The following is a 72089-nucleotide window of genomic DNA, read 5'->3' as shown; positions in this document are numbered from 1 at the left end:
TAGAAAACAAAGAATTGAAAATGACAAACTAGCTGTGGGTGGCTGCTGTCTATTCCATTATTTTTAACAATGTGTGCTGTCAAAATATTAATCTAACTGCTTAACATGTAGCTGGCTGCGGTGTATCGAAACAGTGTGTGTGTGCACATTGAAATTCTTCTTTATTTGGCTTTATAAATTTTTTTGTTAATGACGCCTAAATGGGAAGATGAAATATTTAGATGTTTCAGAACTAATATGATGCATCAAAATACAGTAGGGGTATATGATTCATCCCATACGATGTCTAACACTAACCTTTTCTTTGACTGTTAGCAGTTTGTTTTCCTCTTATTTTGATGTGTCTGTGGAACATCAGCATAATGTGTATTAGGTGGGGCTTAGGAAGGCAGTAGAGTCAGTTTATGCTTAGAAGTTTGAACAATTCTAATGTCATTTAAAAGATTCATTGAAGAGATTCATCTAGTGAGTGTATACTTTTATTTTTTTTCCTCACTTTCTGATACAAGCAACTTAGTTTTTTTTACTATTTTCCAGCACTAATTGGGTTAGGGCTTCCTCATTATCAACTAATTTTAATTTATTGTGTTCATTATCAACTTGGTTCAATTATATTTTATTAATTAACATATTTAATAATTTGATTAATTAAATTATTTTGTAGGTATTTGAAATCAATTCGTACCCTACCAACGAAATTGAAGAGATTCGAGAATATTGGGCAAAATACTTCTTGGAAGAGTGCTTGTAACTTGTTTTTTGATTAAGTATTATCTTTTGTTTATAACTTATTATTGTGTTGAAAGTATTTGCGCGGATTATTTTGTGAGATTATTATATTGCATTGCATGTGTTAAAAGTAGTGTATGTGATATTATGTTGATGGTTAGTATTGTGTTTAAAATATTGAGTTGATGATTAGCATTGGGTTGATGGTTAATTTATGAGTATAATTTTGTTCAGGATTTTTTAAATAATTTGAAAATTTAAAAAATAATAATTTAATTTTAAAAATAAAATAAATAATCCACTACCCTGCGGAATAAAAGAAAACAACAAAAAATGAATCCGCTAGAAGGGTAGCGGATAGGCTATCATTCGCTACCCTTGTACAAGGGTAGCGGAAAGCCGGAGGCAATCAGCGACCCTGGCATTCGCTACCCTTGTAGAAGGGTAGCAGAAAGCCCCTTTACATGGGTAGCGAATGCCCAAATCTGTACTAGTGGAATCAAAAAAAGCTATTGGAATGCCTGAGAAAAAGTATATGCTCATCGTACTTGAGGATAAAACAGTAAGTAAATAGTAAAAAATTTCTCCCTTTACTATTATTATTATTATTATCATTATTAGTATTATTATTATTATGAATATGCTCTCATTCACCAACATCATTGTAAATGCTATATCTAAATGTAAGGAACTCGGGTTCAATCAATAGTGTTTGATAATGACATTGGAATGTATGATATCACTTTACAAACCAACAAATGGTACATCATCTCAAATATCATTGTCAAACCTGTCCGAATAAATTATAAAGTACTTGATCACAAATACAATTACACATGGATTTTAAATGGTCGGACCGGTGTCCAAACAAGTGACAATGATGACACGCCATTTGCTCCTATGTAAATGGTTTATTTGTTTCTACTTTAGATGCAATTTAGCTATTTACAATTTCGTTATGTTTTATTAAAATATATAAGCATCGAGACTATTTATTTGATTTTTATTAATTTAACATTTTTTCTCTCTCATTATTATATGACTATTTTAACCAATTAAGAAACACTAATTTAAAAATACGCATTTGGCTTGGTTTAATCGCGCAACGCGCGTGTGATAACTAGTATATATATATATATATAGGTTTTTGAAATTGGCTCAAGCCTGGCCTTTTTACTAAACGAGCTAGGCCTAACTAGGCTTTAATTTGGCAGGGCCATAGGCCCCTACAAGGGGCTTGGCCTATTCCACCCCTAAATACGCCAAAGTGAATACGCTGCAAAGAATACATGCCTTATACACATAATTTGATCGAGAAATAGAGATTCTGTGTTAAAAAGCACCAACAAAAATGATAATCTGATTTTTTTTTTGGAAACAATGTAAATAATCTGATTATTACTTTCCCTTATGATGAACTGGACTAAAACATGATGCAGAGAATAGACAGTAGTGGATTGAGAGAGAAAGGGTGAAATGAGTATTGTGTTTGTTACATTGACTTAGAGCAGCAGCTCTTTATTATATAGCCTAACACAAAACGGTTACAACTAATTAACAAGGAAAAAGACATAAAAGCCCTTTTGGAATTGACTTCTTGAGACTCTTCTTGAGACTAGAAATGGTAGTCACTTCATCACCCCCCCGTAAGCTGGAGCGTGAAGGTCTTGAAGGCCCAGCTTATCATGAAACCTGCCAAACAGTAGCTTAGGTAAGGCTTTGGTAAAGCCATCTGCTATTTGATTGTGTGATGGGATGCTTAGAAGCTTGATCACCCCTTCATGAACCTTTTGTCTCACTACATGGCAGTCTATTTCTATGTGTTTAGTACGCTCATGAAACACATAGTTTTCCCCTATTGCAACAGTAGAGTTGTTATCCCAAAATAGAGCAATGGGGCTGCTGCTGCTTGCTTTCAAATCTGTCAGCAAGTATAAGAGCCATTGTATTTCACAAACTGTGGAAGCCAAAGCCCTGTATTATGCTTCAGAAGGAAGACCTTGAGACAGTGGCTTGTTTCTTAGTCTTCCAAGATATGAGAGAATCTCCAAGATAAATGCAATAGCCTGTTATAGACTTTCTGGTTTCAATGCAAGTAGCCCAATCTGAATCAGAGAAACCTTGTAACTTGATTGGAGAATCTGAAGCATAGAATAACCCTTTTCCAGGGGCACCCTTGAGATATCTTAGTATTCTATGAGCTGCAATCAAATGTGTGTCTCTAGGGTTATCCACAAACTGACTAAGCTGTTGGACTGCATATGAAATATCAGGCCTAGTATTGGTCAAGTACAACAGCTTACCCACTAGCCTTCTAAACATTTCAGGATTATCAAGCAATGTTCCTTCAGTATTAGTGAGTCTTTGTCCTGTTGTACATGGGGTTTTTGCAGGTTTGGCATCCAAGAAGCCATTCTCTTGTAGAATCTCCAATGTGTATTTTCTTTGACATAGGTTGAGTCCCTTAGGATTTCTTAGAGCCTCAATTCCTAGGAAATAATTCAGCTGGCCAAGATCCTTTATCTTGAAAGAGGTATCCAACATTTGTTTCAATCTCCAGATCTGATTGGAATCTGTTCCTGCCACAAGGATATCATCTACATACACAAGTAGAGCAATGAATGAATTATTTGATGTTTTAGTAAACAGTGAGGGATCAGCAGTTGATTGTTGAAAACCATCATCCTGTAAAGCCTTTGTTAGCTTAGCATTCCATTGTCTGCTGGCTTGCTTTAAGCCATAAAGAGATCTAAGCAATTTGCAGACCTGTTTGGGCTTGTCACTCTTGAAACCTGGAGGTAAGACCATGTAGACTTCTTCATCTAGATCTCCATGCAAAAAAACATTATTAATATCAAGTTGTTGAATGTCCCATCCTTTAGCCACAACCACTACTAAGAATGTCTTGATAGTAGTCATCCTTGCCATAGGGGAGAATGTTTCAATATAATCCACTCCTAGTTGCTGAGTGTAACCTTTAGCAACTAGTCTAGCTTTGTGCCTTTCTATAGTACCATCTGCCTTATGCTCACCTTGTACACCCACCTACAACCAATGGGTGTTTTTCCTGTGGGTAGATCAGTTAGAGTCCAAGTGTTGTTTTGAATTAAGGCCACTATTTCAGCTTGCATGGCCTGTCTCCATGCTTCATGTTGCACTGCTTCATTATATGATTGTGGTTCATTTGCAGAGGTAATGGATGAAACACATAATTTTTGGCTGGGAGACAGGTTATCACAAGAAATAAACTTGTTTATAGAATGAGGGGAAGTTCTTGTACCTGAGTTGTTTCCCATCATGGAGTGACAATAATAGTCCTTTAGTCTGGAAGGGATATTCCTTACTCTTGCTGACCTTCTAGGCTGTGATTGATCCATATTCTGTGGTGAATGGTTGCCATTACTTGTATCATTGACTGTCTCATTGTCTAACCCATCATCATTAACATCTGAGTTATTAAATGTATTGCTGACCACCTCATCATTAACTGCTGTATCACTGGCAGTATTTCTCAAAATTCTAGGACCAGGAGGCTCCAAAGAAGAATAAATTTCAGTAGAGGTGGGAACCAAAGGTAGTGAAGGGTTGAGCCTTTCTGTTGGGAGTACTTCTGTATTTTCTGAACTCAATTCTCTAAGAGGAAATGCCTGCTCATAAAAGTTAACATCTCTAGATACAAAAACAACTCTGTCAACAAGATCATAGAGAATAAAACCCTTTACATTGGCTGGAAAACCCAAGAAAATGCACTTCCTTGCTCTTGGTTGCATTTGATTTCTTCCTTGTGAGATGGTTGCCCCAAAACACAAACATCCAAAAGACCTTAGCTGTCCATAATCAACCTCTGTCCCAGTTAACAACTCAAAAGGAGTTTTTCCATCAAGCACATCAATTGGCAGTCTATTAATAAGATAAGATGCATGTAATACACAATGACCCCAAAACTTTGTAGGCAACTCGGACTGAAATCTCAAAGCTCTAGCTACATTCAAAATGTGTTGATGTTTTCTTTCTGCCACCCCATTCTGTTGGGGTGTATACACACAAGATTTTTGATGCACAATCCCCTTCTCATTAAAAAAATTATTCATGAAGAATTCACTCCCATTGTCTGTCCTTACTATCTTAATCTTGGTTGAAAACTGAGTACAAACATAGTTATAGAAGCTTTGGAATGTGGATTTAACCTCTGACTTACTTTTCATTAAGTGTAACCATGTAAACCTACTGCAACCATCAATAATGGTCAAGAAATAGTGTTCTCCCTTTTGTGAAGCCACAACAAAAGGACCCCAGACATCCATGTGGACTAATTCAAAACAATTTGCAGCTCTAGAAGTACTAACTGGAAAAGTAGATCTTCTATGTTTAGCAAAATGACAGGCTTCACACATAAACTCATAATTTTTGTCAAGAGAAACATGTTTTATTCCATTCAAAGAAGGTATCTTAAGGATAGGGTAATGTCCTAATCTATTATGCCACAACTCTATTGTCAAACTATTACAATGGATTTCATCAATTCTATCAGCATGCTTATCCTTCTTCATGATAGGGGGTTTACTGATCAGATATAGTCCATCCCGTTCCTTAGCAAAACCAACCATTGTCCCAAGAGGTCCCTGGACAGTACAATAATTAGCTTCTATGACAATTTTATAACATGACTGTTTAGTCAATCTGCTGACAGAGATAATGTTGAAAGCAAAGGATGGAATATACAACACATTTTGAAGTACCACATTCTTATTAAGTCTGATTTGCCCTATAGGAGTAACACACACTGTCTCTCTATTTGGCAACTTAACAGATATCCCCTGAGTTCTGTGACATATCTCAAAATATTCTAGGGAGCAAGTAATATGGTCTGTGACATATCTCAAAATATTCTAGGGAGCAAGTAATATGGTCTGTAGCCCTTGAATCTAGTATCCATACAGACTGTGAATATAAGACAGCATTAACATGAATAGTAGGGATGAATCTACCTTCATTGTGGACCTCAACTGAGTCTTTGAAAGCTGGTTTCATTCCAGAATTGGCAACAGTCACCACAACATTGCTAGAAGTCTGATTTCCCTTGTTCTGGTTCTGCAAAAGAGACAAGAGTTTGTGAATTTGGTCAGCAGATATCCCTATGTCACTTATTTGGCTCACAGAAGCACTTGATCCCTGTTGGATGTCCTGAAATTGTTTGTTCTTGGATTTGTAGACTGCAACCCACCCGGGGGGTACCCATGTTTCTTGTAACACTTCTCAATGGTGTGACCAAGCATACCACAGAAAGTACACTTAGGCACATTCTTTCCATTATTGATGAATTTCTTCTTGTAATTGGAAGCTGATGAGACTGCCACAACAGACTGTTCCTCTCTAGCTTGATTAATTTGACTATTTTGGACATCATTAGCTTGAACAATTTTTCCACATTTTTGATTAATTGATCCTCTTATCTTTTTCTCAACTTTCAAGGATCATATTGAGAACCTTTTCCATGTCTGGAATATGATCCATAACAAGGACTCCAGACTTAATAGTCGCATACTTTTCATTCAAACCTTCTAGGAATCGGATTATCTGATCCTCTTCCCTTTCCTTCTGCATTCTACTCATCAGAGTACAGGAGCATCTAGGAACACACTCACATAATAACAATGGCCTCAAGGCATTCATCTGTTGCCATAGAGCATTACTTTTGGTAAAGTACTCATTAACTGTCATATTACCTTGAATGTTTTTGGAAATTTCATTCTGGATTTCAGAAATTCTATGGGGATCGGACTGCGAATACCTCTTTTTGTAACACCCCATTTCTCAACACCAAATTAAGACCAAATTTTGCTTAATTTTTTTTTTCTTTCTTAATAATTCACTAATAATATTGCGGAAGCTTTACAAAACTAAATTGAATAGGGATGCTACCGCCACACCTAATCCTTACTTGATTAGATGCAAGGCTAACCTTAATCAATACATAAATAAAATCCTTAGTTTACAAGTCTTTCTAAAAGTAAAAAAAAAAAATAATCAACCATTACATCAAATTTCATTTAAATCTCATAATCCTCGAAGTCTTGGTCTACTGTACTGCACTCTCACAGCAAACCCCATCACATACCTCCTGCTTCTCACATAAAATTTCAACATTCCAAAAGAAAAGAAAAGAAAAGAAAACAGGGGTTAGCAACACTTGCTAAGTAAGGGTTTACTCCACCCTGTAAAATAAGTTTTCGTAGATATATGTATAGCTTTCAAAATACTTAGCCAAAAAGGCTCTTTTGTACATATCCCAAACCTTAGTATCCAATCATATTATTTCTCTCAACCATTCCAAAAATCATATATAATTTTTTTATAATAAAATGTAATCCACTTGAAGAGTAATACTTTAATAAAACACACTTATGGAAGAACAATATCCCATAACGGGAACACACCATATCCCATAACGGGAGCAAATCATATCTCATAACGGGAGCAAATCATTTCTCTTAAAAGAGAACATACCATATCCCATAAAGGGAACATACCATATCCCTTAATGGGAACATACCATATCCCTTAGCGGGAGCATACCATATCCCTTAGCGGGAGCATCATATCTTCCATAAGGTTTTCTTCATAAAATTTTCTTTTGATATGTTTTTAACCACCAAAACATTTTTGCCCTTACGCTCAAAACTCATTCAATCAAGAATAGAGTACACACTTCACAACTTGTATACACCAATCAATCTATTTTTGCATCAACACATCATATCAGTTTGCATGATCAACATCCATCTATATCTATATATATATATATATATATATATATATATATATATATATATATATATATATATATTATATATTCCATAAAGCAACATTTGCTCAGACGTACATATATGCATTAAACCAAGCAATAAAATTCTCAAATTGATCAAATGTATACTATACCATCGAATTCACGTATAAACATTTTTCCATATATTAATAGAATACACCAACTATATTTCACCATTAAACTTTCTAATACTTATATCATTACTATACATAAACTATATACATAATAATTAAAATATTATTATTATTATTATTAACCATTTTGATTTTTATATATCCACAAAATCCACGTACAGTACACATATATGTATACTTATAATTTTATATATATATATATATATATATATATATATATATACATTTTATAACATATGTACGTACAGTACATAATAATTAAAGAAATTTTTTCTTTTACTTAGTAATATATAATTATGTTGTACATATGAAATATGTAGATACAAAACATGCTATTATTGTTATTATTAGTTTTAAACATATATGTATAACCGTATAATATATACTATTACAACTCAAAAATACATATATATTTTTATATTTTTCTCAAAAATACTATCCTTTGTATATGTATATCTTCACATATATTGCACTATTTACACAGAATAATTTTCCCTCAAACACACAAAGTTTCTAGAATCATAAGAAATAAACTAAATATTTTCACATAATCATCAATCCAATTCTTTTTTTCTCATCTAAGCAATTAGTTTATGCCATAGAATTTATATTTCAATGTATTTAGGAAAATCATACAATTTTACAGAGTAGAATAAAGAAGTGGACATAAAATAAAGCTTATCCCTTCCAATTTCTTTAAGCCTCAATGACCAAATCCTCCTCTTCTATCATCATCATCATCCAATCAAGAATACAAACTACCACTAGACTTGAAAGGCTTGAAGGGATGGTTCCAACTCTTGAAGATATAAGAAAATGATAGTAATTTTTTTTTTTTTTTTGTGAAGTTCACGGCAATGGGAGAAGAAGAAAGAAGATGAATTTTTTTTTCTTTTTTTTTTTGTTTTTTTTTTTTTTGTTGTGGGATTCGGCCAAGGGGAAGAGAAGAAAAAGGAGACAAAGTTATCTCATCTCATCATTAATCAAAAATTAATATAATTTATGATTAAATAAATTAATCATTTGTAACTTGTATAACTCCCAATCCTTATCCTATCAAAATAAATTTGATTAATTAAAATATCTCCCATCACATATAAAATAAAATATTTTATTATAATAAGTAAATATATATGTACACACACACACACACACACACATATATATATATATATATATGTATATGTATATGTATATAACTTTATGGTTCATAGTAAAACATATACATATATACAATATACGTACAATACATATATATATTTAATCAAAAGATTTTTTTTTCTTTTACCATAAAATAGTTTTACCACATAAAAATAATTTCAAAATATTTATACTATAAAATAGTTTTATCACTATTCTAATTTACAATTGATCATGGATAAAAACATGAAAATTGAGATGGGTTAATGGTAAGGATCTTTGAGATTTAAAAGGAATGGTTTAGGGTTCAAATCATTACAAGAACAAAAGATTTTTTTTTTACTCAAAAGATCAAATACTATTCTCAATTAAATAATTAATTTCCTTAGCAAAAATCAGGGTATTACACTTTTGGAGTGTGTTCCAGATGTCCGAGGCTTTGTCGAAATACATCACGCTGTCCGCGATGCTAGGGCTAAGAGATTTCAGTATCCATGTACAGACAATACGATTGCATCTTCTCCACGATGCGAACTTCGGATCAGCATCTTCTAGACACGGAGTAGCTCCACTGACCAATCCGAATTTGTTCTTAACCTCCAATGCAATTCTCATTGATCTACTCCAAGAAGCGTAGTTGAGCTCAGTGAGTGGAGGTGAAACAAGACTCACATTTGGATTCTCCGTAATGTGGAGATACAGAGGATCGCCGAAGAAATCTTCGTTTCGCTGATTTTGATTTGCTACAGTCTGAATCAGAGGAACTTCTGTGTGATCATTTCGACTTTTGTTGCCGTCACCGTCTCCTCCCATCATCACCGCCGCGGCGTAACTCCGGCCACGCTCTGATACCATGATGAACTAGACTAAAACATGATGTAGAGAATAGACAGTAGTGGATTGAGAGAGAAAGGGTGAAATGAGTATTGTGTTTATTACATTGACTTAGAGCAGCAACTCTTTATTATATAGCCTAACACAAAAGGTTGCAACTAATTAACAAGGAAAAAGACATAAAAGCCCTTTTGGAATTGACTTCTTGAGACTCTTCTTGAGGCTAGAAATGGTAGTCACTTCATCACCTTATTCCATTTCTCGATAATTTTGTCCATGTAATTTATAAATACTAAATTTACATAATTTAACCAAAGGATGAGTTAGCTTAGATGGTAAGACATATGGTTTATCCCTCGTCAACAATATTGATGGCTCGACCCTAAGTAATTTTTTTTTATTTTTAAATATTCGATTAGTTTTTAATCTTCCGTCTTCCACTGACAAATTAAAGATTTCTAGATCGTCCCTATGTGATATGATGATGAGTTGGAAGCCATGCATTTGAGGTCATATTGCAGACTTAGCTTGCAGTGTGCATGGATGCAGGCCTGGCAGGGCAAGGGCGGGCTGGGCCCTTGCCCAGGGCCCATGCTGCATAGGGGCCCACCACTCCTGCCATCATCTTATATATATACTGTATAGTTTAAGTATATGTATATAATATATGTTAAAGTTAATAAAATTTGTCTTACTGTAGTTGGTGGGATAAATGGTTAATATGCTTGAAGTCATTGTGTCAAAACCCCACATGCACATCTTTACCAACTTTTCCCTCTCTATCTTTAGAAGATGAATTGCCAAATGTAGGTCTTCATTAAAATTTTCCTCTATACCTTTAGAATATGAATTGAGGGATTTATCATTTATGGATGTTATATAGTATTAAAATGGTAAGTTATGAACTTTATTTCTATTTTTAATTTTTAATTGTATTTTTCCTCCTTATCTCACTAGTACAAAATTGACCATATAAGCATCACTTTACACTACGCCGGTTTAAACAGGTGTAGTGTATTCGATGGATCCCAAACTTTACGCAGCACCCAAAGAGATCAGGTGCCACGTAAAGTAAAATATTATTTTATTATTTAACTTTACGCGGCACCTGTGGTTTGTCGGTGCCGCGTAAAGTGAAATAATAAAATAATATTTCACTTTACGCGGCACCGCTAGGTACCGGTGCCGCGTAAAATCGGCCCACAAAACGACAAAAGAGTCGCTCCCAGTAGATCTGGAACGACGCTAGCTCTCCACAGTACACTCCACCGCTCCAAAAAAAATGCGTAGCTAGATCTGGAAAAAAAACGCCGCAGCTCCATAGTTAAAAAAACGCCGCAGCTCCACCGCCGCAGCTCCCAGATCTGGAACCGTCGTCACCACACCGCACCAGCAGCGCCGTCGCCACCGTCCTCCTCCATAGTCGCCGTCGCCACCAGTTCCGCGCACTGCCATTGCCTCCGAAACCGCAACTCCATAGTCGTCGTCGCCTACACCGCTCCGTCGTTGGGTTGTCTTCCATCGGTGTTGTCCTCCATCACCGCCGGTCTTCCTCCGCCGACGCTCCTTGCCGGACGCTGACCCTGGTCGCCGCCGACGCTCCTCTTCTCCGGTCCGGCTCCGATCGGTAAGTTTATTTCTTTTTTTTTTTACAATATTTCTTTATTTATTTATTATATGTTTCATTTATCTATTTATTTATTTATTATATGTTATTTGTTTCTTTATTTCAAATTTTAACTATTTGTTTATTTATTTGATTTGTTTTCTTGTATTTGTGATTTATTTCAAATATATTTGAATTTTGTGATTTATTTATTTTATGTTTCATTTATTTGTTATTTATTTATTTTGAATATTCGGATTTTATTATTATTTTGAATATATATTGTGAATTTTTGAATTTTATTATTATTGTGAAAGACAAAATTAATTAATAGTTAATAATTTTAAATTATGTTGACAAAAATAATTAATATTTAATAATCTTAAACTATGTTGACAAATTTATTTTGAATTTGTTGTTATTATTGTGCTATATTTATTTTAAATTTTAAAAAAATTTGTGAAAATAAATTGTTTGTTGTCAAACAATTTAAAATAATGTTATTTCTAAGTATATTACGTAAATTAGTATTAATTAACAAAATAACTATTAATATTATTATTTTTGAGAGAGATAGAGCTACTTGAATGTAAAATTTAATTTACATTTATATATGATTGTACAATATATTTTGTGAAATTAGTAGTTATGTATGTACTTGATTAAATAGGTATTTAGAGATATTAATAATTTGATGAATTAGCTAGATTGAATTTGATGAGTTAAGTATTTTGATTAATTAGATTGATTTGAATTAGTTAGTTAAGTATTTTGATGAATTAGATTGATTTGAATTAGTTAGTTAAGTATTTTGATGAATTAGATTGATTTGAATTAGTTAGTTATAAACTAGGTATATATCGTTTCTAAATGCATCCATAATCAAGTATCCATATCTGATCTTCATAGTATTGTCAATTGACAGATATGGATCGGAGTTGGATGCATGAGAAACGCAATACAGTCAAATATATACAAGGGGTTCAAGAGTTCATACAATATGCTGAAAAAAATAAAAGCAAAAAGGCGGAGGATTTTATATCGTGCCCGTGCTGTGATTGTAAAAATTTGAGAAGTTATCGTAATTCTGACGTAGTGAATGACCATTTGATATGTCGGTGCTTTAAGGAAGGGTACAATCAATGGATATGGCATGGTGAAAGCTTACCTCCTAGTACAAGTGTTAGTAAGAGTGAAACTCATGTAGATAGTGAAACTCATGTAGAGAGTGAGAATCAAGCAAATAGTCAAACTCAGGCAGATAACGAGGAGAATAATGAAACTCATGTTAGCAATGATGAGGATGATGAAATTAATGACCGAATAGATGAAATGATGTGTGATGTGCAGGGAGATTTTAGTGAAATGCCTCTTGAATTTAGATGTTTGTTTGATAATGCTGAAAAACCTTTGTTCTCTGGGTGTACCAAATATACTAAGTTATCTGTTGTGCTTAAGTTATATAATTTAAAAGCAAAGAATGGATGGAGTGATAAGAGTTTCACGGGATTATTAGAACTACTAAAAGACATGTTTCCTAGTGATAATGAACTTCCACATTCAACCTACGAAGCAAAGAAGTTGTTGTGTCCGTTGGGTATGGACATTGAGAGGATACATGCATGCCCAAATGATTGTATACTGTATTGGAAAGAATACAATGACTTGCATGTGTGTCCAAAGTGTGGGACATCACGTTATAAAAGGAAAAATGTTGATGATGTATGTGAGGGTAAGAAAGGTCCACCAACGAAAGTATTATGGTATTTACCCATAATACCAAGATTTAAACGCATGTTTTCTAATCCAAAAGAAGCAAAAAATTTGCAATGGCATGCTATTGGGAGAAAAGATGATGGAAAACTAAGACATCCAGCCGATTCACCACAATGGAGGAATATTGATAGGAGGTGGCCTGAATTCGGTACTGAAAATAGGAATCTTAGACTTGGATTGTGTACTGATGGAATGAACCCCCATGGTAACATGAGCAGTCGACACAGTACTTAGCCTGTCCTATTAGTAGTATATAATCTTCCACCTTGGTTGTGTATGAAGCGAAAATACATCATGCTGTCTTTGTTAATATCAGGGCCTAAACAACTAGGAAATGACATAGATGTATATCTAGCCCCACTTATTGAAGATTTAAAGATGTTGTGGAATGAAGGTGTGTCGGTGTATGATGCTTATAGTTGAAGCAGTTTTACCTTACGTGCAATGATCTTTTGCACCATAAATGATTTTCTAGCTTATGGTAACCTATTAGGTTATACTTATAAAGGAGCTAAGGCATGTCCTATTTGTGAAGATGAAACTCCCGATCTATGGTTGAGTAATTGTAAAAAGATTGTGTTCATGAGTCATAGGGCATTTCTCCCAGATGGTCATCCTTATCGAAAGAAGAAAAAAGCTTTTAATGGAAAGTCAAAGACTCGAGTAGCTCGTTTGCCTTTATCTGGACATGCAATTTATGAGCGTGTTAAAAATGTTGATGTTGCTTTTGGTAAAACTTGTAAGACTACTCAAAAAACTCTCTGGAAAAAGAGGTCTATATTTTGGGATCTACCATATTGGAAGTATTTACAAGTTAGACACTGTATTGATGTGATGCATGTTGAGAAGAATGTTTGTGACAGTATTATTGGCACATTGTTGAACATTTAGGGAAAAACAGAGGATGGTATTAAAGCTAGAAAGGATATGGTTGAAATGGGAATACGAGAGAAGTTAGCACCACAAGAATCGGGAAAACGAACATACTTACCTCCAGCTTGTCATACTTTGTCCAAAAAAGAGAAAACAAGCTTTTGTGCATGTTTAAATGGTGTCAAGGTTCCTTCTGGTTATTCATCAAATATTAAAAAGCTTGTGTCAATGAAGGACCTTAAATTGCTTGGTTTGAAGTCTCATGATTGTCATGTGTTAATGCAGCACATGTTACCTATTGCTATTCGGGATATTTTACCGAAACAAGTTAGACAAGCTATAACAAAACTTTGTTTCTTTTTCAATGCTATTTGCATGAAAGTTGTTGATGTAGATATGTTAGATGCTTTGCAGGGTGATGTGGTAGTTACTTTGTGTCAACTTGAAATGTATTTCCCCCCATCCCTTTTTGATATTATGGTGCACTTGATTGTTCATTTAGTGAGGGAAATTAAGATCGCTGACCCTGTTTTTATGAGATATATGTATCCGTTTGAAAGATACATGGGAATCTTGAAAGGATATGTGAGAAACATATATCGACCTGAAGGAAGTATAATTGAAGGTTATAGTTCTGAAGAGATCATTGAGTTTTGTTCTGATTATTTAGCTGGTGTTGAGTCTATTGGTGTTCCCAAACCTCGTCATGAAGGAAGACTCATTGGGAAAGGTACTATTGGATTAAATTATGTTCTTCCACCTTTGCATTTGCGAGATAAGGCACATCATCTCGTATTAGAACACAATCGCACATTCATAGGATGGTTCAAAGATACTGTAATGAAAGAGCTATCTCAAGTGCCAAATAATGTCAGTGAAACCATCAAATGGGTAGCATATGGACCTGCTCTGCTTGTGAGTTGTTATGAAGGTTATGACATAAATGGATATACATTTTACACCAAGCGACAAGATGATAAGAGTGTAGTGCAAAATAGTGGGGTTACATTAGTAGCAACATCAACAGATTATTCAAGTGCTAAAGATACTAAACTGATTGATGCTGCTATGCCTTACTACAGTGTGATTGAAGAAATTTGGGAACTTGATTACAACATATTTAAAATTCCTTTATTCCGATGCAGTTGGGTTGATAATAGAAGAGGAGTTCGGACAGATGACTTGGGTTTTACTTTGGTTGATTTTGATCGGTTAGGTTATCATGATGAACCATTCATACTTGCATCTCAAGCAAAACAAGTGTTTTATGTTTCNTTACAAGGCAAAAGAAAAATTGTTGGTGTTGGAGATGTTGTTGATGAAGAAAAGTATGATCATTTTGATGAAACTCCTCCATTTTCTATTGGTATTCAGTCTTTAGCTTTAGAGGAAGATAGCCTTGAAATTAGCTACATTCGTAGTGATCATGAAGAAGGATTGTAAGATTAATAACTTGTTTATTGATATATATACCTTGAAATGCTATATATATAACTTGAAATGCTATATAACTTGTTTATTGATAATATTTTTTGCATGTGCAGGTACATATAGATAATCATGAGTGGTGAAGAAAATCCTCCCCCACCTAAAAGAAGAGGTCCAACAACATGTAAAAGTTGAAAAAGAAAAAGGGCGAATGCGTATTGACAATCCATTTTGATGAGTATGGTAGACCGGTTGGAGAATACGACAAGCAGTTTGTATCTTACATTGGGACTTTGGTTCGTGCTAAAGTAAACATCAACATCGACGGTTGGCACAATGTAGATCAAGAACTTAAAGATTATATTTGGAACGATGTTAACGTATCCAATAACTTTATATTAATTATTAATTATTGATATACATATATTTGTCATAAATTGCCATTGCTTATGTTTATGTTGTTATTCAGGGACAATTTTCCATTGAAGATGAATCAAGGAAGAAGATAGTAATGAGAATTGCATCAACGCGATGGAGAGATTTCAAAAGTAGGTTGAAGCGTGAGCATCTTGACAGAAAGCACCACCTCTATGAATCTCCCGTTCAACTCTATGATTACTTGAGTGAAGCCCAATGGGCACAATTTGTTGCACATCGCGAGAGTGAGGAGTTCCAGGTATGTTTATTTCATTTTATTATAAGTAGTTCATTAATTTTAGTTCCAGCGTTTTATTAATATTAACATATTATTTAAATTATAGGAGCGGAGTAAAAAAGCAATGGAAAGGCAGGAATGCAATGTGCATCCACACTTCCTGGGTTCTGCTGGATATGTGGGCAAACGATCGGAGTGGATGATAGAAGACCCTCTATCTTCACAATCCTCTTGTGCTTCTGTTAGCTCGTCATTACTGTCCAGTGATCGTAGTTTTGATTGGGTATGCGCAAGACTTAAGAAGTCAGAAGAATGAAGTTATTACATTCCGAATGAGAAAACAGAGGAGGTGTTTCATAAAATTGTAAGTATTATTTAAAAATAATTTGTTATAAGAATATATAAGATTCATAAAAATACTAATACTTGGTTTTATCTTATTGGTTGAAATAGGTAGAAAAATGCGAGGAAGTTAGTCAAGGCACATTTCAACCGAACAGATATGATGACATATTGACATCGACTCTTGGTACATCAAAGGAAAAACGTGGTCATGGTACTGTGAGAGGAATTGGTTCATACTCGAGCATCAGACAAGTTTTTGGTAAACCAGAGCAGAAACAGCACACATCGGGTGGAGTTACGCGTACTCCTGAGGTAAAGAAGTTGTTGGAACAGTGTAGGCAAGCTACATTGTTAGAGGTGCAACCCAAGATTGACATGCTCACTCAGCAACTCAATATATTGATGAAGAACATGTCAACCTCAAGTCAATGTCAACAAGGAGTTTCAGCTGACACTCCTCAAAGTGTTGATGCGCCTTGTGATATACCTCCGACCCGAAGCAGCTGTCATTCGGTTGATGCATATCCAGTAAGCACAATTAAGGTATAATTAAAAATTATTTCAATTTCAAACTATTATTTTCTTTTAAATTTAAACCTAACATATATATTTTTTATATTTTTAACAATAGAGCAAAAAAAAGTGTTGCCTTGCACAATGAATTGGTTAGATGTCTCGGTTAAAAATATAGTTGTGTTAGCAAGATGTATGTGGTTGCACAGGGTACGGCTTACCCAACTACAGTTGAGACCACAATAGTGCTTAATCAGCCGGTGTTACCTAACCATGTCAAAGTCATGGTAGATGAAGTGGTTATTGGTGCAGAGGGTTGTCTTCTCCCCGTGCCAGTGTTGCAGTATAAGACTTTGAATGATGTTGTTGGTACGCACACACAATGGCCTATTCATTTAGTTCTATTGGACGAGGTATGCATTCTTATATTAGTTATTAATTCAGTTAAATATTAATACAATTACAATTTTATGCATTCAATTGATATGTTTTAAATATTAGTATAATTACAATTTTATATTGGTAGGAAAATGTCAAAATAAGGTCATCAAGACAAAATAAGCCAATAAAAGACCAAAGTGTTGATCTATCTGCTGTTGCTACTCCTAGACTTGGCCCAATTGTAGGTGAAAATGTGTTTATGCTTTTGGGGAAAAACTGTAAGCGGCTAGTCAAGACCTTGACATCATTTCCTGGTGACAAGGAATACCTTGATGTGGATTTGGACCCGACAGTCTTCCATCATGGAAATGTCAATGGTGTTTTTGTGATGTTAGAGGATATCAAGGATTTGCTAACAATGAATTGGTTAGATGTCTCGGTTATACAAGTGCTTATGATGTAAGTTTTAAATTATTCATTTGTTTTATATACATTTGTTATTTATGCTTATTGAAATTGGTTGTTTTGTTATTTTTCAGGGTTTTGAATAGTCTGTGTAAGCAGTATGGAGTAGCATCGATTGGGTTTGCATGTCCAACACAAATTTCAGCGGATATGGTCAACAACAATCCTGAAACCGTTACATCATATTTGATCCATGTTATGGACACACATAAGGATCAACAATTCATATTTGCACCGTATCATCAAGAGTAAGTCGTTTATTATACTATTTTCTATAACTCAATACCTTTATTTGAAGTGTTTTATGATATATTTGTAAATGTAGGAATCATTGGTTGTTGATCGTGATTTGCATCAACTTAAAAACGGTGTATGTATTTGATCCTTTGAAATGTGGGCGCACTCTTGAAGTCAAACCTAGTATGAATATGTAAGTAAAAACTTTATTATTAATATATGTATATCAAATGTTATTATGTTCTTTATAAATTGATATAAGTGTTTATTATATTATTAATATAGGGCATTTCGATCCGTTCCAACAAATGGACGGGGTCTTAGAAGTATAACTTGGAAGGAATTCAAGGTATAAAGTTAAAATTAAAGTTTTAGTATATATATATATGATACTAACCTTAGTGTTTTCTTATGGTTTTAATATATATGCTATATATTAACATGAACTAATATATATCTATATTTTGTAGTGTCCACAACAACCCGGAGGTTTTGAATGTGGATACTACACAATGCGATTCATGTATGATATCGTTACCAAGTGTTCAATGCTTGATCATTTAGATACGGTAAGAAATTTAAATAGATCTATATATATATATGTACAGTTAAACTATAATTTATAAATTAATATGTTGACTAATAAACCTAATTAATTTGTTTTGTAGACATTGGAAGATACCACATACTCAATGAATGAAATAGAAGAAGTTCGAGAGTTGTGGGCAAAATATTTTCTAGAAGAGTGCGTTTAGACTTTATTTCGTTTTATAAACATGATTATCTCTATTGTTATATATATTGTTATGCATGTTGTTTTTTTATTATTAATTGTGAAAGATATTGTGAATTGTGGTGATGTTTGCATGTAAGTGTTGGTGGATGGTGATGTTTGTGTTGGTTTTAAATATTATGTGTGTTTGTTTAAAATTAAATATTTGTGTTTCTTTGAAAGTTGTTATTTGTGTTGGTTATTAATCTGAAATTAGTCATGTATGTGTTAGTTTGAAAATATAATTGTGAATAGCTTGATAATAGATATAGGTTTATAAATTTTGATGTTGAGTGGAATGATTTGGAAAATTATGAGCAGGTTTTAAATACAAAAAATTGGAATATTTGTAATTTAAATTAAAAATTAAAAAAAAATGTTTACGCGGGCAACTGCTAGTGCAGGTGCCGCGTAAAGTATTTAAAAAAAACAAAAAATTACTTTCCGCGGCACCGGTAGCGGAGAAGGTGCCGCGGAAAGTATTTATTTATTTATTTATTATTTTATTACTTTCCGCGGCACTTGCTAGGCTACAGGTGCCGCGGAAAGTATTTATTTAAAAAAAAAAAGAAAATTAAATGCTTTCCGCGGCACCCATTACCAGTGTCGCGGAAAGTGTTACCTTTTAGCGTCAGTATCATAGGCTACACCTGTACAGGTGTAGCGAAAACACTTTTACAAGTGTAGCCTATGACCTTTTTTGTACTAGTGTCTTTAGAAGATGAATTTAGGAATTTTGGGATAATATATAGTATTAAAATTGTAAGTTATGAAATTTATTTCTATTTTTAATTGTATTTTTTGAGTTATAATTTTGTGATTTTTTTTTACCTTTTTATAATTATACTATTATAGTGATATTTATAATATAGATTGATTTGTGATTCACATCAAATTTTGAATATATTTCAATTCAAGTAATTTACTATTTATATTTAGAATGTGTTATTTTGTGAATTTTATAATGAGTTCTGTATATGTAATATATTTTGTGCGTAGTCGTATTCAAATTAATCTAAAAAAAACTTGAAATTAATCTAACTAAAAAAAAAGTATTTATAAATATGATATCAATAGAGAAATGTTATTTATAATGTGTTTTCTATTTGAACTATTTTATCCAATTAATTATATTTCATATTTAGTTATGAATATAATCACGTTTTAATGTGTTTTATTTATTCCCCCAATAATTAAGATGCTATGATTTGTTCTTATTTGTAAGTTTTATTTTGTATATTTTTATTAATAATTACTTTATTATTTACTATAATAACAATGTGATTTTCTATAAGGTTGTTTGGTTTTAAATTGTTTATTCATTTTTATAAACTATAATTATATTATTTATTTATGAAGGCATTGATGCAGCTATTAATTATTTTGCATTTAGTAAAGAATCTAGAGTTATTTTTATTATAATTATTGTGTACGCAAAAATGTTAAAAACTTGTAAATCTTATTTCAAGTTATTTGATATTAGTATTTCTTAATTTAATTTAAATTTTTGTTATAAAAATATATATTAATTTCTCATATAACGGGCCCATTTTTGTTGTTACGCCCCGGGCCTATAAAATGATAGGATCGGGCCTGCATGGATGGATGAATGGGCAGTGAAAGTCACATAATACAGAAGTATATATATATGTTACTAAACACAGTTGCAGATCGAAGGAATATATATTGTAGAATCTTTCGATTATGGTGTAAACAATAATGCATCAAGCTATGCTAGAGAGAGAGACCCACACAGAGAGAGATGAAAAACTAGAGGTGGGCAAGCTAGTAGGAAAATACATACAAGATGCATGTAGATAGGTGTATGTGTGAATAATACCAGCAGATCGGATGAAGATACACGTGATGTGTTTCACAGATGATGTCCATTTCCCATGCATGAAGCTGTTTTTTTTTTGGTGTTTTTCCCTCCTTTCCTTCACATGTTGCTATCTGAGACAGACTCTTGTTTTATTTCTCGTTCTACTACAAACCTCAACATTTTATTATTATTCTTCCCGGTTAAATTTTCAACCCCATAAGTCTCTCACACCCCGACCCATAAATGTCCCATAGAACATTTAGGAGAATGTAAATTAAAGTAACTTATTGACTTTAAAGAGAGGCCTAAATGGCAGTGCGCAAGAGATCTGCCCACTCTGAGCCTAGACACCACATTATTGTTGCCGAATTTTGAACATTGATTTCTTCCTCCAAATACTGCTTACTAATCAGTGAGTTAAGCCTATGCGGGCTACATTTTACATTGTTAGTATGTATGCGTTGTTGTCACATTTTACTATTATTTTCTTTTCCCAACACATTTTACTATCATTGTTAGTATGCGTTGTTGTCTTTTTTCGAGTAAAAATATAATGATGGTATTGACTTAGCGACAGTAAACTAAAACAGATAAAAGAGATGCTGATATATAGCCAATTACATTCAAACTCTTTACACACGCACTGTACTGCTCAACTTAGTTGTTGAGGTTGTCGTTTGTACTGGATGTGTGTGATATGCAATGGTTTGTGTATCTTTACCGCAATTATTTAGGGACTTGAAGAAAAGTAAAGAAATGCAATGATGAGTCGATTGGACCAAAACCTAGTAATAATTGTATCGAACCACCTTAAGGTTCGTTGTGAGAGTAAAACATAAGAAAGTATGTAACATAACAATAAGTTGGGCATTTGGTTATTTCTTCTTCTTCTAACTGCAGTTTTTTCTACTCCATTTTTGACTTGATTGCTTACCCGCCAAATATTTGCACAAAATTTCTTAATAAAAAAGAAAGATAATATTATACTAAGAGCACTTTCAAGTCAAGTTTTTTATGATTTTTTTTGACTTAGGTGTTGAAAGAAAAGGAGGGTGGTGTCGCTGAAGAGGAAGGTTAGGGAGAGATTCATATGTTTGAACCCTTACTTTTCACGAGAAAAAAAAAACACCCAATGAGTGCAAGCAAGCTTCCCAATCAGCGCGCGCTTTTTATACCTTTAGGCAATTGGAGCGTCGTCACCTTGTGGACCACCCCAATTCTTTACAATATAACTTGATTAGAATTGTTTGTAGTGAAATTTGAACTCGTGAGTCGTGACTGAATTAACGCATAAAACGTCATTTTCTTGTGTCAATTGTGAAATTCATTATAGTTAGAAAATCAGAAATGGGATAATTTAAACCGCAACCCTATTCAAGAATGATTTGTTCATGATAAAATTAGTCAGTATTTTATAATGTTCTGCTTGCTTCTTTTGTAGCACACTCATGACCCACTGATACTAAAAGCTATGGCTAAGAGTAACAAACATCCAAACTTCTATCCAACTCGCATGCCCCACTTTGAAAAATATTGTTTTATATATAGTACTCTCACCTATTAAATACTTAAAAACTAAACAATTTTTAATGAACCGAGTTAATTTTAGACATTGAACATAGGATTCTTGCACTCCATATCCGAATCCATCCTTGTTTAACAAAGAGTGATTTCCATTTTTGGTCCTACTGTTATTGAGGCATTGCCAATTTTAGTCCACTTCATTAATTTTTGCCACATTACGACCAGTCTTATTTAGTTCTTGCCACTTTTAGTCCACTATTAAAATTTTCGTCAAATAACCGTCCAAAATAGGGATATTTTGATCTTTTCATGCTTTTATCATCCCCTTTACCCTTTGCAGTGGTCTTCCTTACACATTTTCATCAAATGAAGAGGTCCGGCGAAAGCCATGGCTTTGTAATGTGGCTCACATGGCTTTCGCCGGACCTCTTCATTAGATGAAAATGTGTAAGGAAAACCACTGCAAAGGGTCAAGGAGATTACCAAAGCATGAAAAGACAAAAAATACCCCTGTTTTGGACGATCATTTAACGAAAATTTTAACGGTGGACTAAAAGTGGCAAAGACTAAATAACACTGACCGTAATGTGGCAAAATTTAGTGAAGTGGACTAAAATTGGCAATGCCCCAATAACAGTAGGACCAAAAATGAAAATGACTCTTTAACAAATTGTCTTTTGTAAACCACTGAATGGAAGTGTTAAATTATGATTATATAATTTTCAGAATTTCAATGGTGTTAAATAGTTTTTGTGTCTTTTGTACCAAATTATTAATTACAACCATGTTTTTTTTTCTTTTTTAAAATATGAGTTGTTTTTTTTTTTTTCACTCATCTCATTTCTCTTTACTAATCACACTTACAAAAACACATCAAAAATAACAAAAAGAACTTTACTATTAAAGATGCTCTAATAGTATTATGTGCAAATCAGACGTAATATACGTAATTATATTTGATACAAAGAATACTAATGCTGATCCACACAGCGTATAACAAAAAATCATATCATTATTTCTCATGACGGAGAAACATAATGCATTGTAGTTGTAGGCTTGTAGTGTTGTGAATATGTTGGTCTCAAGGGTGAGCACCAAATGGCAAATGGCAAATAGCAATGCAATACCCTCCCTCTCATTAAAGCCATATATCCAACTCAACTTACTATCAACTTCTCTCCATTATTTCTCCTTTTTCTTTAAGCCAAATTGGAAAAGAGAACTTAATTCCCACTTCTCTCACTCTCAAAGCAATGTTCCACTCCTCTGTTTTCTTTCTCTCCTTCACTTTCCTTTTACTTGGCAGCATACCGGTTTTGATTGCCAATCCGGATTTGCCCGATCCAGAACCCATTTCAGTCCAGAGCCAGAGCCAAGCATTGTCCACCCCATCAACGATTCCGGCGTTCCCTGAGCAGTCCAACATTGCCGCCTGCCCGCTGGACCTCACGGAGGAGCTCTTCCGCGGGATCAAATCAGCTTGCGGGTCGAATCCTCTCCACCGGACCCGGTGCTGCCCGGTACTCGCAGCCTGGCTCTACTCCGCCTATTCAACAACTGCCCTCCAAAGGGCAACCTCCAAGATCCCTCAGACGACGACGTTTGACATGCCGGTGCTCCCGGATGACTCCGAGACCTGCGTCGACTCTCTGGAGAAGGCTCTTGGGAATAAAGGCATTGAATTGGTGAAGCCCAACCAGACCTGTGACTTAGTTTACTGTTACTGTGGCATTAGGCTTCACCCTTTGAGCTGCCCGGAAGCTTTCTCCATGAATTCCCATGGCCAATTGGTGGGCCATGAGACTGTGAACAGATTGGAAACTGATTGCTTCAGTAGTTCTGCAAATGGCTATTCTAGCCTTGCCGGCTGCTCCAAGTGCTTGAATAGCTTGTATCTGGTACGCTTCCTCACACCTTCTGAATTTTGTTTCATTTCTTGCCACAAATGCTAAACTTCTCTTTTTTCTATGAAACTGATGCAATTTGGAAACTCTACTTTGTTTGCAATTCCTATTATGGTGTCTTTGGAGAAGAAAGTAGAGAAATGGTTTTTTTAGTGATGGCGTTTGTGGTTCCATTCCACTATATATGTTGTGGATTAGTCAATTCCCCTTGCCAGTCTTACCTGATACCACTGTGTTGGACTTGGCCTTTCACTAGTCTTAGCCCAACAATCCCCTAGCCACCAATTGATGGACTTTGCCCTTTTCCTTTACTGGCCTTCGCCCAACAATTAGTGTGAAAGAAGATCGCACTAAGCAGTTTCATGCTAGGATTGACATCACATTCTTAAAATCCCTACACTAGTGGAGAGGATGTTCTTGCCCTTTGAGTAGAATAAGGATTTGAGCTGGTGACTTCCAAGGCTGTTTTAATTTTCAATAACTCTATCTCCACTTTACAGCTAATCTAATATTGTTCTTGCATTTATTTGTGCTATGAGTCTCGGGTTAAATATATCCTTTTTTGAGGATGTTTGTTGTATAAGCAAGAGTGTGGAAAAATAGTTGCACATATAAGAAGGCTCATGCATGGTTGCCAAGATTGTTGCTTGAAGATCATCTGCTAAACCTAGACCATCTTGCATCATCAGAAACTCCACGGTTATTTCTTTACTTGTACCTTACCTAATCAATTGTTCCTACTTGTACTCTGTTTACTACATGAATTGAAGTAGAACAGATGTTACTATTTCCTAAAGTGAATGCCGCTATGAGTGTAATCTAGAAAATGAACTAGCTGAGATTTGCTGAGAGAACCCTACCTCATTCAATACGTAGCGAGTAATTCAAGGATTATATTGCATTCAAAACTATCTTAGCTCGTCCGTAATCCTGTTCAGTACGATACACTTCAACATTTCAACTCGCCCCTTGCCAACTAAGAAGTAACGTTTTTCTTTGTCAATTTACAATTGGACTTTACTCCATGGAAAAACCCAAAGTTTGATTAAAACACTTGATCTCATCACCTACTGACTTCGAATATCTCACTAGATTGTCAAGTCATTTAATTTATTTAGATGAGGTGAGGTGTGCAAAGGATACTACAATGTAAATTCTTTTAAGGTTCTTGTCCTGCATGTAACTTATTTATTTTGGTACATTTGTCATCCATGTTTATATAAAACAATCTTGCTTTGAAGGAAATGTCTTGTCTTAGTAGTTTGATGGCTATGAGTTAACAAGTTTTCACATACCCTATGCAGCTTAGCAAGTCTGAAGCGAGCAGCAGAAGCAAATCAGACGAAAGAGGAAGCAAAATGCGCACCAGAGATTGCCAGCTGATGGGTCTAACATGGCTTCTCAACAAAAACCGAGCTGGTTATATTCACACAGTCTCTGCAGTTCTGAGGGCGCTGATGATGAGCACCAACGGCTCTGATCCCTTGTCGTGCACCCTCAACAGCGATGGTATGCCTCTCGCCGTTGACTCCTCAGAATTTTACGATCAATCTTCATCATTCACTCTGCAAATATCACATTACACCTATATTGTACCTCTGCTTCTGCTATACTGTTCTGTCACAATTCAGTTCTCCATATATTAGCAAATCACCATGAGTAGCTAGCACTACCTCTACAGCAACGTACTACGGTGATCGAATTTGTTTCTATTACATTATATTGTTTATTCTTGTTAGTGAGATTGTAATCAGGCAACAATTGTAGATCTGCCATTGGACCAAAGTTGCACTTTTACAATGCTTTTTCTTTTAGGTATTGGCCCAAAGTCGTGAGCATATATCACCAACATATCATTTGTCCTCTTATATAGTCGTGAAAGTGAAAAAGTGGTTTGATTTGTTTAGTGCCTAATACCACTTCACCCTCTATATAGCCTAACACTATGTTATTAATTTGGAATCTAAGGGTGTTTTTAATTGAAAAAATACTTCTATTTTTTAAAAGAAATACGGAGTAAAAAATTTGGGAAAAAAAAAAACAGAAAGAAAGAGAAAAAATAATAGGGTTAAACAAAAGTTGAGAATTGAAGTAAACACAAAGTTGGATAATATTCAATATTTTTGAAAAACCAAAAGCAACAACTGCATTAATGGAATAAAGGAGCAACAAAGTCAGGAGGGAAAAGATCCCAAAACATCGGAGTAGCCTGAGAATAGGCCTCACAAGCTAAAACATGAGCTAGTAAATTGGAGGATCTAAGAACAAAACCAATAGAACAAAGAGGAAAAGAACACAAAATACGCCTACAATCAGACACCGCAATACCCACATAAGAACGGGGTTCAGGCACAAATTTTGTCAACAGGCGAAGGAGAGATGAACAATCTGTGTACAAACGAACAGGGGTCGACACACGATTCTTTAACCACGATAGAACCTCCTTGCATGCGAGTGTTTCCGCCATGAGGGGATTCACGCATGCCGCCAACCTGCCATTCATAGCAGCCACGAAGTTATTATTAGCAGTCAATAACATGGCGCCAAAAGTTGCCTCACGCGATGTAGCTTTAAAGCCTCCATCCACGTAACAATGCAAATGCGACTGTTGTTCATTCGGCGGCAAAGGAGAGCTAGGCGTGAGATCTAGCGCAGCAGGCCGTATCACCCGTGCCAGCGGGGCAGTGAACTTGGTCCAATCATAAGCAGCAGCAGCCGCCCTTGACCACACATCAACCGGCTTAGGCAGTAGGACATCCCACACAGCAGTATTTCGGGCCTTCCACAGAGCATACAGTACTGATATTATAACCTCCACCACATGAGGTTCAAGAATCACCATAGCATTTTATAGCCAATCCGGAAAGCTGTTGCCAGACACAGAAGAAATTGGTAGTTTAGAAACATGCCAAACTCGTTGAGAAAAGTCGCAAGAAAATAAACAATGCATCACACTCTCAATATGAGTAGCACACATAGGGCATGTAGGGCTAATTTGCACTCTTTTTATCAATAAATTAGGAGTTGTAGGGAGGATGTCTCTGATAGCCCTCCAGAGGAAGGTCCTCCACTTAGGGGAACCTTTAATTTCCAAAGTTGTTTCCATTTATCAAAACCACCTGGAGTGGTTATAAATTCCCCTACAAGCTTCCTATAACCACTTTTGACAGTATAGCAGCCATTCGGTTCACCAACCCAGTACCAAGAATCATCATATGTAGGGCTAACAGGAATCTTAACGATTCGATCCACATCCACTGGTAGAAAAATGTCCCTCAATATCGATAAATCCCATGTATTTGTGATCGGGTCTATCAAACCAGAGACTGTAGAACCCTGCAGATTAGGCGGCATAACAGTATGAATCATCGGATCTGGACCATCTAATAACCAGGGATCACCCCATATAAAAGTTGATTGACCATTACCTATTCGGCGGCCCACTCCCCCACATACCATATCATGTGCTGCCATGATACTTCTCTAACAAAAACTGGGACAATTACCTACAGTAGCATCCATAAACGAAGTAGTAGGGTAATACCTGGCTTTGTATAAGCGTGCAACCATGCAATGAGGCCTAGTAAGAAAACGCCAAGCCTGTTTGCCCAGCATACCCAAATTAAAACTCCGTAAATCCCTGAAACCAAGACCTCCAAACTTCTTGGGTGGACACAAACAATCCCATGCTAGCCAGTGAATACCCTTACTAGTTCCAGAGCCCCACCAAAAACGATTCATAGCCCTTTCAATAGCCATACAAAGGGAATCTGGAAATCGGAAGACACTCATTGAGAACGTTGGCATAGCTTGGGCCACACTCTTCAAGAGTACCTCCTTACCCCTGCGAGATAGTAATTTCTTATCCCAGGAGCTAATACGGTGTCTGATCTTATCCTCGATATAACTGAACACTGCCCATTTATTTCTTCCCACAAATGATGGTAAACCTAGATATTTTCCAAAATTTGCTGCTTGGGAGACTCCTAAAACTGCCGCAACATCGTCACGATCCCCCGCTGCGGTATTCTTACTGAAACAAATACTAGACTTGTGGAAGTTTACCACTTGCCCCGAAAGCATCTCATAAATCGTCTGCAAACATTCTTTAACAACAATTGCCTCCTGAATATTGGCTTTAAAAACAACAGACTATCGTCAGCAAAAAATAAATGAGAGATAGCCGGGGCACCCCTAGCTACCCTACAACCATGGATACTCCCCTGCGATTGAGCCTGTTGTAACAAATGGGAAAGACCCTCAGCGCATATAATAAAAAGGTAGGGAGACAAAGGATCACCTTGGCGTAGCCCGAGGGTTGGGGTTACTTGCCCGCCCGTCGCACCATTAATCTGAATATTATAAGAACCGGACGTAACACACAACATGATTAAATCAACCCATCTTTCATCAAAACACAAGACCTCCATCATTCGCCTCAGAAAGCTCCATTCCATGCGGTCATAGGCCTTAGCCATATCCAGTTTCAAAACACCCCATCCCACCTTGCCCAACTGATTCCTATTAAGAAAATGGCCCACCTCTACAGCTACTAGAATATTGTCAGTGATTAACCTCCCAGGGACAAAAACACTTTGTGATTCAGAAATTATTTCATCAAACAAAAACTTTATCTTGTTAGCCAACATTTTCGCCATAAGTTTATAAACCACATTACACAACGCAATGGGTCTCAAGTCAGTAACAAACTTAGGATTACCCTTTTTAGGGATAAGAACCACATTAGCATCACATAGACCATCAGGGAACTGACCCGTATGTAAACAATTCAGGGCAAAAAGAGAGACATCTTGACCCACAACATCCCAAAACTGTTGATAGAAACATGGGTTCATCCCATCAGGACCGGGGGCCTTATTAGGAAACATGGAAAATAGGGCATCCTTAACCTCACACTCCTCAAAAGGCCGCGTTAATGCGGCATTGTGTACATTTGTGACTAGCGGGGTTATAGTATTGAAAAAAGCATGATCACTAACAACAGAACTAGCATCAGATAAGAAAATATGTCGAAATTAACACATAATCTCAACATGCATTTCCAAATCCTCCACCCAGACACCATTATTATTTTTTAATCTCAAAATAGCATTATGCTTTTTGCGTGCAGAGGCATACCTGTGGTAAAATTTTGTGTTTGAGTCAACTCCTCGCAACCAGTGCTGCTTAGCACGCTGTTTCCAAAAAGCATCCTCCTAGGACTCTAATAGGCCAGAGCTGTTCATCAACCCGATAGTATTCAGTTAAAGAGGCAGCATCAGTACGCCCCCTCAAACGAGCTAGCGTATTATTTAGTGCCTTAATCTAGTTCCCAAAATTATTGAACCTGTCTCCACCCCATTTCATCAGACGTTCACCACACAGACGAACTGATTATACTTTTAAAAACTTCATTATTATACGAAAACTCAAAAAGGTCATGATTGTTTATGCACTTATATATTCAGAATTTTGTTAACTTTCCCTCTTCGCATAACTAACATGTAATGTGATAGCGTTCCTGTTACTATTCCAAATGGGTAGTCATAGCTTCGAACTCTGGTGGTGAGGGTTGAAAATGTTTGAGAAAGTATTGAACATATATTACCTTGTAATTTCAAATGACGATACAACAACAACAACTTTACAAAAATATTGGGCCCCAAAAAGCAATGCAATGCTCGACATGGTTATATTTTACCATTGGGGTTTCTTACAAAATCTTTCTTTCTTCCTAGGGGTTGTGTCTCTTCTCTCGGCGTTCTTGGTCGTTTCTTGCTATCTTCTTGCTTTGTACGTGGTCTTGGTTCTGTACGGTTTGATGGAGTCTAAAGGCCTCACTGATCACTGCGCTAATCTTACGTCAGATTTCTTAACATACAAAGTGTTCAAATTCAATATCATACAGTAGGTGTTGGAAGCTGATATGACCCAAGTAGAGCTTGGAACCAATAAGATTATCCAGGTACGGAGTAAATTACATATAGTTGCACGAAATCTCCCTTTAGTTCCAATTCATGAGCAATATTCAATGTAGCGTCACTTACGTGTCTAGCTAGTCCCGTAAAAAGATTACGAGTTCAAACTCCAAATAATAATTCTAAAGAGTTAAAAAATGTAAGAAGTTAATCAAAGATTAACACATACACTTTGGGTGTAAAAGTAAGGCTTGAAAATAATTCAAATGAATTTCATTAAATCAAGACTGAAGAATAAAGATATGTGAAATTTTGATATCCAATATCTAGACAAACTTGTATCCGATATAACATAAATAAAAATATTTGAAACAATAATCAATTGAGTTCAATCAAAATATAAAACGTGGTATAGATTTTTTAATTTTGATAATGTGAATGATGTATAATTTTAAGGAGTTAATACCTCCATTGGTCCTCCGAGTATTAGCGATATACCAGTGGTGGTCCCTCGTCTTTAAAACGACCAGAAGTCATCCTCTATCTTTTTCAAAATAACCACCCGTGGTCCTCTCGTAGAAACGGTGTCAAACTGACGTTAAAAATGAGGGCAAACTTGTCATTTCATGTATTTCATGTATAAGGCTGTCGTTTTTGGCCCAATTCTTAGCCCTAAGCTCAAGTTTTCCAGTTATTTTCGCCATTTCCGAATTCGGACGGACTTCTCAAAGCTCAACACCAAAGCCTCTGCTCCTCATCTTCATATACTCTAAACTCTCTCCTCTCTCCCTCTCTGCCTCTTACCTTCATTTTTCCCGCATTATCTCCTCCTCCCTGAAAATGCAATCTTTAATTTCTCTCTCCAACTCTTCTTCGGCCACGACGGTGGCCAGATGGGACTCCCCCACTGCCGTCCATTCTTCCGGCGCCCTGGCTCCTATCGTTGCGGTTCTGTGGGCTCAGGACAGAGGCACTCGGAGCCAGATCGTTGAATTCTTCAGTGTGTTCGACTCGATTTACTTTGCAGAAGCTTTCGCAGTAAAAAAGGATCACTTAAGCCTTGGCGGGAAATGGAGCTCCGTCTCAAGGCGGTTTTGATTACGATCTGTTGAGAAGGTTTAGCTTTCTTCTAATTTCTGAACATTCAATAAGAAAAAAGTAAAAATGAACTTGTTACTCGAGTTTAATGTTTTTATTCTGTTTTTATTCTTTTTGATAACAATTTTTATTCTGTTTATATGCTTGCTAGTCTTCCCCGGGTAATGAGCTATATAATATGCTTTGATTTTTAGTAATTTTAATGAAATGATCAAATGCAGTGTTTATCATGTACATTTACAACGCTTAAAAATTGCTATTGTTGAAGGTGATATAGTTGGAGAAACTTGTGTGAATAGGGGTTGTGTTCCTTCTAAAGCTCTTATAGCCGTAAGTGGGCGTTTGCGGGAGCTTCAAAATGAGCACCGTATGAAGTCTTTGGGTTTACAGGTATTTCTTTTTCACGCTTTCTTGATTCTTCAAGTTTGGTTTCTTATGCTCAAAAAAAAAGTTTGGTTTCTTTTATATTTCTCCATGAACATTGATACACAATTCCCTCTCTGTAAATGTTAAGTTGTTTATATTGGTGATAGGTTGCTGCTGCTTAATATATACTCCTTATCTACATTACTTGTCGCCATGGGAACAAGGAATTTGGGAGAAATTCATCCACGTAGTATAGCTTAAGGATGAAATAATTGTAATGACGATTTTGCCCTCAATAATTAACGTTCAATTGACACCCAACCTAACGGAGGACTACGGGTGGTTATTTTGAAAAAGATAAAGGACTACTCCTGGTCGTTTTAAAGACGAAGGGCCACCGCTGGTATATCGCTAATACTCGGAGGACCATTGGAGGTATTAACTCTAATTTTAAGCATAAAAGCAAATAAGTTATGTTTAAATAAGTAATGCAAGTAGAAAAGATAGAAGATGATGATAAGTGAAAGAATATGATAATGAATGTAATCATAGTAATAAATAAATATGTAAGTAGATAATGGTGAGAATGTGGTTATAATGACATATAGTCTAATAGATGATAGATTATTCTGTTTTCCATTTAGAAAACAGTTTTTAATAGTGTTTCAGTTTCCTAGAAAATTGAAAAATTGTTTCCTGTTTTCAAAATGGAAAACTGTGCTAGTAAACATGTTCTTTGTTTTCTGTTCTCCAATTTTCTAAATTTCCAGAAAACTGGAGAAAATTTCCAGTTAGTAAACGGGCCCTTAGGATTCCTGTTTGAAACAATGCTTTTGGGAATACCATGCAATTTCACAATTTCAGAAAAGAAAATATTAGCAATATGAGTAGCATCATCCATTTTAAAGCAAGGGATAAATCTAGCCATCTTACTAAAACGAACACTAACTACAAAAATTGAATCTTTCTTTTTCCTACTTAAAGGCAAACTAAGAATAAAATCCATAGAGATGTCAAGCCAAGGACCACTAGAAACAAGAAGTGGCATGTAAATTCCTTGTGAAAGAGTATATATTAGACTTAGCTTGATTACATATCGCACAATGACTCATAAAACTCTCCCATCTTTTTTCATCATAGGCCAGTAAAAATGAGCATGCAGAGCGTCATAGGTCGTAGTAACACCAAAATGACCCATAAGCCCACCGCCATGTTACTCAGAGATAAAACTTAAGGGCAAAGAACAATGAGGAACACAAACTCTATTCTCTCTGAAAGTATATAGTCTTAGGTGAGGTGTAATGTAGGTGAAAGTGGTAATGATAAAACGAGAAAAAGTCCCCGAGTGTCGGTCTCGAAGGAGGAAAATCGGAAGATTGATATGCTTTTGTTTAAAGGAATGCGTGATGGAAAGTGCGAGGTTGTTGGTGAATGGTGAATGGCATTTAGAGTGTGTGTGTGATCAATTAAAGTAAACAAAGTGAAATAACAAGTAATAGAAAGTAAGGGAATGCATTGTGCTATCTATGTTGCCTCACTATGTGTCTTAACTCTTAAGTAGTGGATTAATGATTCAATGGTGTTTGCTATTCAAGAGTGTGCTCTCTTAGTCCTCTTCCACCTTTGTGTACTAAGGCTTCTTAGGCTTAGGAGTACCATTTGGCTCCCTCAAGCGGCTTCTGCCTCCTCATCAAGTGGCGTCTGCCTCCTCATCAAGTGGCGTCCGCCTCCTCAAGTGGCATCGCCTCCTCATCCAAGGCGTCCACTTCCTTAAGTGACGCCGCATCCTCAAGTGGTGTCTGCCTCCTCAAGTGGCATCCGCCTCCTCAAATGGCGTCCGCTTCCTCAAGCGGTGTCCGCCTCCTCAAGCGGCGTCCGCATCCTCATCAAGTGGCGTCGCCTCCTCATCCAAGGCATCCACTTCCTCAAGCGGCGTCCGCCTCCTCAAGCGGTGTCCGCCTCCTTGATGAGTATAATTGTGAGTGTAAAAAGAGGGTGTAAATGTCGTTCCGCTGAGGATTGGGGCTATGGCACGTATTGTTTGAATTATTAAATCCTAGGCACTAAAGTATTGGAATTCACTAGAATTCAAGGAAAATATGATTTAGGAATTAAAATAAAATAAAAGATGCAAATAAAATAAGGGAAAAACTATATGATAAAAGAATGGGTCAGATTAGAGAAATTGCAATCTCGATGCTCTAACAATCTCAAAATTAGGGGAAAACAATTAACCAAGTGATTTATTGGCAATGTACTCAGGAATTCAAGTTAGCTACTTTCGTAATCAATAACAAGAATTAGGCTAAGATTGCCCACTTTCGTGATGCATCAATCATAACCTTAAACACAAAAACATTATAAGCCCCCAAATTACCCATATTCTCATAGTAGGAAAAATTGGGTTGAAATTGGTTAGGCTGAGTCTTTCACCCAACTTTCGTTGTGATGAAATCCTCTCCAAAACAAATCAATAAAAGTTGCGCATCAATTATCAATAAGAGGAATTTATAATCCAATTCAAATATAAAACCATAGATCAATAAATTATCCCTTTATGCAATAATTATAAACCTAGCATCAACAATAGCAATATAACCCTAATCCAAACCCAAAAGCTAACTACTCATGCATCATAAAAGTAAACAAAGCAAAACTATAATAAATCATCATAAATATTGCAAGGAATATAAAGGGACGAGAAAATTTTACTGATAATGAAGAACAATTCCAACTTTAATCCGTGATTCCAAGCTTCAGATTAAATAATCTAATATAAAACTAATCTAAACTATACTAGGGAAATATAAAGAGAAGGGGAAAACAAACTAAAACTAACTAGGGTTGGGAACTCTGTATGGGAACCTCGTAAAATAGCAGAAAAGTGTAGTATATATAAGAGACCGATGGGCCTTGGGCGATTAGGCAACTTCCAATTCTTTTCCAATTCTTATTCTTGTTTCCTTTTGTGATTAGTAATTTCCTTTGCTTTCAAAACTTGTCCAAAATGTTCCAAAACTCTTCCTTTGCTGCTCCTTGTGGATAATTCAACCCTTGGGACAATATAACACACAAACAATTATCAATTTCACTAGGGTGTTTTATGGGTAAAGCTTACGACTTTGTTACGAAAACACCACACTCTATTCCCTTAGGGCCGGCACAAGATCCAATCTCGCTAGCTACCTGACGGGAGAGCTGACCTTTGACCGAACCTACGGGCGGTCGAAGTGAGCTCGCACGCAAAACGCAAAAAAAAAGGAATAAAAATTTAGAACTGGGTCGAGGCCCGACCTCGGCCACTTTTGGGCGAGGCGTGGCCTTGGCCACTTTCGGCTGAGGCCCAACCTCGGCCTCGGCCGCCACGTTGGCCTTTAAGAAAAAAAAAACTTTTATTCATCTCGCTTTGCTCTGTTACTACTGCCTAGTTGACTCGGCTACGCTCGCAAACTGTGGAGTAGGGGGGCTGGTGACAGAGTAATTGGGCAAGCAGTACCCGACCGGAACCACAAGCAATGACCCGAAGGCAGACAAACGGTCACCCGTTACACAAGGATGACACTTTGAAGAGGAGTTATACCTTGTTGTTATTACCAGCAGCACTTAGTACACATAGAATTAAATATACGTTACACAGAGAGTCCGTCGTTTGTAGTAGATATAAAAGAAGAGTTTGTTGTAGAGTGGTGGGGGGGGCACTTTTGTTTCTGACACACGAACACTTCTATACTGATTACCCATTGTATTCAACTATTGTTATTCAATCTCAATATTATCCGGTAACATATTTACCGTCATATTCCTTAAACCAACCAAACATTATAATATAATTTCCTAAAGTATAATTCTTCCACGAATCAAACAATAGAATATAATTCATATTCTATTCCTTGAATATTTTATTACTTATGAAATAACATTTCTATTATTTCGAAATTCATTTCGTGAATAAAAAAGAAAATAAGGCAAGCAATAAGACAGAGGAAGTACCGCTTTGTTATCACGCCATACATCTCATTGTTTAATCATCCACCTTGTCAAATTATCATCATAGGGTCAACTATCACGTCATGTACTGTTTTGGAACAGTTCGTACAAATAAAATTATTAAACTATTTATCATTTGTTGAGAAGGAAATTCTACGAGTGGGCATTATTCAACTCATTATTTTGATAGTATAACTTTAAATTATATTTAAAAATATCAGCGCATCCCATATTCAAATTCTGTCTCTCTCTCTCACACATACACACACACATATATATATATATATATATATATATATATATATATATATATTGGTTTAAATGAGAGCATTGTTTCCTATGCAAGCGGTGCAAATTTACTATTATGTATGCTAAAATGCACCACACAGTTCAAAAATACATTACAATGACATGCACTAATGCACCATACACCAAAAAATGCACCATATTGCAGCACACCCAATGATGCATTTTTGAACAGTTTGGGGTGTATTTACGCTCTAATGGTGATAGCAACCACACGATAGTACGAGAAGCAATGTCCGCACGAAATCTCTTTTGGTATATATATATATATAAAATGTTGGTATCTTTCATCAAACATTTGGTGGTCGACATAACTCGATGCTCTCAACCATGAACTTTATTGTGTTAAATATTCTATTGCTCAAACAATCTTACAATATATATGTAGAAAAAAAAAACAAGCTCTTTCCGACAGACAATAATCTTACAATTGGAAAATACAAAGTACGTATAGTGGGCACTGCACAATTGCACAAAGGAAAAAAGTGTAGAAAAGTCTTTGCTTTATTTATTCATTTATTTATTTATTTATTTCTGCGGCGTTAATTCACCAGCTTGAAGGGGCGAATCATTTCATTGTCTTCATGATCAAGAATCTGCGGCAACGTACAAATGACCAGAAAAAATGAAAACGTAATTGTTGCAATAATAATAATAATTAATGTAATGTGATTATTAAGAGGAGATTAAGGAGTGAAGAAACTTACGTGACAGTGGTAGAGAAACCCCGGAGAGCCCGTGGCATCGAAGGGATAAGGTGCGTCGTTTTCTACGAGGTTGAACTTGACGACAACTGTGGTTTGGTAGCCGGGTTGGATCTTCACCACATTCTTCCATGTCTTCTCGTACGCCGGCACGTCTATCAAGGCCCCGGTTGCATGGCTGGCCACGTTGCATGCGACGGCGTCGTTCTTGGCCTGCATGCACGACGTGAATCCAGGCAAATCCACTAGCTGCTGGATTTTCACGGCTTGGAACTCCGCTAAATGGATGTGCAGAGGGTGGTTGTCGTTGGTTAGATTGATCACCTCCCACACCTCCGTCGACCCGCTCTTCGGCGTTTCCGTCACCGGGTCCGTCAGCCTCTTCCCGTTGATATAAAGGTGTGTCGGATTTCCCGTCGCGCTTTGGTACTCGTACATCACTATGTACCTCCGGATCATGGCGGCCGTCGGGGTGGCAGCCGCGTAGGTTTTTAGGGTCGGGGGGATTTGGGATTTTTCAGCCGGAGTTGGGCCGCCGGCGGGATTAATGATGAACTTCATTATCTTGCTGTTCAGCTGATCCACGGGATTTCCGTTAGGGTAGGGATAGGGTGCGTCGTTTCTTAGCTCTGATTCACTCGCTTTGGCTATGGAAAAGTCGACCACCACGTCCATGATCTCCGCGGGTGCGACTGTAATACTTGAAGATGTCACCGGCGACGGTAGGTACGATGTGTCGGAGCCGACCACCGTGAAAGAGAGGCCGTTGGTTAAGGTGAACCGGAAGTATCTAGCGTTTGAGGCGTTGATGATTCTGAACCGGTACTTTCTAGGCTGGACTTGGAGGTACGGCCACGCTTTGCCGTTGACAATTATAGCATCGCCAAAATATTCCGGCTGCCATTGTGGGTGAATAGTCGGATTGATTCCGGTCCGGTTCAAGAACAACGAGCCGTCTTTGTAGAAACTACGGTCGAAAATCATGAGATGCCGGTCGAATTCCGGGCCGGAAGGGAGGTTAAACTTGGATTCCAAACCCGGGTCTGTGATGACATAAGGAGCAACCAAACCGGCTAGGAGGTTGAGCCGGGTCAAACCAAGGGCGTGGTCATGGTACCACAAGTTCCCTGCATGTTGTACGTTAGGGTACAAGTAGGTTTTCTGTGACCAGGTGGGCCCTTTTTCACCAAAACCGGCCGTGAACCATGCCATGGCGTGGCCGTCCATCTGCGGCGCGTGGATGCCACCGTGGAGGTGGACCACCGTGGGCACACCGCCGTGTTTGGGGATAGCAGTGGCAATGGTTGGATCCCATGGAAGTATGTGTCTTTGAGGGAGGTGATTTTCCCATGTCACATAAGTCGCTACATCTTTAATCGCCTCTATCACTGGTCCTGGTACCGTAGCTTTTGATGCTGATGTTCCATAAGCAAAAATTCTTGTTGCAGGTAAATCCCGATGAAATTTCTAAAAATACATATTATTAGTCATAATTTTAAATATTTTACTATATAAAAAAGTACACCGTCTACATGTACATACCCAAAACTTTTGGTACATCCCAATTGTAAGTGTGGCAGGTTTTGGTCCTCCCAGACACGGAGTATAACCCAACAGCTTTGGCAATATGGGAAGTTCATCAACATACATTTGCAGAGAAGCAGCAACTTGTTTAAGTGTTGCTTCCGTAACTGGAGCAGTAGCAACAACAACGTTTGAAATGCTGTAAAACAACACCACTAGGAACACCACCCACCTCGGAATTTTCAGCTTCATGGTCACAACACCTAGTATATATGATAATATTCCTGCACCCAATCACAAAAAATATATACATAAGCATGCATATATGAAATATGTATCAAATACCCATCTTGCTATTTTTCTTCCCAGTGGTGAAATCTCACTTACATAAATGCATTATTTTTAGATTCTAGTCAGGTCAGGAGAAATTTTATTGTTCAAAAGATCAAGAAAATATATTTTCAAAAAATAAAAATAAAAACGTAATAAAACTGGAATTAAGAAGGTGATTGTGGAATTTACCAAAAAAAAAAGAGAAGGTGATTGTGACTTACCTTATGGCTAAGATCGAATTTAAGAAAGACAATAAGAAGGGAGAATATAATAGTGATACAATCAGATAAGGCGTGTGGAGGGCACAAGACTTGATGATGAATTGGATTGTGAATCATCATCGCCACCTCTATATATAGCACTACAAATGTACCTAAAAATCAGCGGTCCATTATAAATATATATAAAATATTGTGTTTTGTAATATAATGTATAGTTTCTTTTCTTCCCACCTTAGGCAGGTGCCGTGTGAAGCTGCACGCACTCAAAATGGTGAAACAATTCAATGTTTCAATTCCATATCTGAATTGTTTTTTAAATCCCATAATGTCCATCCACCATAACTAACCAGGGACACAGTCAGCAAGAAAACACCATCCTTGGATTTTAGTGCTCAAAGTCAAGCATATGTTAATATATATTTCTATACCCACAAATCCTTCTCATGATTTTGACATAAATTGTATCCGGGTTGGAGTTCTATATAGTATATTTGCACAATATAATCTTAATTAAATTTTTTAGATCACGGGAGAAATCTACTGTTACTATGCAGTCATACAGAACTAAACCAAGTTAGGTTGCCAATAGTCGACCGACTTAATTAAATAAATAATACCTATTTGCCTATAGTTGGTCGTCTCAATAGAAGAAAATTAATATGCTGCTCTCACTACGAGTTGAATTGGAACCTTAACTTGTGATTATGAAATCAACAATCAGACCAACTTTGTTGGGGTTGCTCACAATTTTAATTAACTTCTTTTTAACCAAACAATGGAACCTTATTCTTAAAAAATAATAAAAATCAATAAACATAACGTCCTAATCCAACTAGTCATATATACATATATATTGTTCATTTTTAAAGAAACTGTACTCAATATTTTTAAAAGATCACTAGTGAAAGAAAATCTACACTTTTAATCCAGTATCTATGATTGTTTTAAATTATTGATATTGAAATAGACATAACAATATAAAGTAAAGTAAAGAGAATACGAGAGATAAAGGGAATTACAAGTTTATAAGGAATGAAGAGATATTGCCATAATATAACTCTAGTAATGTCGACATTTTATTTATTTGCAATAGTACTCTTCCTACTGGCACATACTATGTCTTACTAATAATGTTTTGTTAAAAAATCTCACTAGAAAAATCCGGTAAGAAAAACCTAGTTGAGGAAAATAGTATATGATATATGTGTATTCATGTATTGCACTAGTTGTCTCATTAAAAAATCTTTAATTAAGAAAATTATATCAAAACTCAATAATCAAAAGAAAAAGAGTACAATTTTTTTGTCTTCGATCAAGACCTAATTTCCGTGATTGATTCAAGTAAATGCCACTCCCATATAATAAAAGCCTACACATTCTAATATAATAAAAATACATTTTTTTTAAAAAAATAAGTGTATAAAGGAATTTGGTGATCACTAGGGCGAATATTCTATATAATAATCTCGTGACTCTTTTGGAGCTAACGTGTGCTGAATCTTGAGGGTATATATTTTTTCAAATATTCCTTATGATTAACATACTTATCTCAACATTTGTGCAACACAAACTTTATTGTCCATATAGAACATTGGGGAAAATTTATAGCATAATCAGTTTAGAACGTAGCATTATGGGGATCGAATAAAGAGCTAGTATCCAAGTAGCCCACTAAAACCATATCTAGGTTTCTTACATAAAATATGCCAAAATTTTTTGCACCTCAAAGATACCGGATGACGTGTTCAACATTTTCTAATGTTTCATTGCAGGAGAAACACTAAATGTTGCTAGCAAGTTCATTGCAAATACAATATTAGGCTTGATGCGATTATGAAACTTCTAGTCCTACAACAATGCTTCAATGACAATGAAATAATGGATTTCCACTCCTAACATGACCTCATCATCCTCTTTGAGTCTTGAATAAATTGATGCATTTTTACTCCAGGAAATAACATATAGGTACATACTTGTTTGCATCTGACAAAGGTTTCTTCTTCCATATCTGATCTGTAATGAGGATATTTTAGATAGGCCATGTATATAAATTTGTCGCAAGAATGGAATTAGCTTATATTCTTCGTATTTTTTATACTAGATAATGGTCATTCGGCTCTGGGTTTTAGAAGAATTACAGGAATGTTATGCACATGTAAAAACTACTATATTAAATACTGTAATACATTTTTTACCATATCGATCATGAACATATTCAAGACATACTAGATTAATCTTAATGAACATACACGGATCAAACTGAGTAAGGATGAAAGATCATTTAGCCTGTAGGTGTCAACTTGATCCAGCCACATCAAAGTTGCAGAGTATAGGAAATTAAATATATTATTTATCTCTTGATCAATACATACATAGCTAAATCAAATGCAATAGGCATAAATATAAAGTAAAATTAAAAAAGTGAGAGATTGAGAGAAAGCAATCAATCTTTTATTATTCATCATTCAATTCAATATATACATGATATATAGAATTTTAGTATAAATATAACTACAATCTATAAAGGATAAAGATATATTCTCATAATATAACTTTTCTATAATTTATTAATGTCATAAAAATTTATATTGGACTAGTATTTAATGCGAGAGATGGGTTGTCTTTGTTAGGAGTTATATAGTTGTGTTATGTTAGGATTCTATTTCTGCATTCTATTATATTATGTATACGTTATTATGTTTATCTAATATACAGAAATCCTATTCTCATCTGGTATCAGTTGTTCAGGTGTGTATCCATGGCCAGCACCGGTTCTCGCGACGGCTCTGTAGAGGCTTCCTCTGAGCGGACCGTCTCCGACATGGCCATGCCTCCCTTGTCGACTTCGTCGCTCTCGTCCGCCATCATTATGTTTCCCTAAAGCTCTCGTCTCGGAATTACTTGTTCTGGAGAGCGCAAATGGTCCCGTTTCTTCGCGGTCAGGGCCTGCTAGGGTTTGTTGATGGCTCAATTCCCTGCCCGCTTATTCCCGTCGCTGCTGCTGCTCCAACGTCCACTGCCGCTGCTACTCCGCCATCCACTGCCGCTGCTGCTCCATCGACTTCAACCTCCGTTGCTGTGCTGGACTCAATGACGTCGACTGCGCTGTGGATCCGCCAAGATCAGGCGGTGTTATCACTGTTGATTCCCTCCCTCTCGGATGAAGTCATGCATCATGCGTTAGGCAAGGCGACGTCGCGGCAGCGTTGGGAGGCGATCGAGCATTCCATGGGTGCAGCAACACGAGCTCGTCTGCTCGGCCAGTTGTAGTCTCTTCGCCAAGGTGATGCCTCCGTGTCCGACTACTTGGCTCGTGCTCGCCTCCTGATTGAAGATCTCTCGCTGGCTGGTCGCCCGGTCTCGTTGGATGACCAAAACTTATATGTGTTCCGAAGATTGCGGGCTGAGTATCGCCCTCTTGTTGCCGGACTCACTCGTGGCGCACCGGTCTCTTTGTCTGAGCTTTCGGACTACTTAAGCTCTCAAGAGTTTATTTTCGCTGAGAACTTGCAGATGCTCCTCCCACGGCGGCGATGGTTGCACGGCGTGGTGGTGGTCGTTCGGGTGGCAATGGCGATTATTTTCGGCAGTAGTAGGCGCAATTCCAGCAGTCGCGGGGTGGCGGTGGTGGCAGTTCACGCTCGTGCGGTCGGGGACGAGGCTGCTCTCGCGGTGGTGCCGTGCGGTGCTAGCTCTGTGACGTCGTCGGCCACACGGCCTTAACCTGCTACTGGTTCTGCCCGCCGGCGTCTCGGCCTCAGGTGCATGTTGCAGTGTCTTCAGATGGTGCGGATTCTCTTGCCTCGCATCACTGGCTTCCGGATACGGGGGCCTCTAATCACGCTACAACAGACTCAGCTCTCTTAGCTTCTCTTACAGAGTACCGGGGTTCAGACACTTTACGGGTTGGCGACGGTACAGGTATGCCTATAGTTAGTATCGGTTCAGCTTCGGTAGCCACTCCTTGTCGTGTCTTTCGTTTATCTGATGTCCTGCATGTTCCTGGCTTATCTGCGCCTTTACTTTCTGTTCAGAAATTTGCTCAGGATAATGATGTTTATTTTGAATTTTATTCTGATTGCTTTGTTGTTAAGGACCGTACCACCAAGGTGCCTCTATATAAAGGTCGTGCTTCGGGTGGTCTTTACTCGTGGCCAGTTACTCTGCGTCGTCAGCCTGCTGCTATGGTGGCTCGTGTGTCGTCCTCGGTCTGGCATAATAGGCTTGGGCATCCGCATCTTCGCATTTTGCGTCAAATACTTAATAATTGCTCTCTTAGTTCTAATGTAGTTAGTCGTTTGTCTTCAGTTTGTTCAACTTGTTAGCTGGGGAAATCATCTAGATTCCCTTTGCCTCGTTCTGTTTCTTCTTCTTCGCGTATTTTAGAACTATTATATACTGATATTTGGGGCCCTGCGCCTTTTCTTTCATCCACTGGTTTTAAATATTTTGTGCTGTTTGTGGATGATTTTACTCGTTATATTTGGTTTTATCCAATGCGTGCCAAAACAGATTTGTATCCAATTTTTGAACAATTTCGTAGTCAAGTAGAACGATCATTTAATTGCAAAATCCACTCAATCCAATCTGATCTTGGGGGAGAATATAAAAAATTGCATACTCGTTTGTCTACTCTAGGTATTGTGCATAGGCAGTCCTGTGCCTATACTCATGAGCAAAATGGTAGGGTAGAGCTTCGTCATCGTCATGTGGTTGAGACTGGGCTTGCTCTTATGGCTCAGGCTTCGGTTCCTACTAGGTTTTGGGACTATGCTTTCGAAACAGCGGTCTATCTAATTAATAAGATGCCTACCCGTGTCTTGCAGGATGATTTTCCTCATGTTCGGGTACATCGTTCCCCGCCTTCATATTCGTCGTTGCGTGTGTTTGGTTGTCTGTGTTTTCCGTTGTTACGCCCGTACAATCGGAATAAGTTACAGTTTCGGTCAGCTCCCTGTGTTTTTCTTGGTTATCCGCCCTCTTTCCGTGGCTATCGTTGTCTTGACTTGAATACTAACAAGGTTTTCATCTGTCGCCATGTGCGGTTTGATGAAACCGTTTACCCGTTTGCTTCAGCTGTGTCTCTGCAGGGCTCATCTTCTCCGACTGAGGAACCTTGGGGTGTTGGCCGTGTTGCGGTTGCTATGCCTAGCCCTCCTATTGTGGTGCCTTCTTTTCCGTCCACTGCGTCTAGTTTACGCACTATCTTGGATTCGGTTCAGCATGAGGTAGTTCCTGTTCAGTCTAAGCCGGTTCGGGGTCGTCGTGTTAAACGCTCGACGGTGCGGACTCATGCCATGGCGTTGAGAAGCAAGTCGCAGTCTAGTGTTCAGCCGGTGGCTATGGTGTCTGAGTTTGTGCCACTGGAGCCTACATGTTATTCTCAGGCTGTGCGGTTTCCCGAGTGGCGCGAAGTGATGGATCTTGAGTTTAACGCTTTGCTGTAGAATCAGACGTGGCGTCTGGTTCCCTCAGACTCTGGAATGAATGTTGTAGGATGCAAGTGGGTTTTTCGGGTGAAACGGAAGGCGGATGGGTCAGTTGAGCGTTATAAGGCGAGTTTGGTTGCCAAAGGGTTCAACCAAGTAGCTGGTCAGGATTTTTTCGAAACCTTCAGTCCGGTGGTTAAGCCGACCATGGTCAGGTTGTTGCTTTCTCTGGCAGTTTCTCGTGGTTGGTATATTCGTTAGCTGGATGTTTACAACGCTTTTCTCAATGGGAGTTTAGCTGAGACAGTTTATATGCGCCAGCCCCGGGTTATGAAGATCGGGAGAATCCGAATCATGTGTGTTTGCTTCAACGCTCTCTCTATGGTCTTAAGCAAGCGCCTCGTGCCTGGTTTGATCGTCTCCTTTCCTTTCTTCTCTCTGTTGGGTTTTGTCTTTCTAAGACTGACGTTTCCCTGTTCATTTACTTTGTTGGCTCTATTCGGCTGTATTTACTTGTCTATGTTGATGACATTCTGGTTATGGGCTCCGATTTGGGGTCTGTGACTGGTTTGGTGGCCAAGATGGGCTCCGAGTTTAAGATTCGTGACATGGGTGCTCCGTCGTTTTTCCTTGGCATCGAGACCGTTTCTACATGTGATGGCATGCTGCTGTCCCAGTAGCGCTATATGACTGATATTCTGAAGCGAGCCAGAATGACGGATTGTAAGGCACTTATTACTCTTGTTGCTTTGACTCGGACTGAGGATGATTTGTCAACGCCCTATGCTGACCCTACTCACTACCGTAGTTTGGCTGGGGCTTTGCAATACCTCACTGTGACTCGGCCTGACTTGTCATTTGCGGTTAATAAGCTTTGCCAGCACATGCATGCCCCTACTACTAGGCATTGGGCTATGCTGAAGCGTGTTTTACGGTATGTGAAAGGGACTTTGAATTTTGGTTTGCATATTTGTCGGTCTGATTCTGTTGGTATTCATGCGTTTTCGGATTATGACTGGGCTGGTGATCCTAGTGATCGGAAGTCTACTAGCGGGTTTGCTGTCTTTCTCGGTCGTAATCTGGGTTCGTGGGTCTGTCGAAAGCAACGGACTGTGGCTCGGTCATCAACTGAGGCTGAATACAAGGCTTTAGCTGATGTGGCTGCGGAGTTACTTGGTTGGTTTCGCTTTTGACTGAGCTCGGTTTACCACCTGCCTCGCAGCCACGACTTTGGTGTGATAACTTGGGTGCCACCTATCTCTGTGCCAATCCGGTGTTTCATGCTCGGACGAAGCATGTTGAGATTGACTACCACTTTGTGCGTGACAAGGTGGCTAAAATGGAGTTGCTGGTGCAGTTCATTTCAACTAAGGATCAGCTGGCTGATATATTCACGAAAGGATCGGCCCAAGCTTAATGTTGCTGCCAACCTTCCGCTTGAGGGGGAGTGTGAGGAGTTATATAGTTGTGTTATGTTAGGATTCTATTTCTGCATTCTATTATATTATGTATACGTTATTATGTTTATCTAATATACAGAAATCCTATTCTCATCGTGTTTAAGGAGATTCAACTAGCTAGTGTGGGAGATAGGTCCGTAAGATTGTGGCTAACAATGACCTGAAGAAGGTGATGAAGTGCTTTGAGGGGGGAAGTTTACCCTCAGAATTAATTGTAGAATCACTTGAATCATGTAGGTGTGTGTTCAATCTATCGTCTATGAAAAGTTACATACATCAAAACATGTCTACAAAGAGCATAATAGGTCAGCATGCTTTTTTTCTTCTTTTTTTTGGTTGAGATGTCCTTCAAATATGGTAGAATTCTTTGCGTCTTTGTCCATGTTCTTGTTAGTCTCGAGAGGATTTTGTTTGAAGATTACCATGACCCTTCTAAATTACGGAGAATAGTTGAAGTTCCTAGTTAACCTCCAATGACCTCGTCCTATTTATTCTAAAAAAAAATGGACAACTATTTCAATTTAAATTAATTAAATTCATGCATGTTGATCTACATATAGTTCTTATTTACTCTTATTGATAGATAATTGGACAAGGTACTGGCCGGATCCGACTCAGTGCATTCTTGGTCTAACATATTAAAGTAGTGAAGACAGTCAAACAATAATGGTTAGAGAGAGTAGGTGGAACTGTTGCAAAAGCCACACACTTATATATTAGGAACACTGCCTCATCAAAGAGCAGGAGTTATGAAGGAGAGCGCCTCAGTTACTAAGTAGTTATGACACTTATTCAGAGAATTCGTTTTACCATTACCAATGTATTGTATAAAAGTTAAACTCATATAACAATGGGAACACACTCTAAAATCTTGTACTCATACTGTTAGCAATACAAATTACTCTATTTATTTCTATTTACTTATACACAAATATATTATCTAATAATATATTTACCGTTACTTATGTTTATGTAATTTTACATTATCTAGCTTTCAAGAAATAATCCTATTATTTAGCTAGAATAATCTCACCTTTAGTAAACTAAACTACCCTATCAAATATATGTACAAACTTAATGTATGCAAGTGTACAAAATGTCATTATCGTTTTCAAAAATTAAAAAAAAAAAAAATGTCATTATCACTCCAATTGATGACGACATTGACTTGGACACCAATCATGAATGATGTGTCCGAATGCATAATAGATATTTACTTTAATTTATATTTATAATTTTTGTTTAATAAATTAGTGTTTACCTACTCTCATCTGGAACGCAATAATGTTAATATAATTTAATGTATAACCAACCATTATGACAAATATGATAAATTATATTGTGAATCATGATACAAATTAAAACAAAATATAGATCATTGATAAATATTCATTTTTAACATACTAAACGTTCATTTTTAAAGTATTAAAGATTTTATTTTTAAACAATATAAATAAATAAACATACAATACACTAAAAAGAACATTTAATAAATAAGAAGTGGATCATAATTTTTATTTATTCAATTTTCTTTATCCAATAAAAATGAAACATTGAGTGAGAGTAAAAGTTGAGAGCTGGGTATAAATTGGAAGTAATGTAGTATTTTTCAATAAATAAACTTTTCAGTATAATAAGATGAATTTTTTATTAATTATTTATTTTACAATGTAAACTATGGTTCACGATATAATGATTAGAGCGAATAATCTAATTAATTCGACCCAATTTTTCAATGATTAGAAAGCTGGCAACCGTTTTTTGCAAAAAAGAAAGCTGGCAACCGTGTTCCCTCTGACTTCTCAGCCCACCGAAGCTTCATTCCCATTATTTCCATGCAAGTTACCTAATTAACCAATTTTTCTGATTGTTTATTCCATATTGGCTTTTTGCAAAATCTTCATTTTACCATTTTCGATCATGTCGATTGCCGACACCTTACTAGTACGTAGTTAGTACTATGTGGGACTTGGTACGTAGTTAAATTAGTACTATTTGGGACTAGGGATGATACCACGGCAAGGCCTCAAATATTTAAATATTCATTAATTACCTAACCTATATTATTTTGAATTAAAATTTTATTATTTGTCCCATGTGGATCAATATCTCTTTTTTGAATTAGAAGGAGAGAACTAGCAATAACATTAGCAGAAGCAATCACTCATTACGTTGAACTCTTTTAGTAGGAGAGTATCTCATTAAGACATTAATTAAGTCATCTTTTAGAAGCTGGTGTATAATTGAGGGTGGTCGTCAAAGTAGAACAGTCCGTATGATGAATGTACGGTATTTTGTAATTAGAATATGTTAACGGTAATAGAATACATAGCTAGACTAAATACAGATAAGTGTAGAGAATATCTAGAAGACTAGTAACAGTAGAACACTTGTAGGTTTGAATAACTAGAGTCCTATTTCACCCCCTCAAGCTGAAGGTGGTAAGCTCACAACATGAAGCTTGTCACGCAACAATTCAAACCGTTTAACAGATAGCGACTTAGTAAAGATGTCAGCAACCTGGTCCTGGGTATAGAGACGAAATGAACCCGGAGATCACCCGAAGCCACCTTGTCACGTACAAAGTGATAATCCTCCTCAACATGCTTCGTCCGTGCATGGAACACAGGATTGGCACAAAGATAGGTAGCACCTAGATTGTCACACCATAACGACGGAGGAGAAGACAACGACAGGTCCAACTCAGTCAGAAGGGATACAACCCAGGTCACCTCAGCCGCAACATCAGCCAACCGTTTATACTCAGCCTCAGTGGATGAGAGGGCGACTGTACGCTATTTTCTGCAAGCCCAGAAGACCAAATTATCACCCAGATACACAACGAACCCGCTAGTGGACTTCCGATCCACCGTATCACCAGCCCAATCCGAATCGGAATAAGCATGTAGAACAGACACCGGTGAGGAGTATAAACGCAGACCGAACTGTAAGGTAGCCTTCACATAACGCAAACCCCGCTTTAACAGAGCCCAATGCGACATGGTCGGCGAGTGCATATGCTGACACTACCGATTAACAGCATATGAGAGATCAGGCCTTGTGACCGTTAAATACTACAAGGCACCTGCAAGACTCCTGTACTGGGTAGGATTCTGAAAAGGGCCATCATCAGTCACCAAAGGCTTGCGGGCCACCGAGATAGGCGTAGTGAGAGGCTTGCAATCTACCATGCTTGCACGTTTCAAAATATCAGACATATATCGACATTAAGAGATAACAAATCTGTCACCCACAGACACAGTCTTAATGCCAAGAAAGAAATTCGGTGCCCCAAGATCACGAATCTTAAAAGCTGAAGCAAGACGCTGCAAAAGAGTAGATACGAGGGTCGAATTGCTCCCCATGAGTAGAATATCGTCCACGTAAACCAGAATGAACAACTGAGCATTAGCAGTAGATTGATAGAACAAGGACACGTCAGTCTTGGACGTCGAGAACCCAACAGGGAGAAGAAAATCATGCAGTCGCTTGAACCAAGCCCGGGGAGTCTGCTTAAGACCATAGAGGGAACGCTGCAGAAGACAAACATGATCAGGAAAAGCCGGGTCAGAATAGTCGGTCGGCTGCTTCATATACACGGTCTCCGCTAAACGCCCATTCAGAAAGGCTTTATGGATGTCCAGCTGACGCAAGGTCCACCCACGAGACAACGCAAGAGAAAGTAATAGACGCACCGTGGTAGGTTTAACCATCAGGCTAAAGGTGTCAAAGAAATCTTCTCCCGCAACCTGATTGAATCTCTTTGCTACCAACCGTGCCTTGAACCGCTCCACAGTACCATCCACCTTTCGCTTGGTACGGAACACCCATTTACACCCCACCACATTCATACTTGACGTAGCCGGAACCAACTGCCAAGTTTGATTGTGAAGAAGAGCGTTGAACTCCTCATCCATCGCAATATGCCACTCAGGGTGCAGAACCGCCTGAGAATAACAGGTGGGATCGGTATTAGCAACAAGCAAGGCCCGAAGAGGCGAACTGTGCTCCATGTGGCGTAGAGTCATGGGATGAGAGCGAGGCCCAGGGGGAGGCTTACCACGCCGAGTTCGAGACGGAGCAGGCCCAGAGACAATACTCTGACCAGAAGCTGAAGAGACTGCTGGTGAGCCAAGCACAGGAACAGAAAGCAATGGCCCAGCACCCCAGGGCTCAGGTAGTAAACCGCTAGTGTCCTGCAAAACAGTAAGCCTGGCAAAGGGAAAAACACTCTCTTCAAAACGAACATGGCGATAGATATATATCTTACCCGTATTGAGGTCCATGCACCGATACCCACGAAATGACAACGGATAGCCCAAAAAAAAACACACGGAGCCGACCGAAAATCTAATTTGTGTCGGTTGTATGGACGCAGATAAGGAAAGCACAGACACCCAAAAACACGGAGATGAGAATAAGACGGGACAAAACGAAACAATTTATGGAAAGGGCTATACCCATCTGAATAGAGGATGAGGGTAAACGATTAATCAGGTAAACAACCGACTCAAATGCATAATCCCAGTATTTTAAAGGCACAGACCCCTGAGCAAGAAGAGCAAGACCGGTCTCGACAATGTGTCGGTGACGCCGCTCAACACGCCCATTATGCTCATGGGTATAGGCACGAGACTAACGGTGAGAAATGCCAAGAGAAGAAAAAACAGAACCCAATTTTTTATATTCACCCCCTAGATCAGACTGCACAGACTTAATCTTACAGGAAAAAAGATTCTAAACAAGTAAACGAAATTTGGCAAATACGGCATACATATCAGATTTAAGGCGCAACAGAAACAGCCAACAATACCTAGAAAATTCATCAACAAAAAGCACAAAATACCGATAACTAGATGATGATAAAATGGGCGTAGGGCCCCAAATGTCCGTATAAATTAAGTCCAATACAACAGAACTAGCAGAACTAACATGAGGTAAAGAAAATCGTTAAGATTTCCCTAACTAACATGAGGAACATAAACTAGAAGAGCTAACATCTAACTTGCTAACCGAACAGCTACGCAAGACTTTATTCAAAACCCGAAAATGAGGGTGCCCCAAGCGACTATGCCAAACACTAGATGACGCCTGAGCAGTCAGAAATGCAGAAGACGCAGACACAGGAAGCTGCAACGATTAAAGACCCCTCGAACTCAAACCCTTAAGCAGTGGGGTTCTGGTGGCGATGTCCTTAATAACAAAAAAAAAGGATAAAATTCAAAAGACACATGATTATCCCGGGCAAACTTTTGAACCGAAAGTAAGGAATGAGACAACTTAGGAACGACTAGAACATTGGACAATTGAAGAGGCTTAGAGGAAGAAACATGGGTATGACCAATATGGGTAATAGACAAACCTGTGCCGTTACCAACGCAGAGTGTGTCCGTGCCATTATAAGCCTCCGTATCTACCAAGCTGTCCTCCAAGGATGTCGTGTGGTGAGTAGCCCCAGTGTCTGGAAACCACGAGAGAGAAGCAGAGTCACCACCCGGAGCCGAAGCAGCAGCGACATTAACCTGAGGAACTGCCGCCGAATCACTGTAGCGGCGGTAGCAATGCACGGCGGTATGACCGTGACTTCGGCAAATCTGGCAGCGAGGACCACTACGACCGCCCCAACCAACGCGACCAGTCCGACCAGACCGACTTCCTTTACGTACTGGATCACGACCGCCTCGCCACGAACCAGCCTCTCCGGAATGATGGCTACTATCTATTCGTTGCGATGCCATGGCAATAGGTTGGCGAAGAAGGTCATCGCTGCAAATAAACTGCTGGGCAGTCAAGAAAGCAGATAATTGGGATACCGTTACTGGTGTACCCGAGGTGAGCAGCGAGGATGCCATGGCCCGGAACTCCGGACGCAAACCCCTGAAGATGTACAAGTTCTGCGTACTCAAGGCGATGGACTCGCCGGCCATGGCAAGCTCCTCCACAAGCATCTTCACACGACCCAGGAACTCTGCAGGCGTGTTGTCTTCTTGCCGCAACTCCTGCAGTTGAGTGAGTAGACCGAGAGAATGCGCCCGGGTGGTAGAACCAAACGTACGCACAACGTCCGTCCAAAGTTGCTGCGAAGTGGATTGACCAACCGCAAGATATAAAACCTCCTCCGACAAGGATGCCACCAGCATAGATAGGATCGCCTGATCTTGCTGAATCCAGGCAGCCATCGCAGAATCATCAACCGCGCGGAGAAGCAGCAACAGTCGGCGTAGAAGCATCAGCTGGCATAGCGCCGGTCGTGGGAGCAGCCGGTAATGGTGGGCATGGAAAGGAGCTATCAACGTACTTGAGCAGCCCCTGATTGCGGAGGAAAGGAACCATATGGGCGCGCCAGTACAGATAGTTATGGGAGGAGAGTTTCAGCGACACAAAATGATGACCCGCAGAGAGGCACGCCGGAGCAGCAACCGGAGAGGCAGGCGGCACTCCAACGGTGAGTGTGCGCTCAGAAGATGCATCAGATTGATCATTAGAGGCCATTACCAGAATCGACTAGCGATGATACCAGATGAATGTACGATATTTTGTATATTAGAATATGTTAACGATAATAGAATACATAGCTAGACTAAATACAGATAAGTGTAGAGAATATCTAGAAGACTAGTAACAGAAGAACACTTGTAGGTTTGAATAACTGGAGTTCTGTTACGTATCTTGTCTTAGAGTGCTCCTAACTAGGAGTCTAGGACATTTGTCATCAAATTTTGCTCTTTGTAAACATGTCTGACACTAATCTTCTAGTTCCTTACCATCATCTCATTGCACATATCCAAAAGTCACCTTGTTAGACCTGCAACTACTTTACTCTTCACCCAGTTCACCACTTGTGCTGAATCAGTCTCGACATTGATCCGCTAAAAGTCACTTTTCCAATTACGTAGTTTTTAAAGCCTTCAATGGTCAATACTAATAATATATATATACGTTTGGGGAAGTAATAAGGGTGTGTTTGGTTGACATGTTTTGGTATAAGGTATGGGTATCAAAGTGATTGTTATTGTTTTGTTCACAGGTTTTTAGAGTACTACTATGAGTTTGGAATACCCATTAATTGAAAAACTCATACCATTATTAAATAAGGGTTTCATTTCCCTTCATTCTTTCTTCCCCAACTATTAATAATAATTTCCATTCCACCCTATTACCAAACATGCAAAATACTTTCGCCAAAACCCATTACCCTTACCAAGTATTTGATACCCATACCAATTCCGATTCCATGCGCGAACCAAACACACCCTAAATTAATTATAATTAATAGTATATGTTAAATTGAATAAAATTTTTAAGTGAATATAGTTAGCAAAATTATTTATAATATTTAAATTAGTCTATCATATAGTGTAATGGCATTTTGGTTAGTATTCCAAATGAGTACTCATAAATTCGAACCCATATACTGAAGTATATATATATAATAGATTAGGTGCGAAATCATTTTTTCTTTCTTTGAGTATATTTTTTGTCTTCAAGTGTATCTTTTCCTTCTTCGAGTGCACATTGTTGTCTCTTCTAATTAAAGCGCATAGTTTCTCCCTTTAAGTACACATTGTTTTGCCTTCCAGTGCACATTTTTCCTTCTTCGAGTGCACAATGTTGTCTCTTCTAGAGCACATAGTTTCTTCCTTTGAGTGCACATTGTGCTGCTTTACAGTACATATTGTTGCCTTGCAGTGCACATTATTGTGCCTTCTAGTGCACATTTTGAAGATTGTAGGTGGCCGGTTTTTTTAAAGAGTAGTTGATCTTGAATGAACCAAAGGCTGAGATTTATCCGCATTTTTCACATGGGAGCTCTTTCGCACTAGATCCTAAGGCTATATATATATAACATAACCATATGAAAGAAATAAGAACCAATATCAGTCTTACATATGTAAAAATTTGACGGATTTGATCAGATTTTTATAAAACATATGGCGACATTTTCGTAATTATGATCAACTTCACTATGCAAACTTGAACACTTAAATATGCAATTTTTAACAATTAAATATGCAAACCTAGTAAATTTTATTAAATCAACGAAAAAGCTAAATTTTAAATCTAAATCATAAATGCTAAACCTTAAGCAATAAAAAGTGAACCACTAAACCAAATAAAATAAAAAACTCAGTTATAAACTCTAAAATCGAAACCCTAAGTGCAATGCACTTTCGGATTTTTGCAAGCGCAATCTTTTAATACTAAATATGCAAAATGGTAATACTAAATGTGCAAACCTGAAAAAGTATGAGAGTTGCAAATTTTAGTGTTCAAGTTTGCATAGTAAAGTTGGTGATAATTACAAAAATGCCATCACATTTTTTAAAAAGAAAATATAATTGATCTGATATGGCTGATTTTTCTAGATGTAAAGACTGAGGTTGATTCTTATTTCTCTCCTAAGGACTTGTTCTCATTTGATCCAATACCTATATATATAACAAATTAGATTTGAAGGAGTTCCCAGTGAATAAATCAAGATCAACCGTCTAGAATGAAGAAAAATTTATCAAAAACACAGTGACAAATTGATAATTTTTGTATGTAAGTGCATAATTTTTTTTTTGGTCTTTGGGTGCATTATTTTTTGCCTTCGAGTGCATATTATTATGCCTTGTAGTGAACATTGTTGTGTCTTCTAGTGCACATTGTTAACAAGTTGCTTTAACAGGTTCAACAGACCCGTTGCTAAGTCCCGTGAAAGTGGGAATGAAAGTGATGGATTCAAAAACGAGTTTAATAATCCCATGGAAAAATTTGTATGTGAGTGTATATTTTTCGTCTTTGGGTGCATTATTTTTTGCCATCGAGTGCACATTATTGTGACTTGTAGTGCACATTATTGTGACTTGTAGTGCACATTGTTAACAAGCTAGTTTAACAGGTTCAACAGACCTATTGCTAAGTCCCGTGAAAGAGGGAAGGAAAGTGATGGATTCAAAAAACGAGTTTAATAATCCAGTGGAAAATTTTATATGTAAGTGCATTTTTTTTTTTTTTTGTCTTTGGCTGCATTATTTTTGCCATCGAGTGCACATTATTGTGACTTGTAGTACACATTGTTAACAAGTTGGTTTAACAGGTTCAACAGACCTATTGCTAAGTCCCGTGAAAGATGGAAAGAAAGTGAAGGGTTAAAGAAACGGGTTTATTAATCCCGTGGGAAAGTGATGTGTTTAAGAAATAGGTTTAATAATCTCGTGAAGATGAATGAACATTTTGTGACGGCTAGGATTTGAACAAACTGCAAAGACATAAGATTAAAAGCGTAATTTTTTTTTAAATCGTTGATCTAGAATTCTAGACAGATCAACTGCTCAGATTTATCGGTACCTGAACTCATCTTTGCACCTGATCTTAAGCGCACAAGCGCGCTATACATACATATATATGTATATGTATATATATATATATGTGTGTGTGTGTGTGTGTGTGTGTATATATATATATGTATGTATATATATGTATGTATGTGTGTATATATATATATATATGTGTATATATATATATATATATGTATGTATGTATATATATATATATATATATATATATATATATATTAATATGACATAATTATTGTATATATGTATGTACAGAGACACACAAATATTAACAATTTTAAAACTCAAATCCAACCCTCCATCTATAACATGTGAAAATTTTTACGACCAAACCCGACGCAAGTGACCTCCCATATGAGAGAGCCACTACTCTGCCATCTAAGTACAAGGTGCTTGGCATTGTCATCCTTACTTAGTACATAATATTTATAATACTTCACAACAATTAATTTGAAAGACTTACTACAATGATCTTTTATTTCTCTAACTATTTTGATAAAAGAAAGAGAGATTTTTAGTTAAAAATAAACATATATAGATTCAAATTTTGTATTGAGTACTACTGACTCTGAACCTACTAAAACACAAAGAGCTTCCACTGAGGCTCGAACCCACTCACATCATCCATATGGGAGTGTAAATCGAGACATCGGGTGCCACTAGACCATAAAGTCTTTGGCTTGTAAATACAATATAATATCAAATCGTGTAAAACACTAAAACTACAATTAATAGTTAATAGAATAAAAGAGAAGTTTGGTGCAAGAACAAAAGAGAAGTCCATAGTTTAAGAACAAAACAAGTGGCAATTGGCAAATGAATAGATAGGAGATTAGGAGGATATGTAGAATCAGAATCAGCTGTGTCTTGGTCATATACGCAAAAAATCTCGACAATTTATTCTTAGCTGTTTTTAATTTTTAATTTTTTATAATTTGAAATTAGAAGTGTATTGAATTAAGTTTAAAATAAAATATTAGATGAATTATTCAAAATCATGGTTCCGGAACAACAGAATTAATATTATTTCGAGAATTTAATGAACTCAACGCTGACTGCCTGTTTGATAAGTGGGATAATGCTTCTGACTTTCTCAGGTAAAGCACTAATTATATAATTTAATTGACTTTCAACATCATACCTACTTTATTGATGGTAAAGACTAAAGATCTTGTAATATAATCCTCTAGAGTAAATACCAGTGGAGGTCCCCGACTTTGATGGCACCGTCACTTTTAGTCCTCAACTTTTAAATCAACCACTTTTAGTCCTCTTACTTTTTGTTTCTAGCCACCTATGGTCCTTCCTTTACAATTGGACATCAAATGTCATTTTCTCAAGGGCAATTCAGTCATTTCATAATTAATGTATTAAGTATTATGTTTCCTCATCAGAATAATTGAAGAAACCATATTCTCCACCATGGTTGTAATAGGCGCTAGGCGCTAGTCAGGCGATAGACTAGCGCCTAGCGCGTAAGCGGTCTAGGCGGCGCCTAGGCGGTTTTAGGCGGCGACCTATAAAAACAAAAAATTAATTCATGTGTGTGGGTGTGTGTCATATATTATATTATATATATATTATAACCAACATGGTTGGCGTGGTGGTTCAGCACCTTGTCCCTTAAGCATTAGGTTGGGAGTTCGATCTCACCCATGTGAATGGAGCAAACCATTTGGCCAGTCTCCTACCACTTAGTGTGTGATCGTTGGGACGAGGGTTAGTCCTTTAGCAGTCGGCCGGAGGGAGACCTTCACTGGTATTTGTGAAGCAGTAAATGCATTTTTGGCAAAAGTTTTCGCCCACAGTAAAACAGTGTTGTTTACTTTAGTAGTCAAAATGTTTGTTATCAAACTCCAATTGATCAATTCTGTGTTAATGTGAAACGAAAGGGTATTAATTGCAGCCATATATTAATGCAGCAACATGTTTGTTTAAAAAAAGAATCGATTGATTCGATTCTGGAAGATACCATTTGAGACTCTGGGAATTAATCTAGGTCTGCAACTCTTGCACTATCTACCAACTCAAGCCTATATAATACAAATATAATGATCGAATACAAACAATCGCAAAACTAAAATTTTCTGAGAGAGCCGAGAGGTTAAGAGTTGTCTTCCAACATGGGTTTGTACGTTGTTTCTTGTGATTTATCAACCTTCAAAAATAGGAGCGCTGTCAAGGTAATTAAGGGTGGTACGTATAGTATATACATAGTGATGGAAATGAAAGGTTCATATGAAATCAAATTCAAAGAAATTGTCTTCCATGATGAAGAGGTAAATCTCCTTCCACACTATTATGCAAAAACAATGATTTTTCAATTCGTATATATCAAAGTAAAAACCAATGCTATGTTTTCTGCTCATTCCCAGCTTTGTAGAACAAAAGGTTTATGGTGTCAAATTTTTTATTCTTTTTGTCATTACAAACTTTTATACATACAAAACTAGCTTGCACCCATAAATGTTAAAATTTGTTAATGTGTAAATGTGTAAGAGAATAAAGATCTCATGTATTTCACATATCAAGAACTACACAGACTACCCCTAATGGGCTTAGGCTTTCAACACTCTCCCTCAAGCTAGAGAGTATAGATTATATGCTCCAAGCTTGTTACAAATATATCCAACTCTAGGAGCTCTAAGAGACTTTGTTAGAATATCAGCTAACTGATCTACAGAATTGACAAAGCTAGTCTTAATACTCCCTGATGCAATTTTCTCCCTGATGAAGTGGCAGTCAACCTCAATGTGTTTGGTCCTCTCATGATAGACTGGATTTGAGGCAATGTGAAGAGCTGATTGGTTGTCACATATCAATGTCATTTGAGCAACCTAACCACACTGTAACTCTTGAAGTAAGTGCTTCAGCCACATAAGCTCACACGTGGCAAGAGCCATGGCACGGTATTCAGCTTCAGCACTAGATCTAGCAACAACATCTTGCTTCTTACTTTTCCAAGATATAAGATTACCACCAATGAGAACACAATAACCTGAAGTAGAGCGTTTGTCAAAAGGACAACCAGCCCAATCTGCATCAGAATACCTAACAACTTGAGCATGTCCTCTATCTTCATAGAGTAGACCTTGCCCTGGTGCTCTTTTGATGTACCTTAGCACTCGAACAGCAGCATCCCAATGAGTATCACAAGGATTCTCAAGAATCTGACTTAATACACTGACTGCAAAGGAGATATCTGGTCGAGTTATTGTGAGATAATTCAATTTCCCAATTAATCTCCTATACCTCTCTCGGTCAGGCAATGGCTCCCTCTGTCCTAGTAGAAGTTTAACATTCGGATCCATTGGATTATCCACAAGTCTACAATCCAACAGACCAGTTTCTTCTAAGATATCCAAGACATACTTTCTTTGAGAAATAACTATACCACTGTTAGATTGGGCTACTTCAATTCCAAGAAAATATTTAGCTTTCTCAAGTCCTTAGTTTGGAGCCAACTGAAGATATACTCTTCCAATTGAGATATGCCCTCTTGATGACTTCCTGTAATAACAATGTCATCGACATACACAACAAGATATATGCATTTCCCATTAGAATGGTGATAGAAAACTAAATGATCAACTTCACTTCTAACCATACCAAACTCACACAGCACAGAGCTAAATCTCCCAAACCAAGCCCGTGGAGACTGCTTTAAACCATACAAAGAGCGATGAAGTTTACATACCAAACTAGACTCCCCCTGAGCAACAAACCCAGGTGGTTGCTGATGACTCTATTTCTAAATGCCTTTTTACCCCACTTTCCATTTGTTTTTATAGTAAAGTATTGTCACTTGAGTGGAATTTGTTACTTGATTGTGTGATTTTGTGTTAAAGGTCGATTCTTCCGCAACAAGTAGAAAAGGGAGCACATTGGATGGCTTCGGATCCATTTTTGGTAGCTTAGGATTCCACTCAAGGAGGGAGAGGAGCGGAGGAGCGCACAATGGAGCAAGAAACAAAGAAAAAGCTGGAAAATGAAGGGAAACGGGTACCCAGACGGGCGTGTGGGCCCCTGTTTCAGTTCGGACCAGAATCGAAAAAGTAGAGGACCGAAACGCCCTATGACACGCCGGTGCCCCTACCCGTTCGGTCTCTACTGTTCTGTTTAGGCGCGTTTTGATGCATTTTTGTCATATTCCGAACCCTAGCTAGTTTAGACTCTCTCTCTAATATTTTCCATAGCCACTTTTTAGCTTAGAATGTCCTAGATCTACATTGTAGAACATTTTACAAATGAATTTGACTCGGGAGTATAGCTTAGGTCGATTGTTCTTATTATTTGTGCAAGCTTACTCTCTATGCTTTGGGATATCTCTTTGGAGCTTAATGAGTCAATTTCTTGAAAATATGGTGATTGTGAAGGGTAATTTTCTTGGAAGGGTGGAGGTGGTGTTTCATATGGGTATGGGTGATGATTGGGTGTATGAAATGGATAAGGATATGGAGGTGGTAAATGGTGATGTGGAAATGGATAATGGTATGTGGGTGGAGGGTAAGTATAGGTAGAATGGGGGTAATAAGGATATGGTTGGGGTTGAGGATTTGTATAGGATTGTCCTCCATGGTGTGGGTAACCATGGGGATTCATTTTAGCACTTATTGGCAAGCTTCAATTGATTTTTCAACAAAAATTTCCTGCACAATAGCTTGGCCAACAACAATATTTTGCAACTAAAAGTAGTTGCAAGTGAGCACAAGATATACAATAACAAATAAGCTCACTTCTCAAACAAGGAACAAAAATAAGGAAACAAAATAAAATAAACAAAAAGAAAGCAATTCAAGAACTCTTAAAATTCTACTTCTAAGATGTCAACACTATTCGAAACCGTTTGCCATCCCCGGCAACGGTGCCATTTTGGTGTGTGTTTGTATAGTGTGAGTGAAGGTGAAGTGATAAAACGAAGAGTTAAACTCCCCGAGTGTCGTGTCTCTCAAGGATGGCGAATGGGAACCGAATACATGTGTTGGCATTTAAGAGGTTGAAGAGAAAGAGTTACGGGAGTGCTAAGGGTTGGATTCATTTGTAAAAAGGGGAAGGTTGATAGTGGTTGTGTAAAATAAAGAAAAGTAAAGTAGAGATTGGGGCTTTAGGCTTTTCCATGTGGTTTATCTTTGGTTGGTTTTGCGAGTGCAAGCTATGGAATAGACTAGGGAGTTCATGGCACACTACCAAGTGGCGTCACACTTTGGATTCCCACATCCTCATTCGGTTGGGGCATTTCATCGAACACTTTGTCTACCACTCCTCTCGGATCTTGTCCTTTCGGACTGAGAGCGGAGATGTGGGTGAACTAGACTCGTGAGAGGCCGCTATCGCGCACACACTCACTTCCTTTGGGTTTGCTACCTAATGTGGCCACAAAAGGCACAAAGCTTGAAGAACATCATCCACACAAGTTCAACATCCAACAAACAAACAAACAAGCAATTCACAAATCAAAGCAATAATATTAAACATCCACATAGATCTACCATGGGGCCACCAATCCCCTATCTAATCTACTCTAACATACTAAGAAACAAGAGAAAGAAAGAAAAATTCAAAGAAACAAGTATTGAATTAGAAATTGAAGAGAATGGTTACCACCCTTGAAAAAGGGGATCTTTACAAGCCTTGATCTTGAATTCCCAATCTTCCTTCTTGCCCTTGATCTATTCTAAACTATGATAGGAATTTTCCCTCAAGAGGGGAGAAAACCCTCTAGATTTATCTACTCTATTCTTTTCTATGCTATTAATTTCTGATCTCCTCTAGGTTTAGGGCAAAAGGGATTTATATAGGTGACAAAGAAAGAGGAACAAATTTCCCAAAATGGCCCTTGGCCCGACCACGCTTGTTCACACGCGTGTGAGCGGCGTGGTGGCTCTCTGGAATAATTCCACGCCTAGCCACACACGTGTGAGGCTGCGTGGGACGCTACTGCATTTCGGCTTGTTTGTCTTTTGCTCTATTTTAGCTTCAAATCCCTCTCCAACCTGTGAAATACTTCAAAACTCTTCCTAGAAATGTTGTTAGAAGAAATTGATCGCATTTGAGCTAAAATGCATGCAATTGTTGTAATCGGATGTCAAAACGATGCACTTTAATCTAATAAAGACCCCCTTATAAGTGCTATCCTTGGCGCTTATCACTTTTCTCCATCATTAATAGTAAAACTCTCATTTCCTTTTCTCCATCTCTTCTTTACATTTATTGTGTATTTATGATTTCCTTGCTCAATCTTGCTATGCTTACCTTAGATATGAGTGAGTAGTCTCATATATGGGTTAGATTACGTGTTTATTACTTCCATTGATGCTTGTTATGTGATTATTGCATAAAAGGGGATGAACACCCATTTAGGGTTCTTAAGTTTGAATTGGGTTTATTTCTATCTTTCAATGGTTAGTGATCAATGATTATTGTTTGTCTTTGGAAAGTCTTCCATCTCAACGGGAGTTGGATGGGAGACTTGAGCCAACCCAATCTCAAACCCATTTTCTCTTCTATGGAAATAGGGGTAGATTTGGGGCTTAAATAGCTCTTGTTCTTCAAGAATTTAGGTTGGTACATCATGGAAATTGGACAACCTTTGTTCTAATCCTTGTGGAAACTTGGATTCCTTTGTGCTAGCCTTAAAAACCTAGGGTCATTGTTCATCTCCCAATTCAAGTGTTAATGCATCAATAGAGTAATACACCTAGTTTAACCCATCTTTTCCCAATAGAATTTCATCCTAGTTTAATCTTGTTTTCCCTTTTATCCAAAACTCCAAAAAATACTCTTTAGTTGTTATACCTTGAACCTTAAAATGATTTGCTTGGATCCTTATGGATTTCAAGACCTTGGTGACTAGAGTCTAGGTGACTCTTCTTTACGTGCCATAAATTCCAATTCTCGTGGTTCGACATTTACACCCATTTTCACACCCCGCTTATACCACATCACATTTTTGGCGCCGTTGCCGGGGATTGGTAATTTGGTGGTAATGAGTAGCATTAAGGTTAATTAATCCTTAGGAGATGAAGTGTTTTATTTTTATTTTTGTTTTACTTTTCTTTTGTTTTATTTGCACTAACCCATAACCAAGTTGCTTCCAAGTGTTTTGTTTGGTGTTTGTTGATAGGTGTCCCTCTTGGTTTATGCACACAAGGTCAAAGGGGAGAGTGAACTTGCTTCCCCTTAACCAAGAACTCTTGAGGGACATAAGGAAGAAAAAGAGGGTGTTTCTCGGTTGGCTCAAGGAATTTGAAAACTTTGAAATAGAGATGGAAACCGGTGATACGAGCAACCTGGCACAAATCTCCCCGAATGGAACAAGCAGTCAACAAAGCCCAAGGTAAGGGGAGCATCACCAAGAAAACCAAGGAGGGCAACAAAATGTTCCTCAAGTACCGGTACCTCCCATTCAAATACCGGTACCGCAATACATGGTGAATTCGAACATGAACCCCTACTTTGGAGGTGGAATAGGGATGCCACAAGCACAATTTCCTTACTTTCAAGGTGGCATGCCCCAAGGTTATGGGAAAGATCAACAACAAGCTCCACAACAACAAGGGCAAAGGGTTGGGATGCAACATCTCTTAAACCAAATGAATCCGAATCTTTTGCAAGGAGTTCCCCCGATGTTTCAACAAGGTGTACAACAACCAATGGCGACCCACTTAGCCCCGGAATTTGAGGAAGAGGATTGTATTGTGTACCCGGGGGTGGATGCCAACAACTTCGAGCTAAAGACATCTCTCATTCAAATGGTTCAAGGCAACCAATTTGGGGGTGCTAGAGTTGAGGATCTAAAGGCCCATGTTGTACATTTTGATAGGATTTGCAACATGATCAAGATGAATGGAATTCCTACTGATGCTATCAAGTTGAGATTGTTTCCCTTCTCACTAAGGGATCAAGCATTAAGTTGGCTAAACTCTTTCTCGGCCAACCACTTTGTAACATGGGAGCAACTCTACAAAGCCTTTATGCAAGAGTATTGCCCTCCTTCCAAAGCCGCAAATTTGAAGAAGCTTATCCAAAACTTTCAACAATTCGGAAATGAGAATCTTTATGAAGCATGGAAAAGGTTTAAGGAATTAAGGAGGCAATGCCCCAAGAACTTGCTTACTCCGGGGGATTTCATCTGATCCTTCTATGAGGGACTATTGGATAGTTCCAAAATCATTCTTGACACATCATCTTATGGAGGGATCTTTATGGACATGGGGCCAGAGAATGGGGAGCAAATGATTGAAAGGATAACATCAAATACGGCATATTGGTAAAATGAAAGAAGTGAACCTCCAAAGAAAGAAAAGCCGGCCGGAATGTTTGAGGTGGATGATAAGATGGCTATGCATGCTCAATTGGACTCTATCCAACACATGCTCAAGCAAATGATGCAAAACCCCAAGCAAAGTGTACAAGCGGTTGCCCAACCGGCACCTCAAGGTCCTTATATGCAAAACTCTTACTCTTTCACTCAATCACCATGTAATTCACCGGGACCTCAAAGCATGGCAATAGTTGCTTGTTGCGCCATTTGTAGAGGAAACCATACCTCTCAATCTTGTCAATTATTGGATCCAAGTGGCCAAGGCTCGTTTTCAAGTATGGAACAAGTTGATGCGATTGGATTTTCTAGACCTCAAGGGCAAGGTTTCCAAGGCTATGGTCAACAACAAAGGAATCAATTTGGAGGTCAATATGGGAACCAATGGAAAAACCAAGGAAGGAACCCACCCCCGGGTTTTCAAGGGAACCAAGGCAATAGAGGAGGGAATCAAGGAAATCAGTGGAGAGGAAACCAAAACCAAAATCAATGGAACCAACAAGGAATCTCTCAACCTCCTCAAGACCCGGATATGAAATCTTTTATGACCATGATGATGAACCAAATGGGCAAGCTACAAGCCGAGGTGGAGAATCTTATAGCTTAATGCGGTGGAAACAAGCAAGAACCTCCTCAAGCACCGTCTTCTAGTGGTAGACTTCCGGCCACCACCGAGAATCCAAGACACCAAGTTAATGCTGTTACCACTAGGAGTGGATTAGCATTGAAAGATCCTCCTTACCCCACCGATGATCGCACTCAAGAAAAAGAGGTGGAGGAGGATGTAATTGAGCAAGAGAAAGGTGACAATGAAGAGGAAATAGTGGTAGAAACTGATAATGAAGAGGAGCCTTTGATTCAAAAAGACAAGTCAAAGGGAAAGGTTCCCGTGCAAGAACAAAGTGCCCGAAACAAGAAGAAAATGAGCAAGGATAAGGAGATTGATGACTAGGTGATATCGTACAACTTGTTACCATTTCCACAAAGGTTGTGGAAATCAAAAGACTTCGAAAGGGAGAGCAAATTCCACAACATGCTTGATAAGGTGGAAATCTCTATGCCGTTTGTTGAAGCTGTCACTCAAATACCTTCATACAAGAAGTTCTTGAAAAACATTTTGAGTAACAAGAAGAAACCTGAAAAGAGTGCAGTTGTGGATTTGAGTGAAGGAGTTTTGACATGTGCAGTGCTTCAACAGAAATTGCCTCCCAAGTTGAAAGATCCCGGTAGTTTCGCCATTCCTTGTATTATCGGTGGATTTGTTGTAGGAGGTACCTTGTGTGACCTAGGGGCAAGTGTCATTTTGATGCCCTATTCTATGTGTAAGAGGCTAAACGTTGGTGAGCCCAAGCCTACCACCATGACTCTTCAGGTGGCTAATCGTTCAGTGATGCGCCCGGTGGGCGTCCTTGAGGATATCCCCATAATGATTGATCAATACCGGGGGATTTTGTTGTTCTTGATGTGGAGGAGGGTGCCAAGGTTCCCATCATCCTTGGTAGGCCTTTCCTAGCTACCGCCGGTGCTATAATTGATGTGAAGAGGGGCAAGTTGGTGATGGAGGTTGCCGAAAACAAAATTGAATTTGACATATTTAAGATGGCCAAGCATCAACCGTCCTATGTTGATGAGTGCAAAATGATTGGAATCAAGGAGGAAAATGTTGAAAAATTGCAAGGAAATCACGATGAAATTGAAGTACCATTGAAAGTGCCAACCTCAACCGTGGCAAAAGATGTGAAGGATTCAAATGGCCAAACATCAAATGGTCATTCCTCATTCTACAAGCGATTCATGAGACATTTGTCAAGGCTTGCAAAGCCTAAATCCCACTTCCTTCCCACCGGAACTTGATGAAAATAAGGTTGAGTCGAGCTAGCGACATTAAACTTAGCGCTTCATGGGAGGCACCCCATGCTATCTTAGTTTCTTGCAATTTAAATTCCATGCATTTACTTTCAATGCCTTTACTTGCTTTCACTTTGCTTTTAAGAGTTAGAGTTTGATCCTAAGTGCTTTGGCACATACCTTTTGTCGTCCAACCATTATTTTGAAGGGTTTGAGAGCGATTATTTGAGTGAGAAGTGCTTTTGATTGCTTATGGGAGTGTTGGGGGTAGTGAGAATTGATACATTCATGCTTTGGTTTGGTGTTGAATTGATTTGAAATTGATACGGTTCGATTTGAGTGTGAAAATAAGGCTAACTGTTGAAAACTGAAATTTTGAAGATTAGAGCCTAACCGAAACGCCAAGGGAAACGGGCGTGTACATGCCCATTTCTTTTTGGCTGGTTTCCAATGTGTTTTGCATGTTTGAGGTCGGAGCGAAACGCTCCTAGAAACGGGCGTGTAGGGCCCCATTTCTTTTCGCGTGATTTCTAGTGTGTTTTGAAGTTTAGAGGCAGCGCAGAAACGCCCCATGACACGCCCGTTTCCCCACCCATTTCTTTTTTCGGTGAATTCTAGTGCGTTTTGACGTTTAGAGGCAGCGCTGAAACGGGTGGTTCACCCGTGTCCCCACCCGTTTCGACCTGCTATATAAGAAAATTCCCAATCTGATTTTATTAACCCTAGCCGCCCACTCCACCCCCAAAACCCCATTTCCTTGTCTTCTCCTCCATTACTAGAGCTCTATTTCTCCAAGGACGATCTCTATCTTCAATTTTTCTTGTTTTCATCAATTGCTGAAGGTTAGAACTCATGATTTTTGAATTTCTCCAAGTGTTTTGTTTGGTGTTTGTTGATAGGTGTCCCTCTTGGTTTATGCACACAAGGTCAAAGGGGAGAGTGAACTTGCTTCCCCTTAACCAAGAACTCTTGAGGGACATAAGGAAGAAAAAGAGGGTGTTGCTCGGTTGGCTCAAGGAATTTGAAAACTTTGAAATAGAGATGGAAACCGGTGATACGAGCAACCTGGCACAAATCTCCCCGAATGGAACAAGCAGTCAACAAAGCCCAAGGTAAGGGGAGCATCACCAAGAAAACCAAGGAGGGCAACAAAATGTTCCTCAAGTACCGGTACCTCCCATTCAAATACCGGTACCGCAATACATGGTGAATTCGAACATGAACCCCTACTTTGGAGGTGGAATAGGGATGCCACAAGCACAATTTCCTTACTTTCAAGGTGGCATGCCCCAAGGTTATGGGCAAGATCAACAACAAGCTCCACAACAACAAGGGCAAGGGGTTGGGATGCAACATCTCTTAAACCAAATGAATCCCAATCTTTTGCAACAATTTGCTCAAAATTTTCCCCAAGGAGTTCCCCCGATGTTTCAACAAGGTGTACAACAACCAATGGCGGCCCACTTAGCCCCGGAATTTGAGGAAGAGAATTGTATTGTGTCAGTGTAATCCAAAACAAAAATTTGAGTGTAGCCTTTAGCCACCAGCCGTATCTTAAGGCGATCAATCTTGCCATCAGGGCCCACCATCGTAGTATAAATCCATCTACACCCAACAACAGTCTTACCCAAAGGGAGAGGGACTAACTCCCATGTGCCACTAGATTGAAGAGCCTCCATTTCAGTCAACATGGCTTGGCGCCAACCTGGAGTCGAGAGGGCCTCACTAATAGACTTAGGTATAGACACAGAAAACAGGTGAGAAAGGAAGGCAAAGTACGTGGAAGATACACGATGATAACTCAAGAAAGTATATATACGATGAGGGTTACGAGTATAACGTGTACCTCTCCGGAGGGCAGTGGATGCCTCAGTGAGATCAGTGACAAATTGCAGTGGAGGTGGTAGAACCGCAGTAGGAGGATCGGATGACACAGGTGAGTCAACAGGAGCCNGCAAAATGATTGGAATCAAGGAGGAAAATGTTGAAAAATTGCAAGGAAATCACGATGAAATTGAAGTACCATTGAAAGTGCCAACCTCAACCGTGGCAAAAGATGTGAAGGATTCAAATGGCCAAACATCAAATGGTCATTCCTCATTCTACAAGCGATTCATGAGACATTTGTCAAGGCTTGCAAAGCCTAAATCCCACTTCCTTCCCACCGGAACTTGATGAAAATAAGGTTGAGTCGAGCTAGCGACATTAAACTTAGCGCTTCATGGGAGGCACCCCATGCTATCTTAGTTTCTTGCAATTTAAATTCCATGCATTTACTTTCAATGCCTTTACTTGCTTTCACTTTGCTTTTAAGAGTTAGAGTTTGATCCTAAGTGCTTTGGCACATACCTTTTGTCGTCCAACCATTATTTTGAAGGGTTTGAGAGCGATTATTTGAGTGAGAAGTGCTTTTGATTGCTTATGGGAGTGTTGGGGGTAGTGAGAATTGATACATTCATGCTTTGGTTTGGTGTTGAATTGATTTGAAATTGATACGGTTCGATTTGAGTGTGAAAATAAGGCTAACTGTTGAAAACTGAAATTTTGAAGATTAGAGCCTAACCGAAACGCCAAGGGAAACGGGCGTGTACATGCCCATTTCTTTTTGGCTGGTTTCCAATGTGTTTTGCATGTTTGAGGTCGGAGCGAAACGCTCCTAGAAACGGGCGTGTAGGGCCCCATTTCTTTTCGCGTGATTTCTAGTGTGTTTTGAAGTTTAGAGGCAGCGCAGAAACGCCCCATGACACGCCCGTTTCCCCACCCATTTCTTTTTTCGGTGAATTCTAGTGCGTTTTGACGTTTAGAGGCAGCGCTGAAACGGGTGGTTCACCCGTGTCCCCACCCGTTTCGACCTGCTATATAAGAAAATTCCCAATCTGATTTTATTAACCCTAGCCGCCCACTCCACCCCCAAAACCCCATTTCCTTGTCTTCTCCTCCATTACTAGAGCTCTATTTCTCCAAGGACGATCTCTATCTTCAATTTTTCTTGTTTTCATCAATTGCTGAAGGTTAGAACTCATGATTTTTGAATTTCTCCAAGTGTTTTGTTTGGTGTTTGTTGATAGGTGTCCCTCTTGGTTTATGCACACAAGGTCAAAGGGGAGAGTGAACTTGCTTCCCCTTAACCAAGAACTCTTGAGGGACATAAGGAAGAAAAAGAGGGTGTTGCTCGGTTGGCTCAAGGAATTTGAAAACTTTGAAATAGAGATGGAAACCGGTGATACGAGCAACCTGGCACAAATCTCCCCGAATGGAACAAGCAGTCAACAAAGCCCAAGGTAAGGGGAGCATCACCAAGAAAACCAAGGAGGGCAACAAAATGTTCCTCAAGTACCGGTACCTCCCATTCAAATACCGGTACCGCAATACATGGTGAATTCGAACATGAACCCCTACTTTGGAGGTGGAATAGGGATGCCACAAGCACAATTTCCTTACTTTCAAGGTGGCATGCCCCAAGGTTATGGGCAAGATCAACAACAAGCTCCACAACAACAAGGGCAAGGGGTTGGGATGCAACATCTCTTAAACCAAATGAATCCCAATCTTTTGCAACAATTTGCTCAAAATTTTCCCCAAGGAGTTCCCCCGATGTTTCAACAAGGTGTACAACAACCAATGGCGGCCCACTTAGCCCCGGAATTTGAGGAAGAGAATTGTATTGTGTCAGTGTAATCCAAAACAAAAATTTGAGTGTAGCCTTTAGCCACCAGCCGTATCTTAAGGCGATCAATCTTGCCATCAGGGCCCACCATCGTAGTATAAATCCATCTACACCCAACAACAGTCTTACCCAAAGGGAGAGGGACTAACTCCCATGTGCCACTAGATTGAAGAGCCTCCATTTCAGTCAACATGGCTTGGCGCCAACCTGGAGTCGAGAGGGCCTCACTAATAGACTTAGGTATAGACACAGAAAACAGGTGAGAAAGGAAGGCAAAGTACGTGGAAGATACACGATGATAACTCAAGAAAGTATATATACGATGAGGGTTACGAGTATAACGTGTACCTCTCCGGAGGGCAGTGGATGCCTCAGTGAGATCAGTGACAAATTGCAGTGGAGGTGGTAGAACCGCAGTAGGAGGATCGGATGACACAGGTGAGTCAACAGGAGCCACAAATTGCAGTGGAGGTGGTAGAACCGCAGTAGGAGGATCGGATGACACAGGTGAGTCAACAGGAGCCTCAGTAGGTGCAGGGCGAGGACGGCTTTGATATACCTAAAGAGGGCGGTTAGGAGCAGGTTGAGGATCAGTACTCTGGGCAAGAGGAAGTGGACCAGGAAAAGGAATGGGGAGAACCTCTGAAACTGTGTCATTTGGAGAAGGCTGGAAAAAAGGAGAAGACTCAATAATAGTGACATTTGCAGACACAAAATGACGCTTGAGAGATGGAGAATAACACTTATAACCCTTTTGTAGTCAGGAATAACCTAAGAGCACACACTTAACAGCTTTAGGGTCCAATTTTGAACGCCCAGGAGTCATGCCATGAACAAAATAAACACACCCAAAAACCCAAGGAGGGAGAGGAAAAAGATCAACGGAAGGATTCACAATGGAGTATGGAGTATGGTTGTTAAGTACGGAAGATGGCATGCGATTGATCAAGTAACATGCAGTAAGAATAACATCATCCCAAAATAGTGAAGGAACTTGAAAATGTAATAACATAGTGCGAGCAATTTCTACTAAATGCCTGTTTTTCCTCTCAGCAACCCCATTCTGCTGAGGTGTGTAAACACATGACCTTTGATGTAACATACCCCGAGATGTCATATAGGATTGAAAAGGGTTGGAGGGATACTCCTTGGTATTGTCACTGCGTAAAACATAGATGGTTTACCAAATTGAGTTTGTATTTCAACACAGAAATTTTGGAAAATCTAGAACATTCAAAATGATCTTTCATAAGGAAAACCCAAGTACATCTCAAATAATCATCAATAAAGGTTACAAAATAATGGAAACCCAAAGTAGAACGGACTCGACAAGGACCCCAAACATCTGTATGAACTAAATCAAAGAGGGATATAGCCTGATTATTGACTCTCATTAGAAAAGGCTGATGTGATTGTTTTCCAAGGTGACACGACTCACAATCTAAAGACTCAACAGAAAGACCTGGAACCATCCATCGAAGTTTGGAGAGACTAGGATGGCCAAAATGGCTATGAATAAGCATAAGAGAATCTGTGGACGCATAGGCAGCAACACCACCACGCAAGTAATAGAGGCCCTCTTTGACTCAAGTCCGGTGCCAATCACCTTCCCCGTATTACGATCCTGCACAACAACTGAATCAGCACAAAATGTTATAGAGCAGTTAAGGGTACAAGTGATTTTACTCACAGAAATAAGGTTGAAAGTACTATTAGGGACATATAACACATACTCTAAGGGAAAAGATGGCATAGGAGAAGCCTGACCAACACCAACAATTGGTGTTTGATGACCATTAGCTAAGGTAACCATGGGTAAAGCTTTAGACTTATAAATATTAGTCATAAGATATACATTACCAGAAATGTGATATGAGGCACCTGAGTCCAGTATCCAAGTACTAGGTGTACTAGTGTGAGAGAGACAAACAAGAGAGGATGTACCAATATTAAGAGAAGGTGTGGGAGTGACATCTCGGGATGCTTTAAACTGGAGGTACTCTTCATAGTCACTAGGGGTGAAACTCACACTATGATCCTAGGCCTCCAAACCAGTGGCCTGTACCACATTAACAGAATGTGGAGGTCTGTCATGTAACGTGTAGCAGCGATCCTTGGTATGACCTACCTTGTTGCAATATTCACAACAAGAACGGTTGCCACGGCGACCACCATTACTACTAGTATGTCCAGAAAGCCCTTTATCAATAGCTCGAGATGCCAAAATGAATAAATCTCCAATAGGCTCAATTAAAGGAGCATATGCAACTCTGAGTAGTCTAGCGGCAGTTTCAGTCAAGGTAGGCACAGTAGGATTTCCCAGAATCTGATCACGAACATGAGCCAGATCAGGACGAAGGGTAGCCTGAGCAAACACCATGAAAAACTTGTTACATTGCTTAACATGACCATCAGCAGTCTTCTCATATGGCATCATGTTATTGTACTCTTGTTGTAACGGTTCAATTCGACCTAAGAATTCAGGCATACCCATATCAGTAGTCCCACGGAAGTTAAGTATATTCGAGATCAGTGAATAAAACCTTTGTACATCATTGGTGTATAGAGACTTTGCTTTATTCCGAGCATCATAGCAAGTCTCATATGCCTTGTAAATGTTATGGAGTTTAGGATCAATTGACTGCCATAACATATTACATAATAAGGCATCCACCTTCTCCATTCACCTTTATTTTCTACAATGTCATCCACCCTCGTGTCTAGATGAGTAAACGCACCTTGGCCTTTGAACCAGAGTTTAATAGATGCAGCCTAAGACGCATAGTTCTCACTCCCCACAAACTTATATATAGTAATAGTTGGGAAAGAGGTAAAAGAATTGGAATATGATGTCATATTAAGGAAAAGAAAGGAAAAGCAATTTGTTCCAAGAGCTGCTCGGAAAACTTCGATAGTGACCGGAAAACGGCGGCGGCGACCGGCGGTCGGCGAAGACGGAGACGCCCAATGGGGTCGAAATTGTTCGGAGTGATAAGCGGGTTGCGCGCAACTACTATCTACAAGCTTGTCAGAAGATAGGCAAATCCGATTTGCGGGTCCATACTATCACCGGGTAGGAGGAGAAGATTGAAAGGGTACTAGAACGACCTAAGCCGACTGTCAAATTGGAAGAAGTAAAAATTGATCCGACCCACCCTGAAAGACGGTCGAGGATTGGAAAATGTTTTCCCGAGGCTGTTAAGGAGTCGGTTGTCCAAGTTCTGAGAAAGTCCAAGTCCATCTTTGCGTGGGAACCGGAAGACATGCCAAGGGTCGATCGGGCCATCATCACTCATTGATTGGTTGTCGATCCGACCTTCAAACCAGTCATCCAAAGGAAAAGGCACCTTTCTATTGACCGACGAGAATTTGCGAAGAAAGAGATTGATGCTTTGTTGGCTGCGAGACACATTCAAGAAGTTAAATATCCCAAGTAGCTAGCTAATGTGGTGTTGGTTCCTAAGCCACAAGCTTGGAGAATGTGTGTTGACTACACAGATTTGAACAAGGCTTGTCCTAAGGACCCGTTCCCTCTTCCTCGTATTGCGCTCTACTGAGTTTCATGGACGCCTTTCGAGGCTATCATCATATTTTTATGCACTT

General features: G+C 38.3%; 7 protein-coding genes and 1 long non-coding RNA gene across 15 annotated transcripts in view; 4 read left to right on the top strand and 4 right to left on the bottom strand.

Moving 5' to 3' along the window:
- LOC116011195 overlaps positions 1–940 on the top strand; it is a 6961-nt gene extending 6021 nt beyond the window's left edge. For all 8 annotated transcript variants that reach the window (XR_004096988.1, XR_004096987.1, XR_004096986.1 and 5 more), the window contains one exon: positions 665–940. This is a non-coding gene — a long non-coding RNA (uncharacterized LOC116011195). The remainder of the gene's footprint in view (positions 1–664) is intronic.
- A 22198-nt stretch (positions 941–23138) lies between these two features.
- Positions 23139–25815, top strand: LOC116008389 (uncharacterized GPI-anchored protein At4g28100-like). The gene is made up of 2 exons (XM_031248681.1): positions 23139–23958; positions 25269–25815. Exons 1-2 carry the CDS (start codon positions 23314–23316, stop codon positions 25608–25610), a joined length of 987 nt encoding a protein of 328 aa, XP_031104541.1. The 5' UTR covers positions 23139–23313; the 3' UTR covers positions 25611–25815.
- A 298-nt stretch (positions 25816–26113) lies between these two features.
- Positions 26114–26806, bottom strand: LOC116010885. The gene has a single exon (XM_031250380.1). It carries the CDS (start codon positions 26804–26806, stop codon positions 26114–26116), a length of 693 nt encoding a protein of 230 aa, XP_031106240.1.
- Positions 26807–26973: 167 nt separating this feature from the next.
- LOC116010884 lies at positions 26974–30586 on the bottom strand. Its single transcript, XM_031250379.1, has 4 exons — positions 30480–30586; positions 28389–28971; positions 27471–28089; positions 26974–27347 (listed from the first exon to the last, which is right to left on the bottom strand). Exons 1-4 carry the CDS (start codon positions 30584–30586, stop codon positions 26974–26976), a joined length of 1683 nt encoding a protein of 560 aa, XP_031106239.1.
- A 5372-nt stretch (positions 30587–35958) lies between these two features.
- On the bottom strand, positions 35959–38529 carry LOC116009728 (multicopper oxidase LPR1 homolog 1-like). The gene is made up of 4 exons (XM_031248851.1): positions 38422–38529; positions 37886–38151; positions 36347–37810; positions 35959–36235 (listed from the first exon to the last, which is right to left on the bottom strand). Exons 2-4 carry the CDS (start codon positions 38117–38119, stop codon positions 36182–36184), a joined length of 1752 nt encoding a protein of 583 aa, XP_031104711.1. The 5' UTR covers positions 38120–38151; positions 38422–38529; the 3' UTR covers positions 35959–36181.
- A 6007-nt stretch (positions 38530–44536) lies between these two features.
- LOC116010883 (uncharacterized mitochondrial protein AtMg00810-like) lies at positions 44537–45043 on the top strand. The gene has a single exon (XM_031250378.1). It carries the CDS (start codon positions 44537–44539, stop codon positions 45041–45043), a length of 507 nt encoding a protein of 168 aa, XP_031106238.1.
- A 12445-nt stretch (positions 45044–57488) lies between these two features.
- LOC116010882 (secreted RxLR effector protein 161-like) lies at positions 57489–57962 on the bottom strand. Its single transcript, XM_031250377.1, has one exon. The coding sequence runs from the start codon at positions 57960–57962 to the stop codon at positions 57489–57491; it is 474 nt and encodes a 157-aa protein (XP_031106237.1).
- Positions 57963–64028: 6066 nt separating this feature from the next.
- On the top strand, positions 64029–64484 carry LOC116010881. The gene has a single exon (XM_031250376.1). The coding sequence runs from the start codon at positions 64029–64031 to the stop codon at positions 64482–64484; it is 456 nt and encodes a 151-aa protein (XP_031106236.1).
- The last annotated feature ends 7605 nt before the right edge of the window (positions 64485–72089 follow it).

This window comes from Ipomoea triloba, chromosome 2, assembly GCF_003576645.1.
Source record: "Ipomoea triloba cultivar NCNSP0323 chromosome 2, ASM357664v1".
In the NCBI taxonomy this organism is placed as follows: domain Eukaryota; kingdom Viridiplantae; phylum Streptophyta; class Magnoliopsida; order Solanales; family Convolvulaceae; genus Ipomoea; species Ipomoea triloba.
This window is presented reverse-complemented; position numbering and strand designations above follow the sequence as displayed.

What these genes read in the sequence shown, in the direction of transcription:
- LOC116008389 (XM_031248681.1), top strand. Translation starts at nt 23,314, where the DNA reads ATGTTCCACTCCTCTGTTTTCTTTCTCTCCTTCACTTTCCTTTTACTT. An exon ending in GCTTGAATAGCTTGTATCTG is followed by an intron (nt 23,959 to 25,268) that starts GTACGCTTCCTC and finishes TACCCTATGCAG; the next exon opens with CTTAGCAAGTCTGAAGCGAG.
- LOC116010885 (XM_031250380.1), bottom strand. Translation starts at nt 26,806, where the DNA reads ATGGTGATTCTTGAACCTCATGTGGTGGAGGTTATAATATCAGTACTG.
- LOC116010884 (XM_031250379.1), bottom strand. Translation starts at nt 30,586, where the DNA reads ATGGCGAAAATAACTGGAAAACTTGAGCTTAGGGCTAAGAATTGGGCC. An exon ending in AGTTTGCCCTCATTTTTAAC is followed by an intron (nt 28,972 to 30,479) that starts GTCAGTTTGACA and finishes ATCTGATGCTAG; the next exon opens with TTCTGTTGTTAGTGATCATG. An exon ending in GTTTATGGATGCTACTGTAG is followed by an intron (nt 27,348 to 27,470) that starts GTAATTGTCCCA and finishes CCTGGTTATTAG; the next exon opens with ATGGTCCAGATCCGATGATT.
- LOC116009728 (XM_031248851.1), bottom strand. Translation starts at nt 38,119, where the DNA reads ATGAAGCTGAAAATTCCGAGGTGGGTGGTGTTCCTAGTGGTGTTGTTT. An exon ending in GGATGTACCAAAAGTTTTGG is followed by an intron (nt 37,811 to 37,885) that starts GTATGTACATGT and finishes ATGTATTTTTAG; the next exon opens with AAATTTCATCGGGATTTACC. An exon ending in GGTTTCTCTACCACTGTCAC is followed by an intron (nt 36,236 to 36,346) that starts GTAAGTTTCTTC and finishes ACGTTGCCGCAG; the next exon opens with ATTCTTGATCATGAAGACAA.
- LOC116010883 (XM_031250378.1), top strand. Translation starts at nt 44,537, where the DNA reads ATGACTGATATTCTGAAGCGAGCCAGAATGACGGATTGTAAGGCACTT.
- LOC116010882 (XM_031250377.1), bottom strand. Translation starts at nt 57,962, where the DNA reads ATGGATCCGAATGTTAAACTTCTACTAGGACAGAGGGAGCCATTGCCT.
- LOC116010881 (XM_031250376.1), top strand. Translation starts at nt 64,029, where the DNA reads ATGCCGTTTGTTGAAGCTGTCACTCAAATACCTTCATACAAGAAGTTC.